The sequence below is a fragment of the Notamacropus eugenii genome, chromosome 1 (genome assembly GCF_028372415.1).
Source record: "Notamacropus eugenii isolate mMacEug1 chromosome 1, mMacEug1.pri_v2, whole genome shotgun sequence".
NCBI classification, from domain to species: domain Eukaryota; kingdom Metazoa; phylum Chordata; class Mammalia; order Diprotodontia; family Macropodidae; genus Notamacropus; species Notamacropus eugenii.
Window position 1 is genome coordinate 709,657,783 of NC_092872.1, and position 72,089 is coordinate 709,729,871.

Here is a 72,089-nt window from a genome sequence, read left to right on the forward strand (position 1 = left end):
TATCTTAGATACTTTTCAGAGGCATTTGATGCAGTGACATTTTCCTTTACAGCTTTTCTTCTTATACTGGCTACAGTGACTGTTCCCACAGCATTTGAATTTCATAAAGTCATAATTGTCTATATCTTTGTTATCCCTTATATTCTTCATTTGATTATAAATTGTCCCCATAATCATAGATGTTAAAGGGAACTCCTTTGATTATTTTCTGTTTTATTACGCTGAAAACTTTCATATTTAGGTTCTATTTCCATTTGATGCTCATTTTACTTGATGATGTAAATCGCTCATTTGATTCTAGCTTGCAACAAATTGTTTTCTAGTTTTCACAGTGATTCTTTTTTTTTGTTCTTTCTTTTTTCTTATTTTTTATTTTTTTTCATTTTATTTATTTTTAATGTTCTACAATCACTACCATAAAACTTAGATTTTTTTCCCCCTACCTACCTGCCACGACCCCCCTCCCTCCCCAAGATGGCATATAATTCTATATAGGATCTACATATGCATTCCTATTGAATACGTTTTCACTATAGTCATGCTGTGTAGAACTAAAATAAATGGGAGAAATCATATAACAAACCAAAACATAATACACACACATACACACACACACACACACACACACACACACACAATGATCTGCTACATTCTGTGATTGAATTCCATAGTTCTTTCTCTGAATGTAGTAGGCATTTTGCCTTAGAAGATCATTGGGAATTTTTTTTTTATGTCTTTGCATTGCTACGAAGATCCAAGTCTACCAGAAAGAGTCCTCACACACTGTGATTGTTGCTGTGCACAAAATTTTCCTGGTTCTGCTCCTTTCGCTCAGCATCAGTTCATATAAGTCCTTGCAGGCCTCTCTGAAGTCTTCCTGTTCAACATTTCTTATAGCACAAGAGTATTCCATTACATTCATATACCACAACTTGTTCAGCCATTCCCCAATTGATGGGCATCCCCTTGATTTCCAGTTTTTGGCAACTACAAAGAGAGCTGCTATAAATATTTTTGTACATGTGGGATCCTTTCCCATTTTTATGATCTCTTGGGGATACGGTCCTAGAAGCGATATTACTGGGTCAAAGGGTATGCATAATTTTATTGCCCTTTGGGCATAGTTCCAAATTGTTCTCCAGAATGGTTGGATGAACTCACAGGTCCACCAACAACGAATTAGTGTTCCAACTCTCTCACATCCTCTCCAACATTATCATTTTCCTGTTCTGTCATGCTAGCCAATCGGATAGGTGTGATGTGGTCCCTCAGAATTGTTTTGATTTGCATCTCTCTAATCAAAAGTGATTTAGAGCATTTTTTCATATGACTATAGATAGCATCAATTTCTTCCTCTGAAAACTGCCTGTTCATATCCTTTGACCATTTAAGTGATTCTTGTTAGAGAGATTTTTCTTCCCCTTAGTAGTAGTGTTCTTAGGACTGTGCTGGAGATGGCTCTAACTGGTTTTTGAGAGTCAAGTGTTAAATTTTCCACATGAGTTTTTGTATCTCTGAAACTGACAATCAAAATTTGCTACAAATAGGGGCCTGATTTATTGGTTTTTTTGCTTGTCTAGACTTAAGTGTTAATAATACAGATGAAATGTAAAAGAGTGTGTATACATTTTTTTTCGAGAGCCTGGTGGTTAAACATTTACCCAACACCCCCTTAGATTTTCTGAACATTTGGTCACACTGTTTGTTTTATCTTGTTCTTGCTTAGCTAGTCTTTTCCACCAATCTACTTTAATTTTTTTTCACTGGCATCAGAGAGTTTCGATGATTACAGTTTCCTAAGGGAAATAGAGATCTGGTAATGCTGTTGTCTTCATTCCTGCTTTTTGTTTTTAAAAAATCTTTTTGGACAGTTCTGAGCTTAATCACCAAAAAGGAGCATTTCCATAAAGACAAACGAACACTAAAAGAGAATTTTATCTGAAACCATGAATCTCTATTTCATGCTACTTCCTTAAAGAAAAATTCTACATGGTACTTTCAAAACTGACCTACTTGTCTATGCTTTCTTCTGAACTTTCTTTTTCATTTTTTCCAAATTTATCAATTTATTTGTTTTCAGTTGTCAATAATCACTTCTAGAAGTTCCAAATTTTCTGCCCCTCCCTTTCCAAGATGACATACAATCTCATATTGGCTCTACACATACATTCCTATCAAACACATTTTCAAATTGGTCACATTTCATAGAAGAATTAAAATGAATGGGAGAAACCAGGAGAAAAACTAAGCAAAACATAACAAAAGAGAAAACAGTCTACTTCATTCTGTGTTCCTACCCCATAGTTCTTTCTCTGAGTGTGAATTTTCTTTTTTCTTTGCATTAAAAAAAGTTTTGATGGACACTTTTCTCTTTCATCATTATCGCTACCTTCTCCTTCTTCCTGCCACTTCCCTCCCAAAAAACTGCAAGGAAAGAAAAAACAACCCCTGGTAACAAATAACGATTATTACGCAAATAGAATCCACATAATGACCATGTCCAAATATGTGTGTCTGCATTTTATATTCATCCCTTCTTTGTCAGGAGGTGGGTAGCATGTCTCATAATAGCTCTCTTGGAGGTTGATAATTGCTTTCGTTAGAGTTCTTAAGTCTTTCAAAGTTGTTCCTCTTTACAATGTTTTCCTTTTATAAATTGTTTTCTTTACTCTGTGTCTGTTCAAACTACCCAGGAGTCTCTACAATCAAAGGCAACTAGATAGCACAGTGGATAGAGTGTTGGTACTAGAGCCAGGAAAACCTGAGTTCAAATCTAGTGTCAGATACTTATCATCTGCATGACTCTGGGCAAGTCACTTAACCTTTGTTTGCCTCAATTGTAAAATGAGAATGATACTAATTGCTCCTATCTTTTAAGGTTTTTTGTGAGGAGCAGATGAGATAATATTTGCAAGGTGGCTGGTATAGAATTGGCCCTTAATAAATGCATGTTTCCTTCCTTTTTTCATCATTTCTTATGGTACAATAATATTCCATTAAATTAGTGTACCATAACTTTCTTAGCCATTCAATTATTCAAGAGGCAATTAATGCCATTCATTAAGTTCTAGTTCTCTTCTACTTCCTCTTAATCTCTCCTTTAGGATTAAGAAGTTTTCCCTGGGACCATTCCCTCTTCTTGGGCAGCTAGGTGACAAAGTGGATAGAGCGCCACTCCTGGAGTCAGGAAGACCTGAGTTCAAATGAAGCCTCAGTACTTACTAGCTGTGTGACCCTGGGCAAGTCACTTAACCTGTTTGTCTCAGTTTTCTTACCTGTTAAATGAGCTAGAGAAGGAAATGGCAAACCACTCCAGTATCTTTGCCAAAAAAACTCCAAAGGGAGTCATAAAGAGTAGGACACAGTCTTCCTCATTCACTTTAGCGTATTCTCATACATCCCAATTTGTAAATCACACAAAAAAGGATTCTGTATGAAATTGTGAATTTCTATCTCATTCCTTTTATTAATTTGGTTTTTCTGTTCCCCTCTTTTTGCTCTGTTAGCTAATGATTTTAAAAATCTTATCTAAAAACCAGCTCATGGTTTTATGGATCAGTTTCTTGGTCTTTTTGTATTTAAATTATAATTAATTTTTTTCTTAAAATTTCAAGTTTATTCTCTAGATTAAGAAGTTGCATGCTCAATTGTTGAGTGTCTTCATTCATGTTAAATATATGCATTTTCAAATAGGTACATTTTATGGCCTCTCATTTTACATGTATTCTATAAATTTTCATGAACCTTTTCATTACTGTAATTTTCTTTGACATGATTATTTTTTTCTATGGATTATTCTTAGATCCACTTATTGCTTAGGATGTCATTCCTAGCTTTCATTTGTCATTATTCAGTTGTGTACTATTCTTTGTAACCCTGTAGATCAATGCATATCAATGCTGTCCATGGGGTTTTTTGGTAAGGATACTGGAGTGGCTTGCTGTTTCCTTCTCCAGCGCATTTTGCAGATGAGGAAACTGAGGCAAACAAGGTTACGTGACTTGCCCAGGATCACACAGCTAGTAAGTGTCTGAGCCTGGATTTGAACTCAGGTCTTCCTGACTCCAGGCCCAGTGCTCTGAACCATCTAACTGTCTTAATTCTACTTATCTTGCTCATATTTTTCACTGCTGAATGCTGCTTCATTTTGTTACAGTCTATAAGTGTCATATTGACTTTTTCTGCCTTTTTATATTTATATATACGATCAGTTTTGCAAAAGGTATGGCTGTTACTGATAAATACCTTCATAGATCTTCCAAATATATATTTCCAACAGTCAATTCACCTCTATTTTGCTTTTTGTTTATTTTTATGGTGAATTTCTCCAGTTCTGAGAAGGGAATATTAATGTCTTCATGCTATTTTTATGTTATCATCTAGCAATGTCTTTTGACAATTCAGCTAACTTTTCTATTAAGAATTTAGATGATATGCCATTTTGTTCACATATATTTAGAGATATTGTTTCATTATCTATGCTTCCTTTGAGTATAATGTTATTTCCTTGTTTGTATTTCAGTTATCAATTTTGTTATTGCTATCATGATTATCACTCTTGTTTTTAAAAAAAAATCTCTGGAAACAAACTTATTTTGTTTCAGTACCTCTTTTTATTCAGTATATAATTTATGTTTTAAATGAATTTCTTTAAAATATTTTCCTTTTTATCAATGAACTTAACAATTATTAATATAAACAAACATTTCCAGTATACAAAGAACAAGGTGACGCATGAAAAACTGTGAATTTTTGTTTTGCAATTTTATTTTGATGCATATATTAAAGTTAACAAGGAGGTAAAAATGAATAATTGTTGATTTTGTTTTTCTTTAGCCATTCCTCAATTCTCTTTTGTTTTTGTTGGGAAATTTAATCTAACCTCATATAGTATTATAATTCATAAGATCCTAGGTTTAGAGCTGGATAGAAGCTTTTAAGTCATTGAGTCCAGCCTTCTCATTTTACAGATAAGGAACCTGAGACTGAGAGAGGTTAAGTTACTTGTTGATTGTCAAATAGCTAGTATGTGTCTGAGACAGAATTTGAACTCAGATCTTCCTGACTCCAGGGCTCACACTCTATCCACTCAGCCATCAGCTGCTCTCAGATTGCACTGTACACATCCTGTGTGAAGACTGAATTTATGGTCTTCAGAAGAGGAGGCTTTCAACACCATTGCCTATTTGAAACTACTCTCTCCAAAGTTATTTCTAAATAACTCCAATTATTTCTAAATTGCCAGATTTCATGACTTTTTCTTCTTTTGATTTCTTTTCTGCATGTGATATAACTCTCTCCTCCTGAATAGGAGAGGGAGTAATGAAGCAGGGTGATGTAATGAGTAGAACACTGAACTTGGAGTGAGGATGACCTATCTAACTCTAGGCAAGTCACCCTTTCCTTTAAGTCTCAGTTTCTCCATCTGTAAAATGAGCGTGGTTCAGTGGATGACCTCTAAGGGTTAAATCTATGATCCTTTGATGGTATGGATTTTATGAATACATTGGGTTTTCAAGATATTCTTCTGCCTTGGTTCTCCTTCTACCTGTACCCTTCTACTTGTTGGATCATAATGTATGTCCTATCCACTAGGAGTTCACCAAGGTTTTCTCCTGAGCCCTCCTCTTTCTTTTCTAGAATCCCTCTCAGCATCCCCATTGGTAGATCTCATCAATTCTCATAAGTTTATTTATCACCTCTATGTAGTTAACTCCCAGAACTATAAGTCTAGTCCAAATCTTTCTTGAAAACTCTGGTCCTGTCATGATAACTACCTATTGTAGACATTTCCAAATGATTTCTCATAGACATGTAAAACTCAGCATGTCCAAAGAAGAATTCATTATTCCTTCACCCTTAGCACCCTCCCTCCACCAGGTCCGCACGTCTTCTGAACTACCTATTTCTGTTAATTTTACCACAATCCACCACCTAGACAGGCAGGTTTGTAACCTTGGAGTCATCAACTCCTCATTCTCTTTTACTGCCCATATCCAGTCAATGACCGGGTTTTATGTATTTTACTCCAAAATAGCTTTTCCATCTCCATTCTTTATTCCCATTGTTGCCATCCTAGTTTAATCTTGTCTCATCTCTTTATTGAACTATTACAATAGCTCTAGTTGATCTTTCTGCCTTGTGTCTCTTCTCTAGACAATTCATACACTCCACAGATGCCTAAAGCATATTGCCCTACTCAAAAAACTCCAGTAGCCGCAATCTGCTCTAGATTCAAATACAAATTCCTCTTTTTGGCATTTCAAGACCTTTACAACCTGATTCTGAGCTATCTTTCCAGGCTCATTATAGATAATTTTCCTTCATGTACACTATATGATGAAGTTAAACAGGGCTGCTTCACTGTTCCTCACATCTGACATTCAGTCTCCTATCTTTGTGTCTTTTTCTAAGCTGCCTGCATGCCTGGAAAGTATTCCTTGCTCATCTCCACCTTTTCGAATTCCTGGTTTCCTTCAAAAGTCAGCTCAGATGCAATCTCTCATATAAGTCCTTTTCATACAACTGTTAGTCCCTTCCCTAATTACCTTGCTTTGGGGGAGGGTATATATTATGCATATTCTTACATGTGTCCATATTATGGACAATATATTATGTATCTATGCCTACTTACATACACATACATGCATGTGTGCATATATGTAAAAATATACATTTATATATAGAAACACACATAGTTTGGTTAGTTTTCAATCGTATCTGACTCTTGGTTAATCTATTTGGGGTTTTCTGGGCAGAGATATTGGAATGGTTTGCCGTTTTCTCCTTTAGCTCATTTTATAGATGGGGAAATGAAGGTAAACTGGGTTAGGTAACTTGTCCAGGGTCACATGACTTCTACGGGCCTGGTGCCACATTTGAATTCAGGTCTTCCTGACTCCAGGTCCAGCACTCTATCCACTGCAACACCTAGCTTTACCATGTATTTATATACTTAGAAGTATGTATATATGCATATACATGTATATACTCATGAGAATATATGCAATATGCATTTTATACAAGTGTAGGTATATATTCATAAATATATAAGTGATATATGCATCTACTATATGTGCAATATATATGTTATGTATATACCTACATGTATATATTTACATATCTCCCCCGGTAGAATGTAAGCTCCTTGGAGGCAAGGACTACAGGGACATAACAGGGGCTTACTTAGTACTTGTTGATGATTACTTGTGATCTCTATATAACTCACTAAATTATGTGATTGTGAAGAAAGATATGATATTTTATATTAACTAGTCCATGAAATTTTGCCCACTTTCCTATCTTTTCATTGAAATTATCCTTGATATACGTGTAGCCCTTTATCTCAAAGATCTGAGAGAGATGAGAATGAAATCTTTTGGCTTTGGAGTTGTTGACAATCATTTTCATTACTCTTTTTTGATGGTATTTTTATTTTCTTATTCTCCTTTTCTATTCTTTCCGAATCTTCACCTTCAAAATTTATCCTTTGGTATTTTAAAAATCAGGTTCCTTCCAGCATAATTTTGTTATTGGTCAGGTCCAAGCACTCTACTTTTTTTTTCCTCATCATTTCCACATCCTTATAATATGTTAGACCCTGAGGTGATATAGTTCAAAAGTGTTAGTTTCACTGACTTTAATGATGAAAATGGATCACTCTAGAAATGCTGGAAAAATCTATTACATTTCTCAGGTGTCTGTGTTCTTTCAGCTTTTTGTCTATAAATGCTATGGGATGATTTGGCTCAATTACGTCTCATACCAAGCTTTCTGTAGGTTGGTTTTCCCCATGCACTGCTTTTTGCCATTTTGTGGGATAATACTCCCTGTGTTCCTCGACTCTTCTCCTCCATAATGTTTTTCAAATGAGCTTGTACTCGAAGTCAGTGTTACCCTTGGTTGTTCAATAAGGAAGTCTTGTTTTTGTTAATTAAGGCAGTCCTTTGAATCTTTTGGTTTCCTTGTTATATGGTTGTTGTAGTCTGGTTAGCATCATTATATTTCCATGTAGTAGAAATTTTCTATTCATTTTCCTTTCTTCTAATTTGTTAACTTTGAACTTTGTGTTAACCAGTTGAGGCTCTGCTTGTACACAGACAGCTCTGAAATGAGTACTATGTCAAAAAACTATCATCTGTTATTTTAAAAGATAAAGTCATTTTCATTTTTTGTGATGTTTGGTGTTTGCTATGTTTAGAAGAACCCTCCAAATCTCTTTCTGAAGAAAATATTCACAAGATATCTTTGCATAACCATTGTCTGACACAGAGCCTTACCCATAGTAGATACTTTGTAAATATCCTTTGGTTTGCAAGATGTCAAATAATTTAATAAGCCTTTGGCTTCTTTCATTAACTTAATACTTAATGGCATTTAATATTTTTTCCTGCTGATCCTCTAAATTTTTATTGTTACATAACAGACATTTCCCAACAAATACTTCATTTCTTTTTCATCTTTTAGTGCTGTAGCTAGCATTTCTAGGATAATGTCAAATAACCGGAGAGACTGGGCAACCTCACTTCACCTTGATCTTACCGGGAAAAATTCCAATGTTTTTCCATTACACATAATACTAACTCTGACTTTAGAGATATGTTTTTGACCATGTTAAGGAAAACTTTTATTCCTCTACATTTAAGTATTTTTTCTTTTTAATTGAAATTTATGTTGTATTTCTTTGAAGACTAACTGATTCTATTGATATAATCATGTAATTCCTGTCATTTTTGTTACTTAATATGAATAATTATGGAAATATTTCCCTAATACTAAACTATCCTTGTTTTATCCTTATTTCTAACATACGTCCAGCTTGGTTACAATGGGTATTCTTCTGAAAATGTGGCTATGGTCTCTTTGTTAATATTTTATTGAGTTTTTTGAATTACATGAGTCTATAGTGTTCTTTCCCTGCTTTATCCCTCCTTACTCATAGTTATAATTACTTCATCAAAGAAGGGTCCCTACTTCCTATATTTTTTTAATAGTACAGTTTGTGTACCATTGGGATTGTTTTTGAAATATTTAAGTGACTTTATTTGTAAATTCATCTGGACAAGGGTAATGGAGAGGTGGGGCAGGGGAGTAGCCATCAGCACGTTTGGGTGATGCAGTTGCCCACATGGAACAGGCTGGGAAGTTAGCCTTTAGACAGGTATGAGGATTTGACGTCTATTTCTATGACTTGCCTTGGAAAGACTTGGGGCATCCATGTCTATGGATAGGCATCCTGTAACTGGTTCTGATCCTACAGTCACATAATAGAGAGGAGCCTCTTTGCCTATCGAGCTAGGTACTATGGCATTAGGCTCCTTGTGAGGGATTTTTCCATTCTTGCTAACTTTGGAGAAGGAGAACAAGCTACTGAGGGCTTCCAGGTTGAGGAAAGTCACCCAGAGCCAGCCTCTGTTCTTACCCAGAGCATAGAACCATACTGCTGCTTCTACCCAAGGTTCAATAGTGTATGTAGTCTATGCTGGCTTTAACGGCATGCAGTCCAGCATTGATGTACTGAGGAATGACCTTGAGGACCCAGTATAAGGGACTTTTACAAGATGAATTTGGCATTTCTACCTTTCTGTATCAAATTATGGGTTCTTTAGGCCTGGCTACATTATCAGTTTTTGCAAATATATTGTGTAATGCTGAATAGCAAAAAAGATATGCTCCTTAAGATTCCCATTCAATAAATGACAAACATATATCATATTTAGTTTTCTAATACTTTTTTCAAACTCTTAATTTCTCTTTATTTATTTGCTTTGCCTAGTCCTGAAAGTTATGACAGTTACCAACAAGTATAATACTGCTATCTAGATCTTCTGACAATATAGTTGATTTTTTTCTTAATTACCCAGAAGATATGCCACTGAGAAACAAGTGTTTAATACTGATATTATTTAATTATTTAATTATACATGGTACCTTGATCCTATCCGTTCTAAATGTTTCCTTGTCTGAAATAATGATTATAATTTCTGCTTTTTTGATTCAATTGAATTATTCTAAATTCCACTCTAACTCATTTTCACTTGTATGAATCTTTATGTTTTAAGTTTGTTTCTTTTATGCAGCAAATTTAAATAAACACAGTGTTCTAAACCATTCTTACATCCCTCTACCTTCTGTGCAGATGTTTGTCGATTGGTATTTAGTTATGATTGTTTTGCCGTTAGTCAAATCCTGTTATATTTAACCATGTTATAGTAAAAGAAATCTATCCTAGATATCTACAGTTTGTAACATTTGAAATCTAATTCAATCTTGTGTTATCCCATCTTCTTCCTCTCCTAGGCAATATCTAAACCACTGGGTTTTGCCATTTTTTGTCTTGAAAATTAGCCATTCACAGATAGTTGCTTGTTAGAGGTGGTCCCTTCCTTGACCCCATGCTCTGACTCTAAATATTCCTTTTCCCCCTCTCTATTTCACCTGACCTCTCTTCTACTTTATTGCATTCTAATTATTGCAGTCTCAACTTTTATCCTCCCTTAGCTAACTCAGATAAATGTGACGCTTATGAAGTATTCCATCTCTCTTTTCCCTGTGTTTGAATGACTTTAACTTACAATACCTCCATTATAAGAAATACTAAGTTCCTCTTTCCTCTTCTCCTTTCCTTCCCCAAAGATTTTGAATCACCCAAGAGCTTTTTTGTTTCCTCAAAGACCTTTTGATCATAAAAGGACATTCATCTTTTCTTTATCTTCAAGAATATAAGCATAGATCCATCACTCAGCTATTTTGAGTGATTATAACTTGTTCACTTTCTTATGGTTCCTTTGCCTGCTGCATTTGCATCTTAAAGACTCTAACTATGTCTTGTTTTCTTCAGAGGAATGCTTGGAAGTCATCAATTCTGTGAAAAATCCATTTCCTCCCTTTTAAGATTATGTTCAACTTTGCAAGATACATTATTCTTGTTTACAGATTATTTCCTTTTACTTTTCTACAGATCACATTTTAATTTTTCCTTTCATTGTTTCTTGATTGTGAGTAGGTTAATTTTGATTGGAATTCCTTGGTATTTCTTTTGCCAATTGCAATATTTTTTTTTGCAATTTTTTGCAATATTTTCTCTTTCGTCTCAGAATTCTAGCACTTGTGAGTCATATTTATTGGCAAGTTTAATCCAGGTTTCCTCTCTGGGGAGTGTCTTATGTGTTCTCTCAGGCTGTGCTATGTGTTCTGGTTCCAAAACTTCCTGATAACTTTTATGCCTTTCTGAAATATGGAATCTAGGCTTTTTATTTTATCACAGTTTCCTAGGAGATAGTGATTTTTGTGTCTCTGACTTATGTTTTCCAGGTCTCTTGTTTTTGATTGTAGATATCTCATGAATAATTTCAATTTTATTGTCTTTTGACAATATTTCTTGTTGTATAATTGGTTTTTTAGTCCCGCCTTCTCCATTTTTATTCCAGGGTGACCATTGTGTTTCTGAGTCCTTTCAATTTCTATTGTAAACTGTAGATCCATTTTCCAAAGTTTTCATTAAAAGCTCTAATTTTATCCCTTATAACTTTTTTAAAAAAAATTTTAAATTATACATTCTAGCCACATTTGGGAATTCTTGTAGTCATTTCATTATCTTTTCTGGGGTTGCAATGATTGCTATTATGAAATTATTCTTTCTCTTGAGGTTTTCCTCTGAAAATTTCTTATTCTGATAGCATTTTTCATCATATTTAAATTTTTTTTAACTTATTTCCTTAGTCTCAGCACTATTTTCTTGTTCCCCTGTGGGAACTTCCTTTGGAGATTACTTTCTTTTTCTTTTGTCTTCCCTTCTTTCCTTCCTTCCTTCCTTCCTTCCTTCCTTCCTTCCTTCCTTCCTTCCTTCCTTCCTTCCTTCCTTCCTTCCTTCCTTCCTTCCTTCCTTCCTTCCTTCCTCTTTTCTTCCCTTTCTTTCTCTTTTCCTTTCCTCCTTCTTTCTCTTTCATCATTTTTCCTTCCATCATTTTCTTTTCTTTTTTCTTCCTCTCTCTCTTTATTTCATCTTTCTTTCAATCTTCCCCCTTCTTTCTATTTCATTTAGTATATTTCTAGCTATTTCATGTTTTTAAAGGAGGATTGGACTTATAAACAACCTCTTAGCTTGCAGGAAATAGTACTTGATTTTTTTTAAGAACTCTAATTTTCATACTACAGTTTCCTATAATTGTTTTTTGAGCTTATCCACCATATGCATTTCTTGAGGTCCATGGCTAATCACCACAACTTCCTTGTTTTCGCTTCTCTCAATTGAATCTCTAAGCAGTCTCCAGAATTTACCAGCCACAAGCATCCTTGGAGCTCCTTTCTATCTCTGACTTCCTCTATGGCATGCCGAATCCTTCAGTGCTTCATCATATCCCTATCTACTGTCTGCTCCAGCTAGGTATTAATACCCATCTTCTACTCTGGTCTACCTCTTCTATGTTTCTCCCTTGTCCCTGTGCTAGGACCCTGATCCCCATCATGATTATCTGTTCATTTCCAGGATGTCTTGAAATAATATCAAAGGAAGATAGTAACTGATCCAATCACCTCTTCTTCAATTCCTTGATGAGTTCACATCTTTGATGAATGTGATCTCATTACTAGGGATATTCCCTCTGAAATAGAAACTTGCATCCCACGTACAACCTTTCCTTTCTGTGCATCTTTTGTTTATATCTTTCCACAAGTCTTCAAAAGGGTGGGAGGGTCTACCCAGCCAGACTCCTAGAGACTTTGCTCTGGGCCCCTTGAAATCAGGTAAATACCAGTGAAACACTGAGGCCATTTATTGGGTTATCCATCTCTCCCTCCCAGGATTAATGGGCTCCCCCTTTTTCTGGTCATATATCTCTTGGAGAATATCTCAATATAGTTTCTTGCGAAGAGTCATTCATTCTTAATAGACTTCAACCTACTCATGTATGCTTGGCACCTTTTAGTCAATTATGTGACATGTCTGCTGTAGTACATAATTTGTGAAAGCCTGTTTTCTCTCTTTCCTACCTTTATCCAAGATGCCTTCAGTGCATCTGAATGTTATTTTTATAAAGCAGGAGTACTTAGCTTTTTTATTTCTTGGATCCCTTTGGTGACTAAAGTTAAGTCTATGGAATCTTTCTCAAAATCACATTCTTAAATACATAAAATAAAATACATAGAATTATAAAAGAAGGAAATCAGCTATTTTTAAACATAGTTATTAAGATGTATTTTAAAAAAACCCAAGTTCACAGACTCTAGATTAAGAATCTCTTCTATAAATGTATAGAAATGTGACTTTGGACAAGTCTCTTAACCTCTGTGGGTCTCAGTTTCCTCATCTGTATAATGAGAAATTTGGACTGACTTCTAAAGTCCCTTTCAGTCATAAATCTATGATTCTACAACTCCTCCCTAATTTCATTATCATTTTGTTTCCTCCCCTGAGCAGTATCTTCCAGAATATAACGTGGAGTGGTACCAATAGATTCATCCAAAGATGGAATGAATGAAGACTGTTGTATCTGGGACCTATTATTTTAAGCACAGAGGAATGGTGCTCCAATAGCCCAGTTGGTACCAGCTTCTCAGGAGGGGTAAGACAAAGATAACCACCAGAAGTGGTTATGAAAAGTAGACATTAGCTAGCCTCTCTCGCTTTTTTTAAATCTCCCTGATAAAATTTTCAAAACTGGGCTTACCAGGCTCAAATGTTAAAATTCTTTAACAAATACCCTCGGATTGCTGGTGTGCCATGTTGCTTTAATCCATTCAGCTGTAATAGCTTTATTAGATTAAACACCCTGCTGAGCAAGTCGAGAACAGTGGGATTATCACATTTCCCTTTGAAAACCCAGTAAAGACAAAATAAATGGTTAACCAAATAGGACACATTCAGTTTGCAGGTGTTCCTAGACAAGGTAAGCTCAGATACACTGGAGGTGCCCCTATTAATTCTTGCTTGCAAAATGCCTTTTAAGTAGCCTGGAGGAATTCCTGAGGAAAAAAGAAGTCATAAAGGCCAAAAAAAATAAAAAGTTCCTTGCCCCCCTCCTCCTTTTGATGTGTTGCTAATTGCATTGTACTGACTGCAGAGACAGCAAGATGAAAACCAGAAAATTTTATTTTTTTCCCACTCTTTTTTTGACTACACCCTAGGTGTGCCAATAACAGTCCTTTATCAAGTATCTCACAGAGTGTCGACTCTTAATGATATTATATATATATATATATATATATATATGTATATATATACACACACATACATATAATACATACATATATACATCTTTTTTCTTCATTTTTTTTTTTTTTAGCAAATCTAATTAACTATTTGAAGTATTCCGTCAAGAGGCACCGATTACCACACACACGCAGTGGGTGGCTCTTCTTGGTTCTCTTAAAGACGTGGTGACTTCCCAGCATTCTGAAAATCCTTGTCTGCTGGAACAATTTGAATTTTGTTATTAGTGACTGCTGGAAATCATAATTCAATAAAGACTAACTCATTTAGAAATGTTTCACACTGTGCATGCATTAGGTAACTTGGGTAACTTAGGAGACACAGAAAAACATATACTAATATTCAGGTCTACACAGGAAATTGGTATGGCACTGAGCAATTTGAAGGGTTTTTTTGTATTATTATTTTTTTTTTCAAAACTGCAGCAGGATTGGAAGGAATGTATTAAAAAAAATCCATGACATCAGTCCCCTCCACTCCTCTCTGCACACTGGCATCTTCACTACCCTCAAAATATATAGGTGGGAGGGATAAAAGGATCTCTTATCAACATTTTAATAATCATCATTTAATGAGTAAATAAGAACCATGGCATATTCCTTTTAGTAACCTCCTTGTATAACCTTGATGCTTTTTCTGGAATGGGCTTGGATTTACCTCTGGCTCCCATGTCTCCCTTTCTTTCTCCCAGTCCCTTTATGACCTTCTCATATTATGGCCATAGAAAATATGGTCATGCCATGAGGGAATGTGCCTCCTGCTCAAGTTTTTTTTTTTCATCTACGTCTGCAGACTGCAGCTGCAGCAGTCTTTGAAAAATACTGGTCTTTGGAAACTGTAATTTTCGAACAATGAATTCTTCTTCGCAGGACACTGCACTGTTTCATTCCTACCCCACACTGTCCAGCATCAGTCTCCTCTACAGTTCATTTGCTGCTCAGGTTCACCATATGACACATGGACCAGTACTTTTTTTTTTCTTCGAAATTCTTTTTTTCAGGGAAGTTTGTTTCATCTTTGAAAACACAGTGCTTCCTGCCGACTTCACAAGACTCACTCTCTTCATTCTCTTTTCCTTTATCCTGTGTGTTGCTTCTCTCTACCCACACTCAAGGAACCCTTCTGCCTTTTTACCAGATTCCTCACACAGTTTTCCATTTGACATCTGAACTGGGTTCATAAAAATGCCACCTCTGCCATGCCTCTTACCCCCATTTTTCTCTATTTTCTTCATTATTTCAAATCTCTTCTCCATTTTTACCAATAAGGTGACACGATTCAACTGATAACTCTTCCCTTCTTCACCCTTTTACAAAGCTTTGGCCAAGTTAAATTGACCAAACATTTACTGAGTACCTACTGTGAAAATGATTGTGGCATAGAAAGCCAGCTTTGAAGTCGGGAGGATCTACCTCTGACACATACCAGCTGTGTGACACTGGATGAGTCACTTACCATATCACTCAGTGCTCCAGGTGACTCCGTAAGACTGTAAGTTAGAGATGAGTTGCTGATGTACATCAATAGAATGAATTTCCACCCTACAATTTCTCCAAATCTAGGAAATCACAGGTTTGGACCACACACACAAAATGAGCAAGTCACCCTGGTGGAAGTGGGGGCCTATACAAATAAAGATTAAGCAGCAGAAACAACAAAAGGCAGTGTTGTCTTTCAGGAATCTTCCATTCCACTGATCCAGTAGAGGACCATTTACTTCTCTTTGTACTGTGAGTCTTAGAAATAAACAAAGGGAGGATATGAAGACATACTCATGCTAAACGTAAGCACCACTAAAAATAGCATGTGTTTCCTTTGTGCATTTGCTCTCTTTCAGAAATCATTTGATATTTAAGAGGAACCCATCTTGACTGAATGGGTAGAGTACTACTTGTATATCTGGGCAGTGAGTCTATGGTCAAGAATTTTTCCTCCTAGAGATACTCCCAGAGACTCCCCATCTTTGGAGATTTGAGTTGTGGATGAGATTGTCTTATCCTCCTAAATGATTGTGCATTTTATCTTATCAAATGAAAGGGAAAAAATGACCATTTGAAAAAATTGTTTTGAAAATCATGGCATCCCTTTGCTCCTTTTATATGTTTCAAATGCAATTATCATGGCTCAGCTATTGATTGCCTTTGATCAATCATATGATTTTTCTCATAATTCCTTTAAAGAGAGACATCAAGTGAAAAAGAAGCCTTCTACTAATTGCAAATGTTAATATTGATATTCAATTGCCTTTTGAGTTAATCTTTTAAAAGCGATATTTTTTTGGGGGAGTTGCATTTTCTTTATAGAGAGTATCTAGAGGAAAGTCATAGATATTAAACTATATTGGGAGAGTGTCAATCCTTGCTCCCCACTCACCACTCCCCACATCTGTTCAATGTTTCTGTTACCTTTCATTTTCTAAAGTGTTACATATGGAATACATATGTCTTTTTGTTCCAGTACTACAGCAGAAAAATAAAATAAAATAAAATAAAAAACCACAGAGAAATCAATAAACACCTGTTATTCCCAGATCTGCAGTTATTTGGGCTCAAAAGTGCCTGCAGGCAAAGTTAAAACAAAAATCCTAGTAAGTCTATATGCCTTCACAGATTTCTTTTTGCCTGCATGAGGTTTTTTTATTTTATTTTATTTTATTTATTTCATTTTGTTTCATCTTATTTTATCCCAGAGTGGACCCTTCACCTTCTGTTATTTTACTGCCCTGGATTTGTTCTCTCCGATGTATATTTCTTCCTTCTCTACACACCATATTTTGTATTCAGCAAAGTGGGGATTTTTCAAACGACTGGAGAATGCAGCCTTGCTTTAGCCCTTGCTGCTATCACAGCGGGTTCCCTAAGCTAGGTTGCCCCCTGCTGCTTCTGTTCCATTAAAAATAAAGCTGGAAATAAAATATGTTTGGGGACCTGCCATTATAGAAGTATCCATTTAGTGTAATCTACTGGAACCAAATCATTTGAAATCAGGTTTGAATATAAGTGTTAGCTTGGGTGTGCAATGGGGCAATTTACATTTTTTTTTTTTTTTTTTTAGTACATAGGCGACACATACGTGAAGGCCGATTCCATGTGTTAGAAGAGATGCTTTTGAAGAGTCATTTATCATGTGGTAGCTTTGCACTGCATCCGTGATCTGTGTGGTATCCTCTGCATCTAGTTCTTTGATTCATTTTTAAATTCAATGACAGAAATTACTAAAAATCTAATACCTGAACCAAAGGCAGAATCCAAGTCTTCTTCAGAATCCAAGGCCTTGGTATTTGTGATTTTCTGCTCTGGAGAATGGAAGTTGCAATCTGTGTAGACCAAGGCTGGTTGTGATGTCACTTAAACAGAAAATGGATTATTTAAAAATCTGATCCAAAAGTAATTTTGAAAGAGAGTTGCTCTTTTCATCTAAGTAGAACTGATTAAAAATTTCAAAATGAGTTTTAGATATTGGAAAGGATGCTTGTAGCTCTTTGGATGTGGAGTGGTCAACTATTTTGGTCCCAAAGGATAGCACGATGGATGGCTTGAGAACTGAAGAATCCAATGGCTTTTGTCTTTCTTTTGTTTACTCATCTCTCCTTCTTTACAGTCCCCTGTCCATCACTAGAGTATCTCAGAAAAGCATCCGTTTCAGAATTTGGTCATATGCAAAGGCAAGAGGATACATTTAAAGAATTTCTTGAGTCGGAGAAATTTGTGATTAACTTCTTTAAAAAGTGGCTACAATCAGGAATTTGGGCCATACCAGAAATGTTTATGGTATTTCTTAGATGAAAGGGGGACAAAGCAGACTCTATTTTTAATTAATTGATATTAATTATTTTAATCTGGATTAATATTAAATTAATATTGATCATACACTCTCTAGGGAAAGACCCCATGTAAATCCTAGCTGATCATAGCATTCAGAAGATGGTCAATACATTACTATGCTATTGGATGCATGGAGGGCATCCTCAGGCTTCACTATTTTACCAGTGATGAGTTGAGCATAAAAAGACATGATTAGGCTGGTCATATCCATCATGGAAAGGGAGGAGGACTAGTCATGTTGTGAGAATGAAAAAATCAAATGGTCAACTTGAGTCGACATGGTATTCCCATAATACCAAAATAAGATAAAGGCCTCCAAAGTTTGTGGGGAGCTCCCTTATAGAGGAATTATGGAAAGATATGGATGGCAACTGTACAGAAGTGAAAGTTGGAGAGGAATTATCATATACATCCATGGAGGGAGCACCTAAAGGGAAGAAATCATGAATTTATCAATTCAATTCAATTTAATTCAGTTCAACTTAACTCATCAGACATTTGCAAAGAAGTAAATTTGTGCAAGGCACTGGCTTAGGTGCTGAGGATGCAAAGTAAAAAGGAAAAATCCATTATCTTCAAAGCTATCATTATTAACAATTCCTCGTAATAGCTCCTGACTTGAATTCCAACCCAGGGCCTGAACATTTTAGCTTTCCAAAGGTGTTTTGGTTTTAGCCCTGACTTCCCCCTTCTTTCTTGACTCATGATATTTTTCAGACTTTCTATTTGTCTGATTTTTAAGTTATGTAGGGCCTTTTCCTGGTTCCTTCTGACTTCTAAAGTTTGTTTCTTACTGTGGCTAGTGGGTGTTGGTGGAATCTCTGTAAGGTGGAAGAATCTAAGTCAAGGATATTCTGTCCTTTTGGCATGTGACCACGGGATGCATTTCAAGGCTACATTCTTTTACATAGTCCCTGCTATTTTAGTTTGAGTTTAGCATTTCATGTATTTCTTTGACCCTTGTTGAATTGTACCTACAACTAGATACTATTTATATGAACTTTTTAATTCCATTTCAGCATGTTTCTAGATTTGAAAGGCATATTTCATAGAGCAGCAATCTGTTTAAATCTTGTTTTACTGTTATCTTGTAGTGTTCTGTTATGCTTTAGAATTCCATGTCAAGTGAAAATTTCCAAAGGAATGCTGGGCTATTCTAAATGTTTGAACCTTCTTGATTTGAAATGATTCTTGTCTTAAAAATTACAGAAGTAAAATTATAACAGATGGACAAATGTAGCCATAAGTTATATCATAAAACATGGCCATTGTTTGGACCCAGCCTTAATCCTAATAGATTTTCTTGAGGAAATAGATGTATAGGTAGTCTTGGATGTCAGAAGGACAGAGGTAACATAACAGGCAAAGTGCATAAATGCTTTAAGTCCAAGGCAAAGTATGGGAGAAAATCATAACATCATAGAATTATGAGATGTTAAAATTGGAAGCAGCCTGAGAGTCCCTACCTCTATTTAACAGATAAGGAAACTGAGACCAGGATAGAAATAGGAACACAGATAGAAGAGGTGGTAATAATATGGTGATAGTAGAAAGGGAAGAAGAGGGAAAACAAGAGAAAATAGTATAGAAGAAAATATGGAATGAAAAGCAATGGTGAATACTTTTAGTTGTCTTTAGAAAGTGATGAGGAGATAATGTGAGAATTTTTTTTGTAATAACAATAATAATAGCTTTTAGTAACTATTAAAATAGCTTTTTGTAGTAGAAATGATAGCATTTATATACTGCTGTAAAATTTGCAATGTATTTTGCTAATGTTGTCTCATTTGATCCTTACAAGAACCATAGAATGTAAGTACTATTATCATCCTCATTTTACAGGTGAGGAAACAGAGGCACAGAGGATAGTAAGTGCCTGAGTCTAAATTTGAACTCATCTTTCATACTCCAGACCAGCGCTCTCTACACTGCACCACCTAGAAGCCAATATAAATTTAAACAGCAGATAAGAAAGATAGTTGTTGGTGGGGACATTCATTACATGACAGATGGAGGAATAAGTGTGTTAGTGAGAAGAAGACCACAGTTGTTTCTAGTGAAATGACTGAAATGGCCACAAGGCATTCTGCTATTGGGACACGTGGGAGTGGATGATTTTTAGTGATTTTATGTAAGGGAAGATGACAACATTTGATTTTTCTCCATGTAAGCAAGAAAGCAAATTTAGGTAGGTATTTCTGAAATTGCTAAAGGGACTTGGGAGATAAGGAGATCATATCAGAAAAGTTGGGAAGGATATATTGAAAGAGTAAAGATGAGATGTTTCATTTTTAATACACTTATGAGAGGTGAAGATAATTCACAAGTATATTTAAGTAGCTTAGAATCTACTTAAATCTCTTTTCTATCTTCCAAAGCTTACTAGATCTGGAAAATATAAAGACAGTAATATGTTAGAGCAATTAACTACTGTCAGATTCCAAAGGAGGGAGAAAATGTGATCATAGGATTAATCAATCTACAAGCATTCATTAGGACCCCACTTTGTGTGAAGCACCATGCTAAGCACTGGAAATACAAAGATAAAAATAAAAACAATCCTGTCCTCCATGAGTTTATATTTAATTGGAGAAGATAGCAAGTGGTTTGCCTCTTTGTAACTTCCATCCTCTGCATCTCTGGGACCAATAAGAAAATATCTAATCCCTCTTTTATGTGCCTCTTCAAACACTAATGTCAGCTATTATATCTTCCTCAGTTATAACATATCTGTTATAACATTATGGTATAATGTTATACCATAACATAACATAACAATTTCTCTAATTCAACCAGTCCTCAAATGGCATAAACTCCACCATCTTGGTTGTTTTTCTCTGGATTCTTTCTAGCTGATCAATATCTTTCCTGAAATATAGTGCCCCAAGGAAATATATTATTAGAGGAGCTGAAAATTGCTTTAACTTTTCTGGGAAACAATTTGTAACTATTCAAGAAAAATAGCACAACTGTTCTTACCATTTGGTACAATAATCTCATTTCTGGACATATGCCCTAAGGAAGTAAAAAACAGAAAGAAAAGTTTGGCACATACCAAAATATTGGCAGTGGCAATTTTTGTGAAGGTAGAAGACTAGAAACAAAGTCGATGCCCATTTATTGGGAAAACAACTGAACAAATTGTGGTATACAAATGAAATGGAATGACTGTTCTCCATAAGAAATAATAGGAGAAATTTAGAGAAACGTGACAAGACTCTAGTGAACTGATGCAGAATGAAATATGCAGATGAAGGGAAGCAATATACACATTGCTTATTGTAATGAAAATAAGCCTAAATGGTAGCCAACTTTAGTTTAATGGTAATGACTAATATTGATCTTACATAAAAAATAGAATTCTGTCCCTCAGTAGAGAGGTGAAGGATTTTGGTATAGAATATTGCCTACCTGTTAGATGACATTGTTTTGTCAGTTGGTTTTAATTTCTTTTCTTTGTTACATGGGACAGTTAAATGGCAGAAAGTTCAATCTTAGAAAATGACTACTTTTTTTTTTTTAAAAGGGCTTGATTAAAATAAAAAAAAAATGATGCCTTTTGTTTTTGTACTAAAGAAATTTCCACTTAAATCTCTCTCTCTCTGCTCACTCTTCCATGTTGAGTACTCCCTTGCAACAAAGATGACCAGGTAAGCAAAACCAGTCAGGAATGACAGATTGTATCTGAAAGTGTGTCCCACATCCTGTACCTGTGGTCCTATCCTTTCTCCTTTGAGACGATAGGTGTGTTACATCTTTAGTTCTCCAGAACTACAATCAATCATTATAATTAGAATTTAGGCAGCTACATGGTGTAGAGGGTAGAGTTCTGGGCTTGGAGTCACTAAGACCTTGATTCAAATGCAGAGCACAGATTAGCACTGTTGTGCTGGGAAAGTCATTTAACTTTTTTGTGCTTCAGTTTCCTGAACTGTAAAATGGGGACTATACTATTAGCATCTCCTTTATAGGGTTGTTGTAAAGATCAAGTGAGATAAAAACTGTAAAGCACTTAGCAAACTGTCTGGCACACATTAGGTGTTTAATAAATGTTTGTTTCCTTCTTTCTTTGTTGTCTTTGACGTTATTGTCGTCATTGCGTATATTTTTCTAGTTCTGTCTCCTGATGTTTCTCTGGTTTCCTCATTTGCATTGTATTTTACAAAACAATGATTTGTAAATTCTATGGAAATTTGTTTGGAATTGCACTGTCTGTAAATTTACTTAGTCAGTGTGGCCATTTTTATTATATTGTGTGACCTGACCATGAACAATAATCCTCTCTCCAGTTATTTGTCTTCCTTTTCTTCTATAAAATTTTTTAAAATTATTTTTAAATGTTCTAAATGTGTCTTGTTAGGTATACTATCAAATGTTTTATGTATTTTAAATTATCTTGAATGAAATTTCTCCTCTAACTTTTCCCTGAATTTTGTTAATACTGTTTAGAAATGCTAATGGTTCTTGTTCATTTATTTTGTATTGTGCACTTTTACTTATACTAAGAATTTTCTGAACTTCTTTTCTGATTCTCTGGGCTTTTCTAAGTAAATCCCCACCCCCACCACATTTTTGCCAGTGTTTATAGCTCTAATTTGTTGCTCTTGGCTTATACAGCTTTTTAAAATTGTATCAGGGACAAGGGACATCCTTGCTTTTTAACTCTAGTGCTAATTGGGAAAGATTTCAAACACGCAGTATTTCACCATTGCAAGTAACATCAGCTCTTGGTTTCATATACTCACATATATAATGTATATTTGCACGTGAGTGTATACACACATATGTGTATACATATATGCATATATACTTTTAATTATATTGAAGATCAGTTCTTCCAAATCTATAATTTAAAAAATTTGTACATAAGTTAGTCCTGTGCCTTTTCTATACTTTCTGATATAAATATGAGAGGTTTTCTGTTGTTATTTGCACGATTAATTATGTTAACAGTTTTCCCAGGGGTGAACTATTTTTGTATCCCTGGGATAAATCCAACTCGGTTGTAATGGTTTTTTTTTTTTTCTGACTGGTATTGCTGTAGTTTCAGTGATAAGATTTTATTTACAAATTTTCCATCAATTTCATTAGTAAAATGTTCTATTGTTCTCTTTTCCTGCTTTATCCTTTCCTAGTTTAACTCTCAGAGCTATTCGGTGTCATAAAAGGATCTTGTTTAATGTCTTTTTGTTTATTGAGAGCACATTTTTAAATGTGTATGAATTGCTTAAAAATACTAAATAGAATTCACTTGTAAATTAAACTAGCCCAGTGGTTGTCTTTGGTAGTTTATTTATGGTCTACTCTATTTTTCTTTCTACAACTGGATTGTTTAAGATCCCTGTGTTTTCGTTTTGCTAATTAGGACATTTTATATTTTGAGTGGTTATTAATTTCTTTAAAGCTCTCAGTTTGCTGATGTATAATTGTATATAATAGCTTTGGTTAATTCTTTTTATTTCTTCTCTGTTCATTGTGAATCTACTTTATTTTTGTGATTTAAAAATTTTTAAAAATCAAGTCAGGTAATGGTTTATTCATTTTGTTAGTCTTTTTGAAAAACAGGTCTAGGTTTTGGATGCTGTTTCCTTTTCAATTTTATCTTGTTCCTAGATCATAGGAATAGAGATCTAGAGGTAGAAGGGATATCAGAGATTACCTAGTCTAACCGTCTCATTTCAAACCAGAAAACTGAGGTCCAGGGAGATTAAATTAAGTGACTTGCCTAAGGTCATACAAGTAGTACCAGAAACAGGATTTCAACCCAAGTTCTGGGCTTTTTCCGTTGTCCTCATGACTTAGTCATCTTTCAATTTACATGATTTCTTCTTCTGTGTTTTTAAAATTTTCTAATATTTTGTTGATTTTTTCAATTTTTAAAAAAATGGAATTCTAATTAATGCGTTCCTTTTAATTTTTGTTAATATATGCACATAGCACACATGTACACATATATATGTATACAGTGTATATGTCTACACATATATTATAAATATTCACAAATGTGTGTATACATGCATATATTAATATATATAAATATATATTTAAGAAATTTTTTTACTTCAAGGACTGCTTTATTTGAATCCCATAATTTTTGATATACTGACTCTTTAAAAAATATGGTGACAGGAACTGAATACAATACTCCAGATGTCACTTGGCAGGGGCAGAATATAATAGATGTAACATTCCCTTATTTCTGGATATTATGTGTCCTTAGGGTGATTTATAATCGTAATTCTTTTAAAATTGCTATCCATTATTTAGAGACATAATGATGATGATGATGATGATGACGATGATGATGGTTCCCATTTATGTAGTATTTTAAGATTTATAAAGTATTTCACAATAATTCTGTGAGGTAGAGAATGCAAGTATTATCACCCCTCTTTTTACAGATGGAGAAACTGAGACCCCAAAGGAAATACCAGTAAGGTTTAATAATTAATTAGTGTTAGAACCTGGCCTACTGTGTTTTAGTCCAGTGATCATCCACTCTATCCCATTGTTTTGTTGTCTAAATGTTATTTAAACAATTCTACTCCCTCATTTGGCATCCTCATCTCTTTTCATAGTTCCTTGACCAATACCAGAGTATCATTAGGATAATATTAATATAAAGAAGGTGGGTATTTATGGAGACAAGCAGCCCAGCTTTATGTCTACACTCTTATGCATCATCCATCAGTTTTGATTGTTCCAATGGACACATATTGGTATGCAAGTTTGTATAGATTACATATATTGTGTGTATATGTATATATATGTGTGTTGAATATATATATATACACTCATACACACACACACACATATATATATACATATATATGCATATGTATTGTCACATTATATGTCATTTATTGGATATTTTCCCCTTATGTTTTCCTATTTTGGGTTATAAGTTCTTAAAGTGAGAAACTTTGCCATCTTCACCTTTTATAAACTGCCATTTCCAAATTCAATAACATACACAGAGGGAAAGTTGAGAAAAAAGCATTTGTTCTTGGTTTCGATTGACCATTTTGCAGTCATTTGAAGTCAGATTTTGTGTGTTTTTAGTGTAAACATAAATTATGTTGCTTAAATTTCAGATTTTCTTTTCCTTTTTTCTTTTCTTCTTTTTTTTTGATAAGGACTTAGAGGTAGCACAAAAATTTCTAAAAAATACAATCTTCCATAGAGTAATGATATGGTGGGATGCAAGAATGTTTTTTGTTGGATTTTAATGAAAACGTAAGTTTTCATTTCAATTTAGGAATCAGTTGAATATATACCTGTATTCACTTTAATAAATCACAGGAAAATGGTGACTAAGGTGATACACATGTCTCCAGGGTCTAATACAATCACAGACTACTCAATCTTGACTCTTGTCGCTAAGATAATATGACCAAGAACTTCCTTGATGTATATGGTTCTGTGCTCTTAAATCACAGCTATGTGTCTACAGGTACATCTATATAGATTTCAATAGATTATGATCCCCATGTACTATATATTCTGTATAAAAATATGTCCCCATTATTATGCCTTTATGTGCCATTCAGCTTGTGAATTTCCCTTAATTGGTTCATCTTGCATGAAGAGAAGGACATTCTTTTGAAATCAACTTTGAGGTGGATTTTTAAATATGCCATTTTGGAGTTCTGTTCTGGTCATATCATTAACTATAGTTTGTGTCATATTCAAGAAAGAAATCACAAAAAAACAAAGTGGAAAATCACAAACCCTGGGAACCAGGAGCCCTGGCCATAGGCTTAGGGTTCAGGTGTTAGGTTTCTTGCAATTGCTGACTCTTAATTAGAAAATGAAATGTATACCTGGATCAGATGAAAAAATGCTTAAGTCTGCTTCATCCTAAAAACATTAGCAAAAGGAACGCAGATTATCTCCACTTTTCAGATGAAACATGGAAGAACATGGCAGAAAGATGGAGTAAACTGATTAATCAGATAGCATAGAAAATATTGCGGTTGGTTATATAATTTAGACAGACTGATTTCTAGTGTTTTATGTACTTGATTTGATTAAGAAACAATGACATAAACTATTATCCATTATGGTACCAAATCAACATTTGCTTATTAATGTATTTATCAAGCACCTTTACATGCCATTGTGCCAGTCATTCTTTTCCTTCTATTCAACTGAACAATCATCCATTAATGACCTACTGTTTACAAAGAAGGCACTGTGTAAGCTGATGAGTATATAGAGGCAAAAATAAAATAGTTGCCATCCTTAAGAGGCTTACATGCTACTGGAGTCACACTCCACGTACAGATCCTTGTAGGGGAGACTGGTACTAGAAAGGATTCAGCATCAATAGTTTAAGAAAACAGGAAATGATTCTTATAGGAGGAGGTGCCTAAACTCAGGCTTGAAGGAAGGGGTGATGATGAAAAGGGTTTGTATTCTAGCTATGGGAAACTTTCACCTTTTCTCTACTCAGTAAACTTCAGGATCTCTCTATCATCTTTAGAATCCATTTTGAACTTTTCTCTTTGACATTCAAAACTCTTTGCAAACTGAGCCCAGCTAATTCATGTACTCTCCAGGCCTATCTTACTGACCTTCTGCTGCTGCTCACAAATGGTGCTCCATCTCCTGTTTTCTGTCTTTTACCCAGCTATTCCCCACATCTGGAACATGTTCTCTCCTCATATCTCTTGCATGAAATCTTTTATTAATTAATTAATTAATTTTTAGTTTTCAACATTCATTACCACAAGATTTTGAGTTCCAAATTTTCTCCCCACCTCTCCCCTCCCCCACCGCAAGACACTGTGCATTCTGATTACTCCTTCCCCCAATCTGTCCTCCCTTCTATCACACACCTCCCTTCCCTTATCCCCATCTTCTCTCTTTTCTTGTAGGGCAAGATAGATTTCTATACCCCATTACCTGTATTTCTTATTTCCCAGTTGCATGCAAAAACAATTCTCAACATTCATTCCTAAAACTTTGAGTTCCAACTTCTCTCCCTTCCTCCATCCCCACTGAGAAGGCAAGCAATTCAGTACAGGCTATACTTGTGTAGTTATGCAAAGATTTCCATAAAGTCATGTTGTGAAAGACTAACTATATTTCCCTCCATCCTATCCTGCCCACCATTTATTCCATTCTCTCTTTTGACCTTGTCCTTCCCCAAAAGAGTTTACTTCTAATTATTCCCTCCTCCCATTTGCCCTCCCTTCTATCATCCTCCCCTCCACACCCACTTATCCACTTCTCCCCTACTTTCCTGTAGTGTAAGATAGATTTTCATACCAAATTTAGTACGCATGTTATTCCCTCCTTAAGTCAAATATGATGAGAGTAGGCTTCACTTTTTCCCTCTCAACTCCCCCCTTTTCCCCTCCATTGAAAATACTTTTTCTTGCCTCTTTTATGAGAGATAATTTACCCCATTCCATTTTTCCCTTTTTCTTCCCAATATATTCCTTTCTCACTCCTTAATTTTATTTTTTAGATATCATCCCTTCCTATTCAACTCACCCTGTGCCCTCTGTCTAACATATATATGTATGTATATATACATATATACACATATTTGTATGTCTATATGTCTATATTTTATATATATATATATATGTAAAATCCTTCCAACTACTCAAATACTGACAAAAGGTTCAAGAGTTACAAATATTATCTTTCCATGTAGGAATGTAAACAGTTCAACTTAATAAGTCCCTTATGATTTCTCTTTCCTGTTTACCTTTTCATGCTTCTCTTGATTCTTGTGTTTGAAAGTCAAACTTTCTGTTCAACTCTGATCTTTTCATCAAGAGTGCTTGAAAGTCCTCTATTTCATTGAATAACCATATTTTTCCCCTGAAGTATTATACTCAGTTTTGCTGGGTAGGTGATTCTTGGTTTTAATCCTAATTCCTTTGACTTCTGGAATATCATATTCCAAGCCCTTTGATTCCTTAATGTAGAAGCTGCTAAATCTTGTGTTATCCTGATTGTATTTCAACAATACTCAAATTGTTTCTTTCTGGCTGCTTGCAATATTTTCTTCTTGACCTGGGAACTCTGGAATTTGACTGCAATATTCCTAGGAGTTTTTCTCTTTGGATCTCATTCAGGAGGTGATTGGATTATTTCAATATTTATTTTACTCTCTGGTTCTAGAATATCAGGGCAATTTTTCTTGATAATTTCATGAAAGATGATGTCTAGGCTCTTTTTTTGAGCATGGCTTTCAGGTATCCCATAATTTTTAAGTTGTCTGTCCTGGATCTATTTTCCAGGTCAGTTGTTTTTCCAATGAGATATTTCACATTGTCTTCTATTTTTTCATTCTCTTGGTTTTGTTTTGTAATTTCTTGGTTTCTTATAAAGTCATTAACTGGATATGATAGACCTTTCCTGTTGGCCTTCCAGGTTGTCATGGGTTGGAAATCTCTTTCATTTGTTGTTTGTGGCTTCTACTTCTCTAGAATTTGTTTAGAGTCATTTTTTACAGCTATCTTATGGACTATGGGGGGAGAGCTACAGCAGGTCTATCTTTCTACTCCACTATCTTGACTCCACCCCCTCTTTCTTGAAATCTTTAGTGTACTTCAGGACTTGGATCAAATATTATCTTTCCTGATCTCCCTAGATGCTGGTGCATCCTCTCGCAAAAAACTACTTTGCATCTTTTTTGAGTAGTGTTATATATGTGTGTGTGTGTGTGTGTGTGTGTGTGTGTTTCATATATATGTATTTATATATATGTATACATAAATATGTACATATACAGTTAGTCAATTAGTTAGTTCCATGAGGGTAGGAGGGTTGTTTTGTTGCTGACTTCGTAGCCCAACATGTAGCACACTTTTTGGCACATTGCAGCTGCTTTATAAATACTTGTGGATTGGTTGATGGATTGATTGGGGAGGTAGAAAATTAGAAGCAGGGAGGCCCTTTAGGGAACTACAGCAAAAGTCTAGACAAGAGCAGGATGGTAACCATGCGAACAGAAAGGACAGGATGAATGCAAGAGGGAGAATTGTCAACTGACTAAATTAGGTGAGCAGTATAAGAAAGATCATTTTTAGTTTTTAGGACATTTGGCCCTGAATCCTGCCAACCTTTCTTTCCTTTCTTTTCTGTATCAAGGCTAATTGATTCCTTGCTCTTCAATCTTCCATTATCTTTAAACGCCTATAACAGACAGTGACTTTCTGAAGAGTGCTCAATGCAGTTACAAAGACAGTAAATACATGTGTGCATGTGCGCATGTGAGAAAACTAGAGTATGTTTGCTAAGCTGTTGTGTTTGTCCTTTGTTTTCCAAGAGGACCATGACATCAGAGAAAAGATGACATGACTTGTACTTGTCTTTGTTTTGAGTGAGGGAGGGCTGTGCAGGTCACCAGCCTCACTTTCTCCTCCTGAGCCATCTGAATCCAGTGACCAGATATTCATCAGGATGACTGGAGATGACCCAGGATGCAATGGGAGACCTTGGCTTTTTAGCCTAAGGCCTTTTTAGGTACTCAGTTAAAGTGAGGTAGTGAATAGACCTCTTTAAAAAGGAGTCAGGGGGATGGCCCCTTTAATAGAAAAGAAAAAAATAAATAGATAACTCACAATGGGAGGGCAGGAGCCTCAGCGTTGTTGTTTCAAAGAGAAACTGTTTCTAGTGCCATTCACTCTAAACCAAGAGGGTCCATAAACAGCAGTTGAGTGGAAGTTGGGCAGGGACCCTTCCTTGTTCAAATCCATGGACTTCAGAGTACATGGAGCCTATGGTTTTAGGGGAGACAAGAAAGAAAGAAGGAAGGAAAGGAAATAGAAACTATTCTTAATTTTGAAAGAAAGCATTCTAGGGATTTCATAAGGATGGGATGGGCTGAGTGAAGGAAGACCTTTTGAAATAAGTCCATATGGAGCTGGGCCTTGAATCCATCACAATAAGCATCTACTAAGTACGTTCTTACTCTAGATTCTGAGAGCACAGAGACAAAAATTAATCAATCCCTGCCTTCAAGGAGCTTACATTGTTTTGGGGCAAACAAACACAGACATAAAAATATATACAAAAGTGAATAATAGATATTTTTTGGTGGGGGAAGAGTACCAGCAACTTAGGGGGGCTCAGGGAGATCTCTCATAGATGGCATCACTTGAGGAGCGGTTTGAAGGAGACAAGAGATTCTTAAAGGTAGAGGTGAGATGAAAGTGTGCTCCATGCATGAGGAAGAGTCAGTATTGGAGGTGGGAAGGGGAGTGTCTTGTATGAGGAATAGCAGAGAGACCAATTTGACTGGACCTTACAGTGTGAGAAGGTATATTACATTTGGAAAGGTAAGTTGGAGCCAAGTTGTAAAGGGCTATAAAACTGAATAAAGAAGGGAATAATGTATCTGAAGGGCTGTAACTAGGAATTTTTATTTACAGGGAAAGTATCACAAACCACTCTTGCACAAAGGAGGGCAATAGGTGGGGCAGAGGAGGAGCCCATACAAACTGGTTATTGATATTATGATTAATTATTCTGCCAAATTATCATGCAAAATTCTGTGGTTTCTATGCTTCTGGAGGACTGCAAGTATCTTTAGCACCCTTTCCATTCCAAAGTCCTAGATGCCCCTCCTTGGCTATGGGCATGGATGGATGAAAAGAAGAGTGATGGCAATTCTAAGTGTACAAAATAGTACGGACAAAGACTAGACTTAGACAGAGGTGCCAACCAGAAGATCAACATAGCTGGATTAGAGAGTATTCCTTGTACATTTCATCATTTGATTCTTATATTTTTCAGATAAGGAAACTACAACTCAGCAAGAAGGTTAAGTGACTTACCCCAGATCACGTTACACAAGAGGAAAGGAGAGCACCCCCATTAGGGTGTTAGTTTGGCCATGATTGAAGTCATGAGAGTGTGGACAATGATTATAAAAATGGAAGAATCCAATATGGAGCCACATGGAGGTGAAATTAGCAGCCTACCTTCAAAGCAAGGGAAGCTTAATTGTCACATTCTTAGTTAGGCAGCATAATTTGAGGCTACTGTGGAGGGTTTTCATTCACAAACACACACAAAATCCTTTTAACTTTGCATAAAGAATCCGATAAAAAATTTGTAGAAAATCAAAATGGATGATGCACTCCTAATTTTCTTTGGTTGTTATCTCATCTAACCAATTCTCTGACAGAGTTTAAGAAGCAGGATTCTTTTTCAAAAGCTTTCTGCATTTGACTTTTCACATTGCCTTGGGCCTGACAGGTTTCCTTCCTACTAGTTACATCTTTAGTAACCCTTTTAGCAATACCATCATCTCCCCACTTGCACTAGTAACAGGGTTCAATTTGGAGCCTTCAGTTCTCTCTTAGTATGTCTTCTAATTTGGGTTCTTATCAGATCTCATGGATTAGAGAGGGCTAAATTCCAGAGTGCTGGAATTAGGAAGAGGCAAGTTAAAATCCATCCTCAGACATTTACTAGCTTGACCTTGGCCAGATCACTTAATTTCCATTTGCCTCAGTTTCTTTAACTGTAAAATGGGGTATTATAATAATAGCACCTACTTCTCAGGGTTGTTGTGAGGATCAAATGAGATATTTGTAAAGTGTTTAGCATAGTGAAGGAGCTTTATTATTATTGCGTATTTCAATATGATTGATTCATAAATATATTACTCCAGTCTTAATTTGTAACTCCCCTAACCCCATTGGAAATCCCAAGATCATCTTAAATTTATTATGACAAAGATAAATAAACCCTTACCTTGAATGAGTAATTAAAGATTCCACCAGTCATAGTGTCAGTGACTATAACAAAGCTTATTTGCAAACCTAAACAAACTCTAAGTATATCACTTTCAGTTTTCCATATTTTGTTTAAATTCTCATCTCCAATGCCTTCCCAAGCTGGGCCAGAGGGGCATAGTCAATTCTCAATTATCTATGCCAATGGAGGCATGCAGTTATAATACAGTCCAAAAATCTTCTCTGTTAGTGAGGTCAGCCTCATCCATAGGTGACATAGGTGGTCCCTCTACACCAAATATCAATATCTCTTTCAGCTGGAATTCTAACAAAGATCAAAACCTTTCAGTTCACAAGGAGAGATTTTTATACAATGCAAATAGCTTTGGTAAAGGTTAGAGGTCAACTGAAATTCACTATGAAGGTATAGATCACTGCTATCAAATGCTTTCCTGAGAAAGGGTCTTGATAGGCATCAAGGAGGAGATCCTGAGGTCACTGGGTTTCTAAAGCTAGGAGAAGAAATTTCAGAAGGAAAAGGATTTGGGAAAGTGAGAGCAGGGATGCTGAAGACGAAACTTCCAGACCTCCTTCTCTGACTCAGGCCAGTGATGCCCAGATTACAAGGCAGAGGGATAGTCAAGGGATGATACAAGTCCTACCTTACAAGCATGTTTCTCCTGCTACTTCCACATTCCCTGTTCCTACTGCTGCTGCTAGTGCTCAGTGGGCCCCTGCCATCGCTGATACAAAGAATGGATAGATGATTTTAATATTATTAAAATTCCAGAGCTTGGCTTCTTCCTCTCCCCAGTGTCGTTAACATCTTTTTCTCCCTCTTAGTTTTAAAGTTAATCATCACTGTATCACTCCTAAGGGAGTTAGTCATAATTATAATAATATTTTAATGCTTTCAGTTAAATTTAAAATGAAAAAAAACAATTAAGTTGGAAAGACTAAAAATATGTGAATTAGGTCTTAACTAACATTTATATAACCCTTTATGGTTTATAAAGTACTTTGAAAATATCATCGCATTTGATCCTCACAACAACTCTATGAGGTAGGTGCTATTATTGTCCTCATTTTTCAAATGAGGAAACTGAGGCAGAGAGTGGTTAAATGACTTATCCAAGGGAGTAAGTGTCAGTCTGGTTTTGAACTCAGGTCTTCCTGACTTGGAGTCTGGTGCTGTTATTCACTGTGCCGTTATCACTCTTGTTCAGTTGTGTCTGATTCTTAGTGACCTCATTTGGGGTTCTCTTGGCAAAGATACTGGAGTGGTTTGCCTTTTCTTTCTCCAGCTCATTTTACAGATGAGAAAACTAAAGCCAACAGGGTTAAATGATTTACCCAGGTTCACATGGCTAGTAAGTGTCTGAGGCCAGATTTGAACCAAGATCTTCTCGACTCCTGGCCCACTGCTCTATCTACTTAGCCTTATGTATAGAAAAAGAAAAAATCTATAAGAAAAAGAAACATCTTGCTATCACTTTTACACGAGAAGGAAAAGGGCTGATTGAAGCTTTGAGACTAAGAGAAGCTCTCTTTCAAATCTCATTCAATAAAGATCCTGCCACAGACACCGATAATACAGTTAGATCCTCTTTGGTTTACTGTCTTTTAAAAAAACTTGTGGTTTATACAGGCATTATGGTGATGATGTTAGTAAAGGCTATGCATGTGGTAGTGAAAATCATGGAAGGAAGGACTGGCTGTCCAAGTGACATTTTACTTAGTTGATGCATTTTCTGGCTTTTACTCTCACTTCTATCACCCAGCCCATGCTTTCATGACATCTGGGACATAAAGATTATAGTATACATGTCATTGTATTGCTAAGTGATGGAATCTCATCTTTTTCTTTAATCCACATACCTGAGATTCTGTGATTCTATTTGACAAGCAAGTAAGGAGCCCATGGTGACAGAAAGACAACGGATCATAGGGGAGAAAAATGCTGGGCTTGGAGACAGATTGAACCGAGTTCAAATTTAACCTCTACTACTTATGGGCTATATGAACACAGTTAAGCCTTTCCACTTCTCCAAGACTAAGTTTTCTCATCGGTAATGAGGACAATAGTGCCTTTACCACATGCCTCAGAGGATTGTTGTGAGGATCACATGAAACAGTGTATACAGAAGGATTTTGACAACTTTAAGAGCCTCTGCCAATTTCAGGTTGGTGGTTTTAAGTCAAAGTAGGATAAGTTTTTAGTAGTTGTATTTATTGACTCATGGGTACTTTTTATGGAATTTGAGGACCCTGGTATATCACCTAAGTACTTAAGGGTTTGAATATAATGTTGAATGTCCTGTGTTAATTGGGGCAATTTCCAAGACTTCTCATCTTAAGGAAAACCCCAAAGCTGAAATATTGGAGATGATGATGATGATGATGGCAATGATAAAAATAACAATGGTGGTGGTGATGATGAGGATGATGATGTGCCACTGTACCACCCAGCTGGCAATATTGCCTATTTATGTTGGCTGCAGCATGTATAGATTTTGTGCCCTGAATCCCAGAAACCATTTTGCTCATCGTCAACATCTTTGGGAAGAATTTTTCATTTTTCTTCTAGTTGCTCATTATGGACAGTGCCATTTTTCTCCATCTTCTGCTTTAGAAGTTCTCACCAGTTACCAATGTCATGGGAGATGTCCTACCTGTACAAAAGAGAGACTGAAGAATTTCCATCAGGGGTTTTGAACATGAACTTATTTTAAAAAAATTTGATCAGTGTATTCCAGTGCCATTGGCTTCCTTTTTTGTCCTACACATTAAAATTTATGTATCAATGTTAGGGTAGAAATGAGTTCCTTAGTCTTTTTTAAAGCTAATCCTGTATAAGTCTGCCTGTAGATGTAAGCAAAAGCCTATGTGTGATTTGAAAGATAGCTAGAAGACTCTACCCTAATTCTAGCCCCAAATCAATTTCCCTACCACTTATTGACATTTGTTACCTGAAATTCCCACAATTAGCAACTAATTCCTCTGAATGAACACAATTTCTTCAGTATTTAAACCTGAAAGAAATATTAGTTGGTGAACATATTCTTTTAAAATGTCAGCAGCCTTAGGAGAGGGTAAAATATTAACTTCCTATTTGTCTCTGATGCTTCGGTGTGAGTTCTTTTTTTCTCTCACACATTGCTAGTTGAGAATAGAACTAGACTGAATGGGAGGTGTAACTAGAGCACTGGAATTCTATAGGATTAAGACCCAAGGTGAGGGAAGGGAGATGAGGTAAATGTACCAGGGAGTAGTTGGGTATCTGCATCTATAGGAGTCAAAGGTAAATTTCACCAAAGTTTCAATTTTACCTGTGACCAGACCCCCTTTTGTAATTAATTGGTTGATAACATAATCTCAGATAGCTGAACAGGGGAGTGATTACTTCTATGAAAGTTATTGCAGCTTGGATTATTCTACAGTTTTACCTGTATAATGGAATTTACACACTACTATTTATTCTTTTAAACTTCCAGATGGCTGTAGCTTTTTTTTTAAACTAGATCTCTGATTTCATCAGTGTGGAGAGCTTTGGGCTGGACTTTTCTCTATCAATGCACGTAGGTCATCCTCTTAGAAACTAGAGTCTTAGAAGGGTGGTCCAAGGCCCTATGAGTTTGAGTGACTGGTCCAAGGTGATTTAGCCAGTCTGAATCGGGGGCCTGACTTTAACTCAAATCTTCTTGACACCAAGACCGGCTCTCTATCTGCTAGGTCAAGCTACCTCTCCCCCAAATGATTATTACTAAATATGACAGAGATTAGAGTAGGGTTTCTTAACCTTTTTAGTGTCTTGGATCCTTTTGGCCAACTTGTAAAGCCCTTCTCAAAATGATGTTTTAAAATGTAAGATTAAAAGGAAATCAATTATATTGAAGTAATGAGGTATTTATTTCCCATCCAAGTCCATAGATCCTCTGAAATCTATTCAGAGATCCTTGGTGGTGGTGGTGGGGTGTCTAGCCTCAGGTTAAGCATTAGGGAGACCAAATTCCTTAACTGATGCAAGATTTTTCTTGGTCTTTTGAATTATTTTTAAATTTGGGTCCTTCTATTAAGAACCCCTGGATTAGAGGGGTTGTGTTAGAGGGACTGATATTGTGCTGCAGAGAACTGAAGGTTGGAGTTAGGTGGTCTGGGTTCAAATCTAGCCGTGTCACTTGCTACTTGGGCAAATTGGACATTTGCCCAGTTTGGGCAAATCACTTTCCCCTACTTCCCCTTAAACTTTTTAACTACAGATAAAACTAGAATCTATTGCATTCATATTTTAATATATCTATAGGATCCTAGCTGACCAACTAGGGTTCTAATATTTGGTAATTCAAATATTATGCATGTAAGATAAATACAATAATCTTAGTGTGTCAAATTTCATGGTATGCCTCCATTAAGACCATTTGTCTGAGTAGGGCAAAGAGAAAAAATGTGTATTTAATTTTCTAACTTTCTGCAAAATGAAAAATGGGAAATGTGTTGATTTAACACCAGAAAAATGCACAGCTGATATAAAAAAGAAGACTGTATCTAATTTTGTTAATAAACTATAAATGGTAAACTGCCAAAGAGGTTAGATTTCAAAGCATTGGGAGCCCATTTTCCAATAGAAATCATATGTTTTTCATTTGGGGGCAGCATAACTCTGTAGTGTCATATTCCAGCTTGAGTACTTCTCAAATTACTGCTCTAAAATGGTAAGATAATGTGAATTTTTTCCTGCTGGTGCTGTCAGCAAGCTAGGTATATTTAAGTATTCGTATCACTGATGTATCCCCTGAAGAGAAACTCTGTGGTGTTGTGACGTCATTCAGGATTTGCAAAGGGAGCTCCCTAGGCCATCACCACCCTCTTCAGCCCTGAATTTCAGGGGCCTGGTAATTAATTTCCCAGTCCTTAATGGTGATATTCCAGAGGCTGTATGATGCCTGAAGAGTGAGCCCCTTGGTCAAGAGTTAAGCAACAAGTATTCTTGAAGTATCTACTATATACCAGTCACTGTGCTAGGTACTGGGGATACAAATTCTATCACTGAAATAATCCCTACTCTTAAAGAGTTTATAATCTAATTGGGAAGGCAGAAAGGCAACAAGTATCTAGTATCTGTATACATACACTTACATACATATATGTATATACACTTAGTCTGTATTTAAATTTCTCATTAGTGGCAGTGTGTAGAACTGACTGGAATCATAAGAGACTTGAGCAAGGGAGGCAACTAGGAGACTCTTGTGATAATACAGGTGAGAGATGGTAAGGACCTAAATACAGTAAGTGGAGAGAATAGGCCAGGTGTGAAGAATGTGGTAGCAGAAATGGCAAGATCTGGTAACTGATGCGATATGTGGGGTGAGGGAGAGTGAGGAGGTGAGTAAGGTGCAAAGATTATGAACATAGGACACTGGATGGATGGTGGGGCTTTTAATAAAAACAGGGAAGTTTGATCAAAAGAATGGACAAAAGAGGGGTGGTAACCCTGGTGCTACCTACCTTGCAGAGAGGCCATGAGGGTATGTAATTCACATCCAGCGCCTATTTGATCAAAATATCAAAAGAGAACACGCAGGCTGTCACAGGATGATTCTCTGTAGCCAACCACATCTTTATTGTTATGTAAGTGGTTGAGAATTGTAGAGGATATAAAATTGGTGAAATTCCACCATTTCTACCTCCATCCAAGCTCTCCACAGTGTTGTTCCCCAAATGTCTTCAGGCCACACTTTTTTGTTCCAGTACCCATTTTTATCCTACCTCTCTGGTTCTTGCCTTGGGGTCTTGGACTTCACCATTTATGACCCTACCCAGACCCTCCAGCCACAGTTGTCCCTACCATTCTCCTGTATCTTGCATCCTCCTGTATCCCCTCCTCCTGCCAATACACTTGGGGATGATAATAAAATCAACACTTTGTTTCCTAAGAAGGATGCATCAAACATAGTGTTCCATGCTGTCACTTCCTGTGACTTCCTTTACCAAAACACTAGGTCTCTGGCTACCACTCTCCTAGATGTTTTGGTCTTATCCTATGAGAATACAAACTTCTTGAGGGTAGAGATTGTTTGCTTTTTCTATTTGTATCCCCAGAGCTTAGCACAGTTAATAAATGGTTTTTCATTGACCTGTCCATTTTTTGGCTATGTTTATTACTTGTTAATACTCCTAACTACTTCCTCCCCTGACACTTGGAAAAAAAGCATGGAATCTATAGAGTAAAATGTAGCCTTAAGTGTTCTTTTCCAACAAATGGTCTCCTCTGCTTTAAATCTAATTTAACAAATACTTCAAACACATTTTTCTCTTCCTGTCAAAGACAACACCATTCTCCCAGTCATCCAAGTTGGAAACGTTGGAGGCACCCTTGAGTCTTTTTGTCTCCATAATCATGTCATCATTTCTCTGATGGCATGGTCTTCAGCAATGAAAGATGAACACAAACCTCCATAATCAATTACTTTTTCAGTCTTGTCAATAGCTCTCATGTCTCCTGGCTTCTGTCAGTTTATATCATGACCACCCTAGATAAGTAGAGGCCCTCTAACTTCTTATCTGTGCTATTTTAAGTCTCCTAATTAATCTCTCTGCATTGTCTTTAGTCTCTTTTTACTCCTATACATACTTTATATAGCTGTCAAATTTATGTTCCTATAAGACAGATCACTTGCCACAGCACTCTCCTACAAACTCAAGAGGGCAGCTTGGGCACCATAGTGCACAGAGCACTGGACCTAGCATCAGGAAGATGGGTAGTAAGTGTCGAGGCTGGTTTCTAACTCAGGTCTTCCTAATTTGAAGTCTAGTGCTCTATTCACTGTGCTGTTGTTATGGTTGTTGTTCAGTTGTGTCTGATTCTTATTGACTCCAAATGGGATTTTCTTGGCAAAGACACTGGTTTCCTTTTTTTACTCCAGCTCATTTTACAGATGAGGGAACTGAGGCAAACAGGGTTAAGTGACTTGCCCAGGTTCACACAGCTAGTAAGATTTGAACTTAGGTCTTCCTGACTCCAAGTCCAGTGCTCTATCTACTAGACCACTGAGCTGTTCCATTCTATATACCCTCTTGCTGTACATAGCATTCCATCTCCTGCCTCCACATCTTTGAACAGGTTGTCGCCCATGCCTGAAGTATTCTCCCTTCTCTTTTGGCACTCATTGCTTCCTTAAAGACCTGACCCAAGTGCCACCTTTTGTAAGTGGTCTTTTATGATTCCCCTAGTTATTCCTCCCACCCAACCAAATCATTGCATCTTGCATATACTTATCTATGAAGACATTATGTCACTCAAATAAAACATAAGCTTATTGAGGGCAAATTTTTTTTTCTATTTCCAAAACTCCACACTGTGCCTGGCACAGAAATGCTTATCCATTGAATGCCAGGTGCTATACTGAGTGCTGGAGAAACAATACTTTCAAAAACATTTGTTCTCCTTGAGGAAAACAATATGTACCTGAATGAATGAAAAAAATGAATAAAAAATTATTAAGTGTGTTTTGCTAAATGCTAAGCATCATGCTACACATCAGGATACACACAGAAAAGCAAAACAGCCCCTGCTCTCAAAGAGATCATTTTCTGATTGGGAGAGACAACTCATATAGGAGAGTTCAGGTTTAGGGCGTATGTGGTAGCCTAACGATCTTTGGGCACAGTGGTAAGGCAGGTGGTAAAATACAATGGTCTGCCATGTTGCTGGAAGTACTGTAGTTGGTAATTTCCTTGCTTATCAAAACGATGTGAGTGGCCACTACTACTCTGCATCTGGGAGACCTAGGCAGGTCCAATCAATGACCTTTGGGAAGAAGTAAATGGGTTTAAGGATCAGAGTGGAGCAGAACTTCTGAGTTCTCCTTCAGGGGTGAGAACAGAGTGAGGGAGGCTGACTCCAGCTGAATCCAGCAAGGAGTGGGAAAACAAAAGGGAATTAGTACCCCACAAAGATTGGGAGTGGAAGGATCTCTACCCATCAAGAAGGTAGTGACAATTTAATGATCACAGATCTCCCAGAAGAACATGACAATTCGAAAAAACCTAAACACTAAAATACAAGAAAGCTGTTCAGAACTTCACCAGCAAATAAGATGAGATACCTAGTTGAATTTTTTGGGAAGAAGCTGGTCATTAGGACATTAAAATGATTAATTCTACTGCTATCTACCACCATGGTCTATGGCTCTGTGATTCTAGTTCAGTCTTTTTTTTCTCACTTCTCCATGCCCCAAGCTACTCTGAATGTGCCAGAATGACTCATCTTGTCTTCCTCTCATACATCTGGTACCTAAATTCCCTACATGGTTTTGAATGGCAAAGCCCTCGTTGTTGTTGTTCATTTATTTCAGTCATGTCTGATTCTTTATGACCCCATTTGGTATTTTCTTGGCAAAGATACTGGAGTAGTTTTCCATTTCCTTCTCCAGCTCATTTTACAGATGAGGAAACTGAGGCAAACAGGGTTAAATGACTTGCCCAGGGTCATACAGCTAGTAAATGTCTGAGACCAGAATTGAACTAATGAAGATGAGCCTTCCTGATTTCAAGACTAGTGCTCTCTCCCTTGGGTCACCAAGTGGACTATTTCATTTGTGACTTCTGATTGTAATCAGAACCTTATTCCTAGGTGATCATTGGGGGTGAACTTCCCCTACTCCATCCCATTCTGTTAGTGAGTCAGGGTGTTCCAAGATCACACAGGATTACTTGACGAACAGATACAACCCCAGAAATGACTTTTCTTAAATGACTTTGCTTTCTCTGGCCATATATAAAGTAAGGCAAAAACAGAAAGACATATACTTATCAAAGATTCTCTCCACCATCACTTAGGATGTCCTGCATAAGGAAAAGGAATTCCCTAATAGATGATAAGGTTTTCTAGTTCCTTGTAGATGACATTATGCTGACTGTGTTTGGGGTTTAGAAATCAGGGGTCTTGACCATTTTTTGCATTCTGAACTCCCTAGAATCATACTTTTAAATACATAAAATAAAATACATAGAATTTCAAAAGAAACCAAAGGTTAATGGAAATACAGATGCGATTTTTTTCTCTTCCAATATCACAGGTGCGGGGGCGGGGGGGCAGTTGGTGGACTGCAGTTAAGAAACCCTGGATGAGATAATTTCAAAGTTTCCTTCCATCTCTAAATCTATGAATGTGTGTACTTAATGGAATGTAATGTGCTACATAAATGTTAGGTATTCTCAACTTGTCTGGTAATCTTGTCAAAAAAGAAAATTAAGTTAGCACAGCAAGACTTCATACCCTCATAGTGATCACATTTTCTCTAAGTGCTCAAAAACATCCACTTATATAATATATAATAGCTAATTAAAAATAATATATACTAGCATTTTTGCCACGAATCAATATTAAGTTGAAAAGTAGGATGTTTGTATATCACCAATAATGAAACATCTCCCAGTGAGTTTTCTTAGATCTTGAACAACAAACAGTTCATCAATCATACCCACAAATTCTTTCATTTTTCAGGGCTGGAATTCAGAATGGCCAGATGAACTGAAGTCAGTGGAGACAGCTAGGTATTCTCTTGTCATTCCCTTACATGGGTTTCACTTCCTAACTGCTTTTTTAAAAATCTTTTTTTCCCAGAAAAAATATTTATTCTCTTTTGTAAAGAATAAAAATGCAAAACAGGAGTTGAGTGCCTCCACGTTTTTTTCCATCTGTCCATCTCTGCTATCACCATCCCACCTACCCTAGATAGTGGTCCTGTCTGTTCCTTAACACCTCCCCTTGGAGTGAACATAGCTAAAATTTTAAAAAGCCCTTATTATCCTTGGCATTTATTGTAAGTCTTTCTTTCTTAGATTTAGCCTTTCTAACATTTTTATAGGATTATGCCCTTCTTCCTTCTTCATCTTGAGATACCTGCTGTTGCTGTTGTTTTCTGCAGGTCTTTAAAAAATAAACAAAAATATGAGTTTATCAGTAAGTTCCATGTATGCTTTTTTTTCCTCATTGGAAACATTTTTTGGTTCTTTTTCTTGAAGTATATGTTCCCAGTCATCTTTTTTGAAAAGCTAAGCATTTAAAAATTTAACTCTGCTGAAGCTTTAGAAAATTGCATTTTCTGACAACTAAATTTTTGTGGAGGTCACTGCTATTCACATCAATGGAAACTACTTTATAAAACAAATTAGGGCAATTAGTAGAAGAGTTGGTCTCATCGGTGATGGAAAGAACAATTAGCAAATTTGTGAAAAGAGCTAGCTCTGTATTTTTAAAAGGGTATTTACCTGCTAAAGAGACGCTATGTGTTGCTTCAACACGTTAAAAATTGGTCTGAGGAGGGATTTGTGTAAGAATATAAAATTCAACTATTCCGTTATATCATTACATACACTAATGGTTTTAATCAGATTACAGGAGGATCAGTCGTTGCATTTTCCATTGTGTGGAAGTGTCACTATTGAATTGAGTGAGAGATCATCTTTCTTAAAATGTAGAAATGCAAACAACATCTTGGTTTGTAAATTAGGTTATTTTTGTTTTGTAGCCTGGACATTTTCCAGTGTTCACAAGATAAATCCTCAGCTATCAGCCCTTAAAATGTGAAGATTTTCCCTCTGTTAATTTTCTAGATATCCTAAAGTTACCAATTCAAAGTTATAGACATTTAGGGTAACTTTTCTAGGGGATGCGGATTTCTGTTCTACTGACCTGTATTGAATCCAGCTAATTATTTAGCAAGAGAAACTATTTATTAAGCATTTTTTTGCGTGGCAGGCACTGTGAACGTAGTGAAATTCTGATTAGTGCAAATCCTTTGAAAAAGACTCATATCTGAATTTTCACTATTCAAAGTTATAATTATGTAAAATATGATATGATGCAGTGAGATGGTGCAGTGGATGGAGTGTACTGGGTTTGAAATCAGGAAGACTATCTTCATGAGTTCAAATCTGGCCTCAGTTGCTTAACCCTACTTAATCCTCAGCTTCTCATCTGTAAAATGAGTTGGAGGAGAAAATGGCAAACCATTCCAGTATCTCTTCCAAGAAAACCTCAAATGGGGTCATGGTTGGACAACGGAACAACAAAAAATATGTTAATTGAGTCTAGCCCAGTGGAAATATGCAATGTGAATTCAAACAATGCAACCATTTCAGGAGAACTCATTATTGACACCAATTGGAGAGCTGGTTATAAATGACAGCGAGTTTGTATCTGCACTCAAGGAGTTTACATTCTAATGGGAAAAGAGGATACTTACAAGGGCTGGAAAGGTGGGTATTATCTGACAGCATGGTTTGGAAATGGTGCTTTGGAAGTGACCTGGGAATCAGATTTCATGCAAGATGAAGAGAAAAGTCATCTGCCAGAACCTGAAACTCCAGAACAAAATATTTGCAGTGAAGACCAGGTTTGAATCCAGTGCAATAGATAATACAGATTGAAAGGATTTTTAAAAAAAATATTAATGCTATTTGTTAATTGATAAGCTAGAAATTTAGGCAATAATGATTGAATTAATTTTAGTTTGTATGGAAGAAATTTATTTTTTCCTTTGTTTAATATTTAGATGCTAAATACCCTGCATTTGAGGCCAATGTTAATAATAAAGGAGGCATTTCTAAAAAAGATTGCTCAAAAACTTTGTCTGAAGCAAAAATAAATTTTCAAAGCATAATAGCACACTTCATTGAAAAGGCATAGATCTCCCTCACTTCAGCAGCCAAACCTTGATGGTGGGAATGAAATTAGCACTGAAAGTATTAAAATATTGATAACAATCATTCCATGTCCAGGCTTTGCCAATTAATAATTAATTTTACCTTGAAGGTAAGTGTGAGAGTCAGACTTTGTTTTTTTTCTTAATGCTTTCACTCGGCAAGATGTTTGACTTTCTCCCCAGTGTTATCAAGTCTCTAGCAAATAACTCACATTTTATGTGGTTAGTGGCTGGAATTTATTTTGTGTGGCTTCATAAAATGAGAAAAAAGATTATGTTGTGAAAGGTTTACAGAAGGAGTGAGTTAGTGATCTCTCTGGCTGATTTATATGGAGTATCAATGGATTCTTACTGTGTTATTTCCTATTGTGTACTTTCCATAGAGTCACTTTGGCTTTTAAATTTTTTACAGGGACATTTCCAAAAGCACAGGGCAACCATATTTACCTTGTATATGCGAACAATTATGAAAGTAGTGCACTTGTGCCAGAAATGTGTTGTTTTCTCACTGAAATAGAAAGGATGCCTTGACTTTTCTTTGGTGAACGGCTGAGTCTTAGGGAGTCTTTCCCAATGGCCTTCTGCTTCTGGTATGCAGTGAATAAAATGTCTCTCTCTTAGTTAGCCTGATGGGATCTGGGAGTTCAAGTGGAGCTTGTTATGCTAGGGTTGATCCTGTTGAAAACAGCTGGTACCAACACATGCCCTAATGAGTTTTGTACTTCTAACAGCTGTTCATTTGTTCAGGGTTCCTTTTTGCATTGGGGTGCTTTAGAGATTCCTATTTTAATAAACAAGCAGTTGTTTAGAAGACAAATGTAGGTTTTCACCAAATAGTGTTTTTCTAGCATGACTATGATTATCTAAAGAAAATTGCTTACTTTATTTCCCCAAATTGAACAGGATATTTGTAATTTTCAGACTTCATATCTAAATGCTTTCACTTTCCAAAGGACCAGTCCTTTCCTTTTAAAGCTTTGATTATGGTCAATATGCACCCTTGTTGTCCCAATGTCTCCTTCGGTTTTGAAAATCACCTCTGACCATGCTGTGCTTTAGAAATGTCATGGTAGGTGGTGCAGAAAACAGAGCACTGGGTCTGGAGTAGGATGAGCTGAGTTCAAATTCAGTCTCAGACACTTACTACCTGTGTGACCACGGGCAAACCATTTAACCTCTGCCTCTATCCCTACTTCTTTGACAATCCCTGTTCTGTCTCCTCTTTTGGCATCTCATTCTCTTCTCACTCCTTAAATGTGGGATCCCAAGGGTGTAAAGGTGGGGGGGGGGGAGGAATCTACATGATCTTGGTGATCTCATCCACCATCATGACTTCAATAATGACTTCTATGCAAGTGTATATGTAGGTAGACCCCAAAACTATACTCAGAGTTCAAGTCTATTGTTTATCTCTATCTGGATGTCATGCTCACAGTTCAAATACAACCTGTCTGAAAACAGATTCCTCCTCTTACCCCCAAATCCTTCCCCTCTCCTTGGCATCCCTATTTTTATTGATGATATCACCATCTTGATTGCTCCAGTTACCCCAGCTTAAGGGTCACTGGAGTCATTTTTGACTCTTTCCTCTCTTTTTCTCACCTTTCATTGACTAACCTTGTCATTCCATCTTGGCAATATCTTTCAATCTCTCTCCTTTCCATTTCTACTAGAACCACCAAGTTTAGGTCCTTATTGTTGTTAAATTGTTTCAGCTGTGTCCAACTCTTTGTGACCCCATTTGGGGTTTTCTTGGCAGAGATACTGGAGTGGTTTGCTGTTTCCTTCTACAGCTCATTTTACAGATGAGGAAACTGAGTCAAAGAGGGTTCAGTGACTTGCCCAGGGTCACATGACTAGAAGTCTCTGAGGCTAGATTTAAACTCAGGAAGACAAGTCTTCCTGCCTCCAGGTCTGGCTCTCTATCCACCATGACACCTAACTGTTAAGCCCTTATTAATCCTTCTTTGATCTATTTGGAATAACCTCCTAAAAAGTCTCTGTAGTTCAGTTAATTCTTTATAACACTGCGCAGGAGAGATGACAGAACGATCCCTGTGGTCCATTAAACCAAACTACTCTTCATCCCATTTCCTGATACTTTTTGGTCTTTTCAACTTCAGTGCTTTTGGCTTATACTCTCTCCTGTGTCTGAAAATGATTTCCCTTTTGTATAATTCAATTTTGGATTTTAAATATGATTAGTTTTTATAAAATGAGTTGATCTGAGAAATACTATCAGAATCTATTGCTAATTATCAGTTGATACATTAATTTGACACAGTTTTTGACTATTGAAAAAATTATTGGATCAGCAAGCATTTCTTACATGCCTACTATGTGCCATGAACTATATTAAGAATTAGAGATTCAAAAGAAAGTGACAAAAGTGTAGATTCAAAGAAAAATGTGTGTTAGACACACAAGAATTCCCAGTTTAGGAGAGAGAGAGAGAGAGAGAGAGAGAGAGAGAGAGAGAGAGAGAGAGAGAGAGAGAGAGAGAGAGACAGAGAGAGAAAGAGAGAGAGAGAGAGAGAGAGAGAGAGAGAGAGAGAGAGAGAGAGAGAGAGAGAGAGAGAAGAGAGAGAGAGAGAGAGAGAGAGAGAGAGAGAGAGAGAGAGAGAGAGAGAGAGAGAGAGAGAGAGAGAGAGAGAGAGAGAGAGAGACCCTGCTTTTAAGTATCTTACAGTAAGGGGAGAGACAGCATGAAAACTACTATGTGCAAACAAGCTATACACAGGATAAATTGGAGATAAAAAAGAAAGGCATTTGACATAAGGGGGGATTGGGAAAATCTTCTTGTACAAAGGAAGACTTTATTTAGAACTTGGAGGAATCCAGGGAAGCTGGGAGATGAAGATGAAGCTTGAGAAAGTTTCAGGCATGGAGGCAGTCAGTGAAAATGCATAAAGTCAGGAGATTGAGTGCCTTGTGTGAGGAACAGCTGGGAGACCAGTGTCACTGGATCACAAAGTGCACTGTGGTGAGTGAAGTGTAAGAAGACAGGAAAAGTAGGGCTGGCCAGGTTGTGAAGGGCTCTTTTGAAGCCACTTAGAGGGTATTTATTATATTTGATCCTGAAGATCAGATTTGAGAACAGAGCATGTTGTGTGTGTGTGTGTGTGTGTGTGTGTGTGTGTGCGTGTGTGTGAATGGATGCCACCAATAGTGTTTCAGAGTCTTGAAATATTAATCATCAATGGGATACTTACAGGCTGGGTCAAAGTCATCCTTAGGCGCAATGGGATGCTTGAGAGAGGTGCTATCTGTTTATGTGATTGTGTTCATCATTTTATTTCTGTTATTTTAAGATCTGTTGTTGTTAGCACATTTAAATAGAATCAACTTCCAATTCATAATGTGTTTCTTGTGTGTTTCATTTTGATCTTTACAATGACTTATGAAAAGATGGAATATTTATGAGAAGAAAGATTCATGTTGATTGGTTTTCCATATTATGTAGGATTGCCTACTTACACGTTATGTGTGTTGGTCACATAAGAATTCCCAATTTAGCTTGACAAGGAAGACCATAATATTTTGTGTTCAACCTCTCAAAATGCTGTTAATTGTGCATAAGATGATGCTCTTCAAGATCATCCTAAGTAGCCAAATGACATAATTTAGTCTGTATTTCAATCTAACACATATAACTAGTGCATGTCTATGAATGCCTTCTACTCTTTTCTCAAAAATCATTCATTTACACTATCATAATACAAAAGAGCTATAATTTTTAGAATAATGTAGGGTAACTCTTTCCACCAATGCAGAATCTAATTTGTTAATGCCTGAGTAAATAAGTCCTAGCAAGTCACCTGAGAGATCTAGAGGTTAAATAACTTGCCCAGGTTTACAGAACCAGTAAATGTCAGAGGAGGAATCTGAAAGACAAGTTCATTCAATATGGCATGTTGCCTCTTCCATTATAATGTGACACCCTACATCTATATGGATAATGTTGTGTAGTAGATGAAATTTTGTTATCCAGCAAGTTGCCTCTTGAGTGGAGGAGGTTCCTTAAAGGAAAAAAAAAATAGATCTGCTTCCTCAAAATCTTAGGAATGTGTAAGTGTATGTATGTGTGTGTGTGTGTATAAGTCAGGGTCTTTGATCCTCTCTGTTTCACTGCTGATTTCAAACTTGAATGGTACACATGAACTATTCTGAACAATGTTAATTGAATTTTCCTTTGTCTTTTGCAGAGACTAAATCAGTCACTCAGTTGATAAGCAGTTATTAAGTACTTACTGTATGCCAGACACTGTGTCAGATCTGCTATGGTGAGACCAATAATTTGGAGAGAGGAAAGCAGTTATGGCTTAGCACTAAGGAAGGCACTGGATTCTTTCTCACTTAGCAGATGGAAAAGGGAAGAGCCCAGGCCTCTGGTTTACTGTACTATGGTGGTAAAATTACGTTTTAGATGTGCAAAAAGCACTAAAGTTCGCCAGAGGACCCATCTTTATGACAAACCAGTATCATTTGGGGGAATTTTCTAATCTCTGTGAGATCCCTCTTCTCCATCTTCTTCATCTGCTATCACCAAAGTTAACATGATCAATGTGTACCAGTTCAATGTCAAATCCTTTTCTCTATCCTTATTCTCTTTGACCCCTCTGCGGCCACTGACAGGGTTGATCATTCTCTCCTCAATATGTTCTTCTTTCTAGGTTTTTGGGATACCACTCTATTCTGGTTCTCACCCTACGGCTGCGACCATCAGTGTGCCTCAGGGATCTGTCCTGGGCCCATTTCCTTTCCTTTCCCTTCCCTTCCCTTCCCTTCCCTTCCCTTCCCTTCCCTTCCCTTCCCTTCCCTTCCCTTCCCTTCCCCTCCTCTTTCTCCTTCTCATCTTTCTCCTTCTCCTCCTCCTCCTTCTCCTCCTTCTCTTTCTCCTTCTTCTTCTCCGCTACTTTATTTGGAAGTTTCCATGGATTCAATTACTATCTCTATGCTGACAATTCTCAGATCTACATATCCTGCCCCAACCTCTCTGCTGACCTCCAGTCTCGCATCTCTAAGTGCCTTTCAGCCATCTCGAACTGGATGTACAGCATCTTAAACTCAATATGTCCAAAGCTCAGCTTGTCTTTCCTCCTAAACCTTGCCTTTAACTCCTATGTTTTCTATTACTGTAGAGGACAACACCATCTTCCTAGTCCCTCAGGCTCACAATCTAGGAGACATCCTGGATTCTTCACACTCCTTCTACCCCCATAAATCAAGCTTGATTCCAAGGTCTGATAATCTCACCTTTGGAATTTCTGAATATGCTCCTTTCTCTCCTCTGACATTGCCATCCCCTGGTACAGGCCCCCATCACCTTACACCTAGACTATTGCAATAGCCTACTGGTAGGTCTGCCTGCCTCCAGTCTCTGTCCTCTCCAATCCATTCTCCATTCAGAGACTAAAGTGGTCTTCCTAAAGCACAGGTCCAATCATGTGACCCTTCTCCCCTTCTGTCTGGCATTGAAAGTCCTTCATAACCTAACTTACTCTTCTCATACCTTATTCCCCTATATATATATACATATATATATATATGTATATATATATATGTATGTATGTATGTATGTGTGTATATACACACACACACATATATTCCCCTCTATATATGTACACACACACACATACACACACACACACATATATATGTATGCATGTACATATGTATCTGTACTCCCACTCTTCAATCCTGTGACATTGGCCTCCTGACTGTTGCACAAACCAGATACTCTTGGCTCTGGACATTTTCTCTGTCTGTCCCCCCTGCCTGGAATCCTCCTGTCTGTGCTGACCTTGCTGACTGCCTTTAAGTCAACTAAAATTTCACCTTTTGCAAGAAGCTTTCCCTAACACCTCTTGATTCCAGTGCCTTCTCTCTGTTAGTTGTTTCCTATTTATCTTGTGTACAGCTCACTTTGCATCTTATCTTCCCCATTAGATTGGAAGCTCCTTGAGGGCAGGGACTATCTTTTACTTCTTTTTGTATCCCTAGCACTTATGTGCCTGGCACATAGTAGGTGCTTAGTAGACTTAGATTGATGAATGGATGTAATTCGAAAGCCTTCCCCCCCAGTTCTGTGCTTTGTGTTCCCTGCATTGTCTACGCCCTCGGGAAATATCATGTGAACTGGGTGGTAAGACAAATTGCCCAATTTTAGGCCTGGAGTACACCAAAAAGCTTGGTGATGAGAATTCCACACGAGGTCAGGGACAGTTAAGCCTTTGGCAATTCCTGAGGCCTTCCCTAGGTTCCTGAGTCTACCTGTGCACAAGGTCAAATGAAACTGACATTTGAAGTCTCACAGGAATAAAAGATCTAGGGAAAAATGAAAAACATGTCTTCCTTTGCTAGAGTACATAGGAACAGGCTTTTGATTTAGAAGGGACTTCTTAAATTATCTAATGTACCTCCTTCATTTTACACACAGAGAAACTGAGACCCACAGATGGGAAATCACTTATCTAAGGTCACATGGTCAGCAAATGTCCTAATTGGGTTTGGAACCAAGTATTCTTTGCCCTTCACTGTGTTGTAGGGAACAGCACTGGGCCTGGAGTCAGGAAGACTCATTTTCCTGAGCTCAAATCAAGCCTCAGACACTTCCTAGCTGTGTGACTATGGACAAGTCACTTAACCCCTGTTTGCCTCAGTTTCCTCATCTCTAAAATGAACTGGAGAAGGCAACAGCCAAGCACTCCAGTATTTCTGCCAAGAAAATGGGGTCACGAAGAATCAGATACTACTGAACAACAACAAAATATTTGAATATTCCTTCAAAATATCTTTAAAAATTATTTGTGGGGAGGGTAGAGAGAAGAGATATACAAGGAGTTGTAAGATGTTGACATAAAACTTTCTAAAATGTATATTCTTGTAAGTTAGCTACAGTAAGTGGCTTATTGAATGCTCCCCACAATATAATCATGTTTATACTCAGTGCCAGGTTTTCAGGGAACTTTAAATGAAGTTTCTCAGATCTACATTCTCCAATCCCCTCCCCCCTTCCCCACAATTTCCAAGTTGGGTGAACACAGCCATTACTTATAGATAATGATTCATTTTTTTGGCACTGCAGATATAAGTTGAAGGTATTTGAGTGGCCATATTGGTTAAATTAAAGTGATATGCATTTTTTAATGCTTTGCAATGCAGTTGCTGTAGTATAGTGTGGAAATCATTCTTAAATATCATAGTTGGTCTTAACATTCTTTCTAAAGTATGCCAAGTTTTATTTTTTTTAAAGGCAGTATCATTAAAGGGAAACAATTATAGGTGGTCACAGGGTGACTTCTGCCACACTTTTTGCAGAGTCAGATCAGTCTCCATCTTTTCATTGCTGCAAAAGGGAAGAGAGTTTTTATGCATTTTATGAAACGAGAAACAATAAACCATTTTCAAGTTTCCCTGTTACCTACCAAGAGCGATCTTCAGGAGACTATCTGTAAAACTGTGAATATTAACTGCAGAAAAGTTGATCTGTCCTTCAGAATTTCCTGTGACCTCTTTCTTCTTATGTAATAGGTGGCTGGTGCCAGTGTATCTTTTCACATGGAGAAGCTGAGGAATTTGCTTCTGGGAAAATAACGGTGATGTATAAGGGAAGTCACTTGGGAAGAGTATGGAGCACATGTAGACATTCTGTAACTGGTTCCAGTCTGCTAACCATGTGTTGAAAAGGAGGTCATCACAGGAACTCTTTGCTTACACCAGACTCTCCTTTCACATATTCCTTACTACTAGTCTATAGAAATGTCCATATCTTCTGATGTTCAGTAAATTGTAAGCTTCTGGAGGGCAAGGATTATGTCATTTTTTTGTGTGTTTCTATGTGTTGTTGAGATGAAATGATTCCACATCCAAGTTCATACCCTTGCTGTCCCTAAAGGCTCCTACTGACAGGAACTATTTTCGGGAAGGAATTATCCTGTGACCTTAAAGATCATTCTGAATGAAAATTTATTGGTCTTGGTTTTTAGTATGCAAAATTTGGACACAACTATTTGTACTCTTTTAACCCTAACCCTATTAAACTTTAAAACATGTGAACCATATTGAAAGGCAAGCTGAGATAGTGGAGAGAGTGCTGTTTTTGGAATCAGGAAGGCCTGTCTCATCTATTTATTTGCCGGGTGGCCCTGGGCAAGTCATCTAACTTCTCTGATTTTCATTTTCCCTTCTGTAAAATGGGGATAATAATAATAGCTATTATCCAGCGTTATTCCTGAGGATCAAATAAAATGACATAATATATGTAAAGAGTTTGGCAAGCTTTCAGTTACTGTGTGAGTTACTATGGACTGATGTTTTGCCCATGATTCCTACAAGCTCTCTATAGCTAAATAATCTTCCAGATCTATGTGTATTAAATATTTTATTTGAAGAAATGTTCCCTTACCACTGCCCAGAGCAGTACATATCTGTCTCCTCCTATACATTGCCACAGACCAATGAACTAGCTCCCTGGCGAAGGCGGTTGTCTAGGTTTTGGTGGAGAGAAGATGAGATCTTGTGGAGAATTGCAGAGTGGTGGTGTGATGTGCTGTTATCACCTTTCCCTCAGGAATCTATTACTTTATTGAGTGTCTGCTATATTCCAGGTACTGTGCTAGGCTAGACAAGTCTATAAACACTTATTGTGCACCTACTGTGTTCCAGGCACTGTGCTAGGCTAGACAAGTCTATAAACACTTATTGTGCACCTACTGTGTTCCAGGCACTGTGCTAGGCTAGACAAGTCTATAAACACTTATTATGTACCTACTGTGTTCCAGGCACTGTGCTAGGCTAGACAAGTCTATAAACACTTATTGTGCACCTACTGTGTTCCAGGCACTGTGCCAAACTCTGAGGATAGAAATATAAACAAAAAAACTCATTTCTTACCTTCAGGGATTTTGCATTCTAATTGAGGAAGATATCACATAAAAGGGAGCTGAATAGCAGGGGTGGAAGTGGGGAGGAAAGATTCTAATGGAGTCACATGGAGGAGAATTCTGGGCATTCAAGAGCGATACAAACACAGACTGTGAAGATTGTAACTGACTATCAGAAAAACTTGTATTTGATTCTAGAAGCAATAAGAAGTCATTGGTATTTCTTGAACAGTCAATCCACCAAGCATTTATTAAACACCTACTGTGTGCCAGGCACTGTGCTAAGGACAGTGACATAGAGCCATGCTTTAGGAAGGGTATTTTGTTGGCAGGGTAGAGGGTTATTGGAGAAGGGAGAAACTTGAAACAGGTAGGTTATTTAGGAGGTATTGCAGTAGTTCAGGCCAGAGGTGATGAGTTACCTGAACTAAGATGGCAGCCGTGTGAATGGAGAGAAGGGGACCAATACTAGAGAGGTAGAGATGAAATCACCAAGACTTGGAGATTCATTGGCTATAAGGGATTAGGGAGAATGCAGAGTACAGGAATAACTCCAAGGGAAGATTTTTTTTCCACCCTTAAAACCAGCAAATTCTACATAAACACATATCTGGCCCTAGGCTTTCTCCTGTGTTCTAGTCCCATATGATTAATTTCCTTTTAGACATAATAAATTAACAATAATAATAACTAGAATTTGCATGGTATGTTAAGGTTTACAAAGCATTTTACAAGTATTACCTCATTTATCTTCACAACAACAGTAGGAAATAGATACTACTATTATCCCTATTTTATGGATGAGGAAACAGAAGCAGATAGAAGTGAAGTGATTTGCCCAGTTTCACATAGCTACAAGTATCTTAGATTCGATTTGACTTTGAGGGTAGGTAGGTGGGTCAGTGGACAGAGTGCTGGGTCAGGAGTCAGGAAGACTTCAGTTTAAATCCAGTTTCAGCTGTGTGACCTTGGGCAAGTCACTTAACCTTTGCTTTAATCCACTGGAGAAGGAAATGGCATACCACTCCAGTATCTTTGCCTAGAAAACCCCATGGACAACATTGGTGTACTATGGTCCATGGGGTCATGAAGACTCGGACATAAGAGCAGTGACTGAACATTAGTTTTCTGACTTCAAGTTAAGGACTCTATCTACTGTTCCACTTGGGTGCTTCATCTTGATCTGGATGTCCTATGGGCATCTCAAATGCAGGATGACTAAAATAGAATTATCTTCCTCCTCCTCACCTCACCTCTCTTCTAAGCTACCCTGTTACACCACATTACCAGTGACCCAGGCTCATAATGTTATCATCCTTCACCCCTCCCTCTCACTCATATCACATATCCAATCCGTTGCCTAATCGTTGCATTTTTTCAGGGCTCTCCACTCACAGTCACCTCCCTAGTTTAATTTATTATCTCTTTCTTGGACTATTGCAATAGCCTTCTAATTCATCTCCTTGCCTCAATTCTCTCTAATCCATCCTCCACTCAGTGATTTTCCTAAAGGATCGGTCTACCTATACCATATCCCCAGCCTTTTAATCTCACTCAGTTTCAGTTTCTTCATCTGTAAAATGAGGATAACAGTAGTACCCACTTCACAGGATTGTTGTATCAAATGAGGTATTTAAAGTGTTTTGCACCTTAAAGTGCTACATAAATGCTATATTATTATTATGTATCTAATATCTATATAATGTAAAATAACTGTTATTATTATCCTCTTAATTTCCAGACAAACTGGACTAGTATTTCCCAAACTGCATTTATTTTCTTTTGCTTCTGTGAATTTGTGCAAGTTACCCACTATCTCTAGAATGCATGTCTTCCTCATCTAAACCTGACAAAATCCTTTTTCTTAAAGGGTCACCTTTGGTTTCACCTCCTGCTTCTCAGAGTAAGCTTGGTATGGTGAAAACAACAGTATGTTTGGAATGAGAGGAGCTGGCCATTTCCTACTTGTGTGATCCTTGGGCAAGTCTTTTGACTTCTTCATTTCTTCTTCAGTAAAATGTGGAGGTTGAGTCAGATGTCTTAATGTTTCCTAAAGCCCTAGATCTGTGGTCCTATGGTCCTCTACAAAGTCTTCTCTGACGACCATAACTGAAGGTGTTCTCTTCCTTCTCAGATTTTCCCCAAATACTTTGCCTAGATTTCCTCCTTTTTATCCCTATAACATTCTGCCTTGTTGTGTATTTAGCTGTATATATGTCAAATCTCCTTTATTGGACTGTAAGTTCCTTGAAGGCAGGGATTATGTCACTTTTCGATTTTGTGTCCTGAGCATCTAGACTCTACCTCCAGGGGGTAGCACATAGCAGACATCTCACTTCCCAACCACCTGCACTCATTTCAGACTTCTTTGACTTTTCTTTCTGTACTCATTTTGGATTTCTTTGACTTCTTTGATTGTACTCATTATGGACTTTTAATTTTCTTCACTCTGACCCTATGCTGGGTTTCTACACTTTCTTTTAGCTTTCTTTTCTGTGTTGTCTTCCCTTGTTAGATTGTAAGTTCCCTTTTCGTATTTGTGTCCTCAGAATTTACCTAAGTGTCTGGTACATAGTAGGTGTTTAGTAAATGTTTTATTGACTATTGACTATAACTGTGTCAGGCATCAATTCCATTTTTCCAATTTATGATATGATTTTTTTATAATGATGTCAATTATAAAATGGAGCCAATGTTGATCTAATTCAAATTTCTGCCAAATTACTTACCAATATTCCCAATAGTTTTTGTAAAAAAGTGAGTCGTTAACCTACTAGTTTGTGAACTTGGGTTTGCCAAACTCTATTTTAGTGGGCTCAGTTGGATCTTGTCTACCTGTGTTCCATTGATCATTTTTCTATTTAAAAAATATGAAATTATTTAGATGCTTCCCCTTTATAGTATAGCATGGTCAGACATAGGAGCCTGAGGATACGAATGTGAAAAGGGAACTTACAATCTAATAAGGTGAGACAACGCAGAAAAGAAAGCTAAAAGGCTATGAGGGCTATGACTTATTGTCTTATTTGAGAGTATGGTTGATAACCATATTTCAAAAACATGCCTGATTTAGGAATAAGGATAGGGACTGAACCTGTCATTTCATGGGTGTAAAGAATATCCATGAGGAACTTTTACCAATGCAGCTTGGGATTTCCTTTAAAAACATATAATCCCCATGAATTTGCCTGAAGTCTTTAGAGACAAAATGATTTGCCAAAATCATTCAGCCAGCATGTGTCAAAGGCAGGATGGACTTTAACTTGATCATCTTGGTTCAAAGGCCAGCTTTCTACTTATTATACCATACTGTTTCTCAATTCAATAATAAATTTTGCTCTAATCCCTCATTTTAATATGTATTTATGGGTATGGCATGTATGGGTATGCATATTGTATGCCTTTTGTATACATTTGTGTGAATATGTCTGAAGTATGTTTCTTGCAAATGACATATTAAATTCTACTTTATAATTTATTCTTCTATATCCCTCCTTTTCATGAGTGAGTTTATGCCATTTATGTTCATGTTATAATTATTGATTTTCTGTTTACCTTTTTCCTTTTTCCCTCCAAGTTCCCGTTTTACAAAAGAAGTAGGAAAAGAGAAGAAATCTAATAAGAACTAGCAATCTAGCATCAAAGTAGTTTTTCTTCCTACTACCCATTTCTGATTCTGGCACTTTTTTTTCTCTTTAATGAACCTTTTGATTAAGTCTTTAAAGGTGAAGTTTGTTCGTTTTGTGACTATCCCCTCTTTGTCTTTCTCTCTTATAACTCCCTCTCCTTTCCCTGTTTCTACCTGTGACTCAGTTGAGTTTAAGGTACAATATTTCTTCACTAAATTATTTGGGTGTGCTTAATCCTCTTTAATTCAGTTCACATTTGAGATCATGGAGCTATCTAATACTTACAGTCCTTCCTCCATGTTTGCAAGTGCTTCTATTTGAGTACCACATGTATACAAAATTATTCCTCTCCCTTTCTTCCTTTCTCACTTCTTCTGTGTTTCATTTCTTTTTTCCTCCCTTTCCTTTCCCTTCTTACAAACAATAAAACATTCTTCTCCAACCCTACCCTACAGACTCCATCTATGACCCTTGAGGACCCTGGGTATCTGAAGTTATGTTTGTCTCTTTTCCCCTATAAACATTGTTATCATTCAGTCCCTTCTAAGTGTTCAATTGTATTTACCTTGTAAGGTTTCTCTTGACTCCTATGTTTGTATTTCTCCTGACTTCTTTAATTTCAACAGAAATACTTGAAAGTTTTTGAATCTATTAAAAATTCATCTCCTCCTCCTCGGATTATATTCAGTGTTGAAAGATAAATGATTCTTGGTTGTAAATGTTTTTACATTTTGGAATATCACATTCCAGACTCTTCTTTTCTTTAAACTGTATGCTGCCATGTCTTTCATGATTTTATTTCCTTTGTACTTTTTATTTCTGGCTTACTGACAGTATTTTTTCTTTAACCAGGATGTTTTGAATTTTGGCTATGGCATTTCTTGTTCTCATTTTAGGATTTCTTTCAGTAGTTGACTATTATTTCTGTTTTCACTTTGCCCTCTGGTTCTAAAACATCTTGGCAATTTTCTTCTATGATTTATTTAACTATTGTATTCAAGTTTTTTTTATTTGTTTGGTCATGATTTGAAGGGACTCCTATGATTCTAAAATTATATCTTCTTGACCTATTTTCTAAGTCAGTTGATTTTAAGAGGAGGTGCTTTACATTTTTCCTGTTTTTTTCAAGCTTTTACTTTATTCTAATGTTTCTTTTCTCATAGTCTGTAAATTCATTTTGCCATTTCTATTTTTACAGAGAATCTACTACTAATCTACTTCCATTTTCTTTTCTAAGATATTTTCGTTTATTCTATTTCCAGTTTTCTCCCAAAGTCTAATTTTGTTTATCATTTCTTTTCTGTTTCTTGCTTTATTTCTTTTTGCCACTCTTACAGTCCTTGTGGACCAACCTTTATTTTTCAGAGGCTCTGCTTTTAGTTGTTTTGGAGTTACTTACTTCTTCTAGTTACTTCTTAAGCTTCTTTTAATCCATAGCATTTCTTAATTATATTTTGTATTTTCTTCTCTTTATTCATATTTGCAGTCTCCATTCCTGGTTTGAAAATTTGTGCTCTGAGTAGTCCCCTTTGTTGCTCTTGTAGGTGTTTGAGAGAGTCATATCCCCTCTGTAAGTCTGCGTTGCCATTGGTGCTTCTGATCTGTATAGGGTGACTGCTACTATCACTTACCCACTGCCTCCTGTCTCAGTCTCCTGGGAAGTAAGTTCTTCCCTTGCTCAATCTCTTTCTCCTTCTCTATGAATAATTCTCATTTTGAACTTTGTTCCAATTTCTTCTATGACCTGAACAGCAGAAAATGTTGGAGGTGGATGTTGGTGATCAAGTTGGTTTCAGGCTTTCTGCACAGCCCTCTTGGCACTAAGTGCCAAGTTGCTGAGTTTCTTTTCTGCTGTGACACCCAGTGCTCAAGTAAATGTATGATTGGGTCCCATCTCTGCATAATGACTTGTTTGTGCTCTGGTCAGGTGCCTGATTATTGGAGTCAGTGCAAGGCCCCTGCTCAAAGGCTGGCTTCAGGTCCCTTTGCTAGTTCTCAATGATTCTCCTCCTTTCAGAACCTCCCCCTATATTCCCCTCCTCTATGTCTTGCTTCCTGCTTATTTTCAGGGAGGTTCTAGGAGTTTAGAGTCCACACTGCTTTTTTTCCTAGCTTGATCCTTTCCTCACTCTCCATTTATGTACCTTCCTTGGTGTTGCCTCTACCTTCCTCCACAGGAAAATAGTCTGATAACCTCTCTGAGAAAGTTTGTCCTGGATAGAAGAGCTTGCTAATGTTTCTTTGTGACTGGTCTTCTTGGAGATCTTTTCAGATATATTTACTGGAGTTTATTATATATTCAGATATATTTATTGGAGTTTTCTGGAGTATATTTAAGGGAAGAGTTGTATTTCTCTACGGCCTTTCATGTGGTCACCTTAATCAGCAGCCTTCTTTGTATCTTCCAATCATTTAAGTTATGATGAATGAAGCTGTTTCTTTATTCTCCTTTGTCTACCAACATTCCAAGCTTCCCTCTATCTTGAAAATAAGACAAAACGCCTTTCTTTAACTCCACTATTCTCAAGACTATTGTTTGATTCTTTTGGTTGCAAAAATTCTGAAAAAGAATCTATACTAATTGTCTCTACTTTCTCACTAGCCATTCCATTTGCAAACCCCCACTATTTGTCTGTACTGCTCTTATTAAGATGATGTTCCCCCAAAGTAACAAGTAACCTTCCACTGGTCAAATTTTCTAGTATTTTTTCAGACTGCATCTTCCTTAGTCTTTTATCAACAGCATTCGACAGTGCCAAGGACTACTTCTTTCTTGCTACTCTCTGCTTCCTTTGCTTCTCTGACCCGCTTTCTCCTAATTCTCCTCTGACCACTCTGTTCTGCGTAATATACTTTACTGATTTTTCTCTGGACAACTAATTATGGGCTTCCCCAAAGCTCTTTTCTTGTCTTTTTTTCTTCCCTTTACTTTCCCCCCTTGTGCTTTTATGCACTCTCATGGCTTTAATTATCATTTCAATTTTCTCCTCTTTTAAGTATGACTTCTGTTATCTATCTCCAGTCCCACACTGTTCCCAGTCTTCCATCTTGTATTTTTCGTTGTTTACTGAGTATTTTCACTAATATGTCCTACTTAAAACTCAAGCCTTAGACTGAATGCATCCCCATCCCCCTAAAACCTACTTCTCCCAAATTCCTTGATTTAGTTGAAACAGGAAAGCTAGCCAAGCTTGAAATATCAGTTATCATCCAATCAGGAGCCAAAAACTGTTAGTTATATCTTGACTATATAGCTCAAATCTGTCTCCTCTTTTTCACCCCACCCCTCACCTTTGCCCCTATACTTCAGGCTTTATTATCTGACCTAGGATTGAAATGGGACAAGACAGTAGCCTCCTAACAGGATGTTGTCTTTAGTTTATTCTTCTTCCAGTTCATCCTTTGCACTGCTACCAAAATAATCTTTATTCTTTATCATTTATTTATTTGTTATTCTTTATACTTCACTTTCCTACTAAAAATAGGAGTTCCTCATAACATAACAGTTAAAATATCAATGCCTTACTATGGCACAGTGCCCAAATGGAACAGAGATATCCTATAGATTCTGAGATCCCCATATAGAATATAAAATTAATGAGATCATGGATTGTGTCTTACCTAAATATTAATCTATTCTGGTTCTCTCCAGAATAGATTCTCTCTTTAAGGGTAGGGATAGTGCCACTTTTCATTTTTCTACCACTATGCTTTCCACATAGTAGGTACTTAAATTATTTGTTAAATTAAAAAAATTAGGTTTGAATTGCCTGTTTTTAAAAAATATACTACATTGAGAATTTTTTCAAATGAATGCATAATTGGGTAGAGAGATAATTGTGGATGACATTTCTGAAACTGATGGATATTGAGCAGTTAGGTGGTGCAGTGGATAGAGAGCCAAGCCTAGAATCAGGAAGAACTGAGTTCAGAATCTGGCTTCAGATACTCAGATACTGTGTGAGCTTGGACAAGTCACTGAATCTTGTTTGCCTCACTTTTCTCATCTGCCAATTGAACTGGAGAAAGCAAATAGTAAAGCACTCTAGTATCTTTGCCAAGAAAACCCCAAATGAGGTCTCAAAAAGCGGACAGGAACAAAATGAATGAACAACAACAAAAATTAATTATGTTAAAAGAAAAGGCAACATAAAAATTAGATCTCTCTTTTAAATTGTGCTAATGAGTGGAATAATTTAATTCCACAGTAAGGGGAGAAATGAAATAGTTTGTTTCACTGTGTTCAGTCTAAGCTGTTACAGATTACTTTGTCCAATGCCTAATTATGGGAATCTACAATCAAATGATACTTCCTCTGTGAAACTTTCCCTCATCTTTCTGTAATTATTTTTCCTCCTTAGACCACACCTAATCTTTTGTTTTATAATTCTCTAGTGGACTTATCATGTTGTATTGTATATTATGCAGACACAGAATTCTCAGGCTGGCATTTAAACATTTCACAATTTGCCCCTCACCTACATTATAGGTTATATTTCATATTTCATATCTCATTATTCACTCTATGTTCCAGGTATATCTCCCTGCTAGCCCTGTATGTGACATTCCATTCCATTTCTCACCTGCGTGCCTTTGTGTACCATGTCTCTCATGTTTGGAATGCACTCCCTCTGCATTTTTCCTCTTAAAATACCTAGCTTCCTTCAAAACATGGCTTAAGTGCCACTTACTCCACAAGATCTTTTCCCACTCTCCCCCAGACCCCTTCCCCTGCCTGGGAGTGTTTGCTCTTTCTTGAAATTACATTATATAACTTTATGTATCCTTATTTTAATATGGAGGCAGCTAGGTGACACCATAGTGCAGAGAGCACCAGGTTTGGAGTCAGGAAGATTAATCTTCCTGAGTTGAGATCTGACCTCAGACACTTGCTTTATACTTGCTAGCTGTGTGACCCTGGGCAAGTCACTTTACCCTGTTTGACTCAGCTTCCTCATCTTTAAAATGAGCTGGAGAACGAAATCGCAAACCGCTCCAGTATCTTTGCTAAGAAAGCCCCAAATGGGGTCACAAAGAGTCAGATATGACTGAAAGGAAAACAAACAAACAAAAAAAGTTAATGTGGGCTGTATTTCTTTAATATAATGTGGCTTTCTAGAGTGTAGGGGAGGAACAGGGAACCTGAATTGAAACTTCACAAAACAAATACCCCTTGATAAAAGGATTCATTCTGTAAAACTTGGACTCATTCAAAAGTCTGCACCCAAGGACCTGGCAAGTCACATGTGACCTTGAGGCCTCAAGTTCCCAACCCTGGTTGTTGGGATTGTTTTCTCATCCCATTCCATTTCAGAAGCATGACTGGTACTGTACTAAAGACTGGAGAAAAAGGAAAAGAAAAAAGAGAATGATCCCTAGCTTCAAGAAATTAAATTCTACTTGAGGAGCGGATATTAGTGAGAAGATTCTTTTTAAAAATTTTTTGTGGTAGAGAGGGCGTGTGTTGAGTATGATGTGAGTTCCAGGAGAATATAGTCAAGCTAGTTTCCTGAATATTTTAACCCATTTAAAGAGAGTTATAATTTAGGATAACCTCTGGGCAGGGCTCAGAAAAAAATCACAGTCAGTTTTGAGTGCATCCAGTCATTGGTCGGTTTGAGATCACATTTTCCTTCATTAAGCACACATTGGTGTAGCTCTGAAGGAGACTTAGCCATTACGGATCCAAGAAAGAGGCTTGAGGAGATTTGTTTTTTTCAAATGTCAAGTGATGGGCACCTTTTTGTTGCTAAGTCTTTGCACAAAACTGCTTTCCACAGTAGCAGAGTGCAGCTGTTAACTAATCTCATAACAAGTGGTATTTACCCACACATTTTCCAAATTAAATATGCTCGCATGCAAGGACTTAGATCCTGTAACACAGGCATTTTTCTTACTGGGAGAGAGAGAGAGAAAGAAAGAGAGAGGGAGAGGGAGAGGGAGAGGGAGGGAGAGAGAGAAAACAAAGTTGCTCTGAGTATTATAAACACTGTGGGATCAGAGAGTGAGAAGGCAAGAGATAGAATGTATATGGATAATGCATTAATGTCCTCTGAGGGTGAGGGTAAGAAACAGAGATGAGGGCTGGGGGAGGGGTGGAGAGTCTTGTTCATTAACCCAGCATTTGTTGGGAGATCCTATCAGTTATCAAGGACTATTCATGCTTAAATTATTAGTTAAGGCTCTGGCATTAAAGGATTGTTCTTCAGTCCTGCTCTTGTGACCATGTTCTGCTAGGAAGTGCTTGAAAATTCTTCTGGGCTGTCATGGAAGCCCTGCTTACCCTTTCCTTTTTTAATTTTTTTGAACGTTTAAATAATGTTTTTTATCTCCCATTGAATCTGGACTTAGTCTGATACTGTTTCAAAAACAAGAAATTAGTCATACATTGGGTTAGAACTTACATGAGATTTTTGTTGTTATTGGGGAGTTGCAACATCTCCCCATCCTGTAATTTTTTAAGATTCCCATCAAAAAAAATTCAGGAGCCCCTTACCAGCCAAATGTATTGTTTCCATGGAAACAATTAATGCGGAAAGCAATTTATAAGACTGATGTAAAAAATGAGCACTTCATCAACCCCCCTGCTGGTCTTATATAGAGTCTTAAGGAATAAAGTCTGTTAGAAGGTTAGCAGAAGCATGGAGGGGAGCGATGAGAGAAGGGCTTCCCCCCAACACCAAAGAAGCTCTGTTCTATCATCTTTAGAATCTGTTTTCTAACTTTTCTCCTTGTCCCAGATCACTAAGGAAAATAGACATCCTTTTTTTTTTGGTGGCTAGAAGCAGGTTGTATAGGGTGACGTTCAGTACAAGACAGCTTGACCCAGGATTCAGTGAGAGTGCTGATGGACTGAAGTCAAGGTGAATTCACCATCACTAGTTATCCTCTCTTAAAGGTCTGTCATTCTTTCTACTAGAAATCTCAAGTTTCAGGGAGTGATGATTCAATTACTGAAAGTAGGCTTCAATGTGTAGCTTGAGTTCTGTTTGCTTACTGCTGTTGCTTTGTGGTAATTTTTTTTTAATTGAAAGATATAAAGAAATGAACCAAAGGTAAATTTGGCCATGTCTTTTTTGTTCCCTCCCACCCCTATAGTGCAGTTTCAAAACCTGCTGCAAGTCCCCAAAGCTCTGATGAATCATCTCTCCTTCCCCAAGCTTCTAAGACCTGAAGCAAAAATCTAGACCAGAGGTTTTCATTGAATACCTAAGGATTTGAGATTCATGCAAGACTGGAATTCTTATTAGACCGTTCTGTCCTTTCTCAGTTTATGCTTGGGGTGACTGATGGGTGGAGAATAATTAAACCATATCAGTTGATCAGATTCACACAATCTAATGCTGAATGTGTGGCTAGTAACATGAATATTGACTTAAAAAAAATTCTTCTGCCTATTTTAAGCATGGCTCTATTCTAGGATAAACCCACATAGTCACTGAGTATTACAGTATGAACTTTATATTTTAGGGCAAACAAATGAAATATAATAATTTCCCATGAGTAAATCCATTTAGGAGCCTTATTTGTTTGTCTTTTCAGGATTACGGTTATAACCTTTTCTTTTCTTTTTTTTTTTCATGAAGAAGTCTGAAAACATCTGAAACATCTGTTGGGGAGGTTTCTCCACCTGCAGAGGGCAGTCTTTATCCACATAATGCAACCCCTTGGCAGGGCAGGGCTTAGCGTTTGAGCTTCGAGAACATGCATATATGTATGCATAATTATTTTTTAAAACCGTGAATGCAAATAATTCCTCTTCTAGGGAATGAGTATACCTGAAAGAACAACTGATATATTAGGAAATTATAGGGATTATATATAGAAGTGTGTTTGCATGCAACCCTCCTAACATAGTGTATTGTTTTGCTGACCAGTTTTTTAAGATTGAAAGCGTTTGTGAATAAAGCAGTGGGCTGCAGAGATAACAAATATGGTCCCAAGTGGTGGGGGAGAAATGGTAATCAGTAGAAAAAGAGGAATATCGGACTCAGATGCAGGATGAAAATCTAGTAATATGAAGAATTTGAGGGTAAAAAAAAATTGCACTGAGAATGTGTAGAAAGAATATATTGCCTATTTAAAAAAATACAGAAATTAATTTTAGTTTAAAGGGGTTTCTACTTGCAGTTGGAGATACTCAATCTGAAAAATGTTCAAGGGTAGGTATTTCTTTTGGTAATATTTCCATCCTGGCTGATGTACATCCCTGTCTAGGAGAGGAATGAATTAGATGGAGGTGGCTATTGTAGAAGAGGGTCAGAGTTCTTGCAGATGAAGCACCAGGAACTAGTGAACGGGTGCAGAGATAAATACGCAACACCCAAATTCCCAAACAGTTCAATAGCTCTTTTTCTGGACTTCTCAGAAGATTCCCTCCCTTTCTGCTGACCATGGGAAAAGTGCTTACAGATACTGTGGAGACTTATTTTAAAGGAGTGTAAAAAATGATCAGGCAGGAATTCATCATTTCAAGAAATCAACTTCACCGGGGTTGGGGGAAAATAACTCTTTTCTGATGTGGAGTTTCATAAATGTTAGAGAACGTACAATTTTCATTTGTTGAAATAGTATAGATCTATCTACATAAAAGAAATACATAAAAGGTTTCTTTAAGAACACAATAGCTAATAAAGGGAAAATGCTCAAAAACTTTTGTCTTGGGAATATTAGAAGAATCTGCAGCCCACACTGATAGTCACATTGTTAATGCAAGTTGTGAAATACCTCTGAGAATTTCTCTTTTGCTATTTGCCTTCCTATTTACTTGCAAGCATTTTCGTTCCTCTTTTTTTTAAAGGTGTGTGTTTGAAAATGTGAATTTGAGACTGGATGGTTCTACAAAGTATAGTTTAGTTATTTCCTTCTCTCTAGGCATGTTTTTATTAATGTGAAAATATCATATAGAGAGACAACAAACGGAAGAATGTGAATACAAAAAAAGACTGTTTTCTGTATGCTAGGAGAACCAACCTGTAATGATTGAAAAAAAAATTTCGACATATATTTTGAAGACAGCATTCAAATCTCATTCTGTTTTGTGGAGTGCAATTTATGATGGCTGGCTGTAATGGAGGCAAGTAGAATCCGAGCAGCAAAATGGGAGGACGATAACTTGAAGAAGATCATGGTGGAATCTTGTCAGTTTGCCACTTGAGGTTTAATCAGTTTGCTTTGGAGTAATGGGCTCTTCCTTATTAGCACATTCCAAACTATTTTGAAAATATAAATTGTAAACCTTTTGAAATCTAAAATACACACAAGGGTTTAGAACAGCATGGGTTAGTTTACCAATGAGTTCTCTTATTGTTACGGATTTTTATCTTCAGCAAGTTTTTAACAATTAAATAACCAGTCAAATTGGTGTTATTTGTATCATCCCAGCAGTTAGGATTGCATCCTCTTTAGAAATTCCCATATCAGATTTAAAACAAATTGTAAAAACAAGAGTTCAACCTGTGAAAAACCCGTTAAACCTTATATATTATTTTCCTTGCTTTTGATTGTCTAAATTAAGGTCAATCTTGTTTGATTTGGATCCTTTTGTTTTTTTGAATGAATGGAATTTAAAGGGAATTGGAGGTTGAAAATAAAATGTATTAACTCAGCAAATACCCAGGATATCATTTAAGCACCCCAAGTGTTTAGATTAAGGAGAGTGAATGTTGGGGTGAACTGGTGATTTTCAGTGAAAATTGAACAGGGATTCTTTAGCCCATGAAATTAGTCCTTATGTCACCGATGTTGATAGAACTCTCATCAGTGGTTCTTTTTTGACATACAAATTACATTTACCATCCTCCCCTAGTCCCAAATAAAAACATGCCCCAATCTAGTTTTATCCTCCCTGGCCCATAAGGTACACCTAATCAGCTATTTTTAAATTATTACCCTTGCTCTGAAATATGTTTACTTTTATAGTCTATGAAATGGATCAGGCATATAACTGAATCCATACGACTCAATTCTCCCTCCCTCCCTCCCTCCCTCCCTCTCTCTCTCTCTCTCTCTTTCTCTCTCTCTCTCTCTCTCTCTCTCTCTCTCTCTCTCTCTCTCTCTCTCTCTCTCTCTCTCTCTTTCTCCCTCTCCCTCTCTTACTCTCTCCCCCCCCACCCCTGCCTCTGTCCCTCTTTCTTCCACAGACCCATTGGAAGCTTATGTGTAGAGAAGAAGCTGTGTTATACTAGCTGGGCAGCTTGAAAATTAATGTGAGGTTTTTAAAAATCAGAAGTACACTTATGTCCTTCATTTGAAGCTGACTTTCAGATCTGAAAAGAGTGTTGGATTATGCTTGCAAGTTAAAAAAAAATTCAGTAATGTAGCAACACACAAAACAAATGAATAAAAAACACAATCTTATCACCTCTAGAAAAATCAGCACCATTCACTTTACCTCTCATTTGAAAAGCAAGGGGCACTGGGAGTCATGACTGGTCCCAGTGCTCACTGTTTTGCCCTCATTTATGCCTTTTCTCTCCATTATGTACAGCTGAGTGTGGACAGGAGCCACCCACCCCCAGTTATTTTCAGATCCCCCCGCATCTTTACTGCTTGGAGAGCCCTCGTTCTGATGCCACTGTCCTTGTATTTCCATTTCTTTTTCCTCCTCACTTTTCCCACTTCTTTGGTTTGTCGATGAAAGGCATTTGCAGATTTAAAATAATGATGATAATAATGATGAAAATAATAATAATAATGAAAAGACGTTAGGATAATTCATCACATTCCTTGTTCATTAAGTCTTTGTTTCTGATCTGTGCAGTATGTATGCGTTACATTACATTTCACAACCTGTTGTAGAATTTTTTAAAAAAATAGTCTTTAGCAGTTTTGGAAATACTTTAACTCAGCAAAAATTCTGTCAGTTCTTCTAGATATCTCATCTCATAAGCCTTTGTAGGACATGATCATATTGTTCTGAGCCTAATTCTGAGCATTGGGGTATATTTTAATGATAAAATAAAATTAAAAAAAATTCATTGTGTTCTCTGAAGGCTGAAAAAGAGAATGACATATTTTGTGGATAGCTAAGTAGCTACCAATAAGGAGAACCAAAATGTGCAGGCTGAATGCAAGGGGGGCTTGGTGAAGGTATAGGGACTTCATCCTTATCCTGTATAAAGGCAGCATGCAACCCAGCAGGTAGGAAGGGATGCCAACGGAGCCTGTGACAATTAATGGGAAAGGAGAAGGGAAGAAATGTTCAGTTTACAGTCGTGAAATTCTTTTTTTTCTTTTTGATCCCAATTTCACATTTATAAAGAAAAATTCTTTGATGAACACTAACTGATGAACCATCAAACACCTAATAACTCTTTTCTTTTCTTTTTAATCAGTCCTGTGATAGAATGCAGTCTTTGTATTCCTCAAAGCTTAAGAGCAAGGTCATCTTTCCCCAACTTTTTCTTTATTGTACTTCATCTGTCCAATGGATCCTTTTTTCTCCTTTTTTCATTTGACTCTCCTTTTGTAGACAAGTAGTTATTTTCTTTCTTTCTCCAAAATTCAGTCATCTACACTTTCCTGTTTAGTGTTTTGGGACCTGAGGCATTGCCATGCTAAAGATCTGACTAGTTCTAAACCCACTATCAACTTGAGATCTTGGATCAATTAATTCTTATCTCAGCATATTTGGGGACTGATCTCTGAACATTGTTTTTTTTTTTTTAACCCAGATCACTGGGAAACAATCGCATTTACTAGACAATGAAAGGCAGGGATAGGGAGAAGGTGAAGGATCGATTGAAAATATGTTAACTTCTTATTTTGGTCAGGATGTGATTTTACATATATAATATTCATATACATACATCAACACACATGGACAGCCTGCAAACACACATATATACACATACATATGTGTATGGTATACATGTGCATATGCATTTTTCTGTGTGTATTTATGTATATGTGTGTATACTTGGGTATATATGTATACACATATCACTTACATGTATAAATATAATATGCATATTATATATATATAATATATATACATATATAATATACACATTATATACATATATGCATTATGTACATATATACATTATATATACATATGTAATACATTGGGGATATATATACATACATATATATATATATATATATCTCCACACACATCCGTGAAGCCTGACAAAACCCAGCATTCAAATGAATGTCCTGCTGTTGTGCTGTGGTAGACAAATGGTTAAAATATACACTCATTGGAGTATGAAGGCAGTTCCTCTTTGCTGACAGATAGTTTGACCGGTGTCAGGGTATCCTGATGCGTTCAGCATACCTTCATTGCATCATAAATAAAACAGACAAATTACTTTTTTTTTCTCTGGGATGGAATAAGCACCATGAAGGGGGAGGAAAAAGGGATTAGTGGGGGAGGGGTTGAGTTGGAGGGTCTGTGGGGGGAGTGAAGAATTAGAGGGGAAAGAAAAAGAGAGAGAGAGATCTTTTCAGCTACTCTATGAATCTCTGCATGGCAGCAGAGAACAATGAGAAAACCAAGCAATTACCTAGAATCCTGTTCCCTTATCCAGACATAGAAAATATATTCCTGCACAAGCTTTCTTTCCCACCCCCCCTTGCCTCCTCTCTGCCCCCTCCCCCCATATCTAATTCAGTTCTTTAGAGGAAGGCAAGACAGATGTAACAAAGGGAGAAGGGTTTCTGATGATGGGCCACTCAGAACTCTAGGACTCAGCCTTCCAAGTCTGCTTTGGAAAAACACTTAAAAAAAATTCAGAACCCTCACAAACTTTGTTAACCTCTGAAGTGGTATCAGTGAAAAATGAACAGAAAGGTATTTTATAGCCTGACTTCTTTTTTTTTAAACCCATTCCCTGAAAAATAGTGAGGATGGTAAATCACTGGCATCTGAATGCATCCAAGTGACATGTTCTCTTAGCTTTTAGAAAGCCAGCCCTAAGGTGTAAATAGGACTTTGGCCTCTGAGAGCCTCTTATGCATGAGTCCAGCTGCTAAGCTTTTGGTGGCCTTCTGGAATTTCATTTAGAGCAGAGGCTTTGTTTCTTGTTGAATCTCCCTTCTTCTCTAAGTGGTCACTCATTGCCCCATTTTATTTCTTCCTTTGGGCATCATAACTGGAAAAAGGTGATAGTCTCATATTGTCAGGTGGCTTGTTAAACCCAAGTGCTCAGGGAGCTCGTCTTATGTAAACTTATGTGATTCCTTCTGGTTGTACACAGGACTCATCTGTCTGGGGCCAGAACTTTAGATTTATCACTGGGTTATGGGTATCCACATTGGGTAAGAAAACATCATTTTACTCGCCTGACTTTTAATTACAAATCATAGGAGTTAGAGCTAGATTGGATCATAGAGATAGTCTACTCCTGAGAGTTTTTTTTGACTTGTAACCTGGGGCCTATGCAATTAATGTAGTAGTCTGAGAACCACATTTCAATATAATTGGCTTCCTTTGTTATCCCCCGCTTTTAGAAACATTGTCCTGAGAAGGGATTCATTGACTTTCCCAGATTGTCCATGGGGTTCATGACGCAAAACAGATGAAGAACTTCTTATGTGGGCAAAATCCTCTTATTTTACAGATGAGAAAACCAAAGACAGAGAAGCAAAATGATGTGCCTAAGGCTACTAAGTTGGAAAGAACAGAAGTGAGATTAGAACTCGGGTCTTCTAATTCTAAAATCCAATGTCCTTCCCATTATATCTTGAAATGGGAACATATATGTTTCTTTGATAGTGAGACATGATTTGCAGAATTGGAAATGTTCTTCTATTGACAAAAGTAGACTTCGTAGGGATTATTCTGAAAGGTGATGGTTGATTTGGCATCATACCTACTCTTTCCAATGACCACTAATGTGGAAAGTAAGAGAGATGACTGGAGCTTGAATATAGTCAATGGCTCTGGCCAAAATTCCTCTGAGTTTCTTACAGCTGCCATTTTGACTGTGCATATCTTGTTGCATTCAGTGGGATGCTTACCTTTTCCCATTTTACCTCTTAAGACAGTAGTACAAAGGGAATTGGATTGTTTCATGAAAAAATAATGAGCAGAATGGCAAAATAAAAGTTACTGGTATTGACTTGGTTCTTCCACTTTATTCTTTAAGAAAAATAATTTTGCTATTGATGATCTTGTCTCCAGTTTTGCCAGGTTTCAAGGGCTCCCTCTATGATATCTGCTGTTATGTAATTTTTCATGTTTATGATGTTACCCAGCTATAGAATACTGTATAAACTCCATGAAGGGAGGGACCCATCTAAGATTTTTTGTCTCCTCTGCAAGACTTCACAGGCAGTTGGTGCTCAAGAAGTAGTTATTGATTTGATACAAATTTAGGTAGGAATTGAGTTTTGACTACTCTGTAGACAACGAAGCCATTTCCCTAAAAGAGCTGGTTGTATTATTCAGGACAAAGTACTGAATAAGTAAATACATAGACTACTGGTAAAAAATGTATTGGAGGATTCTGGCATTCAAGTGTTTATTTTTAAATAAACTTAAAGCAGATATTCTCTCTCTTAAAGTGTGCTGAATTTGTTTCTATTTTTCACATGTTTAGAGACTGGACTTGTGTTTTTCTTGGTATAGAAAACTCTCTCCAACCAATGCAGGTTGGCACCTTCCATGCAACTTAGTCTTAGTTGCCTAAAGCATCAAGAGATTAAATAATTTGCCCAGCACTGCAGAGCCTGTGTGTGTTGTAGGTAGGATCTGAACCTGGCTTTGAGTACAACTCTCTGTTTAGTCTGCCATAAACCTCCTTCACATATGGTTCCCAAATTCAATGATTAGGCAAATTGGTATAAAAGTCAATGAACATACTTTTGAGTTGTGCTTTTGTTGGCCAGTCATTTTTCAGTAGTGTCTTTGTGACCCTATTTGGGGTTTTATTGGCAAAGATATCGCAGAGGTTTGTCATTTCCTTCTCTCTCTCATTTACAGATGAGGAAACTGAGGCAAACAGGATTAAGTGACTTGCCGTGAGTCACACAGCTAGTAAATGTCAGAAGTCAGATTTGAACTCAGGAAGATGAGTCCTCCTGGCTCCAAGCCTGACACTCTATCCGTTATGGCGCCACCTAGCTGCCCTTTTGTTATGTTTACGTAGACATCAATGCTTTTCTTTTATCTACCCCTTCAACTCATACAAATTATAATCTCACTCAGGACCTCATTTTCTGGTATGATTGTTGCCTGTGTTTTTCAATAGTCCTCTCTAGAGGACCTCCCTAGCACACTGGAGGATTTCCTTTTGATCTTTTAAAATCCTGAGGTCATCCCTAGAGATATCCAACTATAGAAATTGTTTTTATCACTAGCCTTAAATCAATTTGACCGAACTTCCTAAAAGTCCTACAGATGTATCTATTGATAAGTCTACATATCTGTAACACTGATATCTATATCAATAGCTCTCCATTGATTTATCATTCATCCTTCAATTCACTCATATCTACCTATCTAATCTTCCCATCAAACCAATATTTGTCCTTGGATGAGAAACTTTGTTACCTCCTTTTCTCAACATTTTTATAGTTTTTGTGTGTAAAAAACAACTTTAAAGTTGTGTTAATCTCAAATCCATTATTCCTAATTTTATTAAATCTTTCATTCTTTCTGACCATTTCATTGAATAAAATAACAAACCTCATTATTAAGGTGGAATGGGAACTATCCCACCACCTAAGTATTTTGATATTTGCAGAACATTTCATTGGACAAAGGACATACCTGATACTTTTACTGGTTGATTTTCTAAGCTTTGCTTTGCTTTTTGTTTGTTTTAGAACTTGAGTCTAAATTTCGATCTTTGACCTCATTGGTGTTGAAAGCTCCTGGTAAGAAAATTCAGTTAATGCAGCTCATCAGCTATTTTACAATTTTTAATCTTAAGGAGTTAGCTGGGGCACTGAGAACTTGTGGCTTGTCTAGGGATACACAGTCAGTATGTGTTAAAGGCAGGGGTCAACCCAGGTCTTCCTGGCTCTGAAGAAAATTTGCTGTCTACTTTATGCCACATTACCTCTCTATTGGTTTCTCTTTCCTTTAAAAAAATTTTGTGCTGCTTTATTTTTAATTTAATTTTTTACATTTCCAACCTGTGATTTTATTAGTGTAGGGAGCTATTGGTGTTGAAA